Source organism: Scomber scombrus, chromosome 22 (assembly GCF_963691925.1).
Source record: "Scomber scombrus chromosome 22, fScoSco1.1, whole genome shotgun sequence".
In the NCBI taxonomy this organism is placed as follows: Eukaryota; Metazoa; Chordata; class Actinopteri; order Scombriformes; family Scombridae; genus Scomber; species Scomber scombrus.
Genome location: NC_084991.1, coordinates 350,432 through 419,669, shown reverse-complemented (window position 1 = coordinate 419,669; position 69,238 = coordinate 350,432). Strand labels below are relative to the sequence as shown.

The 69,238-nt window shown below is 39.5% G+C and overlaps 1 protein-coding gene across 1 annotated transcript; it reads right to left on the bottom strand.

The window, feature by feature from the left end:
* Positions 1 to 43,487: 43,487 nt before the first annotated feature.
* On the bottom strand, positions 43,488 to 68,631 carry hmga2 (high mobility group AT-hook 2). The gene is made up of 3 exons (XM_062444183.1): positions 68,524 to 68,631; positions 67,229 to 67,315; positions 43,488 to 43,559 (listed from the first exon to the last, which is right to left on the bottom strand). Exons 1-3 carry the CDS (start codon positions 68,629 to 68,631, stop codon positions 43,488 to 43,490), a joined length of 267 nt encoding a protein of 88 aa, XP_062300167.1.
* Between the last annotated feature and the right edge of the window lie 607 nt (positions 68,632 to 69,238).

Genomic DNA, 69,238 nt, shown 5'->3' with positions numbered 1-69,238 from the left:
CTCTCCATTCTGGTTCTCCTCGACCTGAGCGCAGCTTTTGACCGTCTCCCATGAAATCCTCCTGGACAGGTTATCCTCCATTGGAATCACTGACATCCCTTTGGCCTGGTTCCGATCATATCTCTCTGGCCGCACACAGTTTGTTCAATTCAAGAACCTGAGATCCGGCTCCTCCCCAGTCTCTAGTGGTGTTCCCCAGGGCTCTGTCCTTGGCCCCCTCCTGTTCATTATTTATCTTCTGCCTCTTGGTCATATTCTCAGGAAATTTGACATTCAATTCCACTGTTATGCTGATGACACCCAACTCTATCTTTCCACTAAGCCTTCTTCCACTCTGCCACCCATCGCCCTATCGGATTGCTTACTGGAAATTAAATCATGGCTCTCACTCAACTTTCTTAAACTCAACAACGAAAAAATTGAGGTCCTCCTCATTGGTACCAGATCTACCCTAGCAACACTCAACACTTTCTCCATGTCCATCGATAATTCCACTGTTCCTACATCCCCTCATGTAAAGAGCCTGGGTGTTATCCTGGACAGCACATTATCTTTCGAAGCCCACATCAATAACGTTACTCGGACTGCATACTTCCATCTACGGAACATCAACCGTCTCCGTCCCTCACTTTCACCAACCTGCACCGCTATCCTGGTAAACACCCTGATCACATCCCGTCTGGACTACTGTAACTCTCTCCTCTTTGGTCTTCCGCGGAAATCTCTTCACAAACTCCAGCTGGTACAGAACGCAGCAGCCCGTATCATAACCAGGTCTCTATTGAACACATCACTCCTACCCTGCAGCAACTTCATTGGCTCCCTATCAAATCCCGCATTGACTTCAAGATTCTACTCCTCACTTACAAGATCCTTCACAACCTGGCACCATCATATCTCTCTGAACTGATTCACATCTACACACCCTCCCGAACTCTCCGATCCTCCTCCGCCAACCAGCTCTTTGCCCCATCTGCCAACTTAACTACCATCATGGGGTCAAGAGCTTTCAGCCGATGATCTGCCCCCCGCCTTTGGAACTCTCTCCCACCAGACATTTGCACTTCTGACTCTGTTTCCACCTTTAAATCCCGCCTGAAAACGCACCTATTCAGAGTGGCATACTCTGTCTCACACTAACTATGTAATCATGTTCTTGCTTATTTGTTGCACTGATGCACTTTATAGTCACATTCATATTTATTTCTTTATCTTTGCACTAAAATTTACATGATTTTTATTGTTTGATGTACTGTTGTTGTGTTTTATGTGCCTTGTAAGGTGTCCTTGAGTGCTTTGAAAGGCGCCTTTAAATATAATGCATTATTATTATTATTATTTACATTTTGTCATTTGATGTAAATTACCTCCTCAATCATTCTTTTGCTGTCCACTGAGTCTGGGTCGATGACTTTGACCCTTCCTGATTACTGTAACATATGATGTCATACACCACTCAAATCTTTTTCTCAGCAGTTGTCCTGTCTATAGAATGCACTGAGAGAGTTTGAGGTATTGAAAGGTTAGACTTAGGGTTGGTGTTATGGGCTGACTGTAACTTTTCTGTTTAGATGTTCTGAGAGTCTAGCCATTGAAGGCCCACTAAGAGACCCTCTGGGACAATTCTGGTGGTCCCTGTTAATTTGGCTGTTAATGATTGACTGAGTCTGTCCCAGTCTAAGTCATGGTGTGATTCTATTCATCCATTCCTTGTAATTGTTGAACAGATACCACCTTCCCCTGGAAATGGTTCAAAGTCATTAACCAGAAGTCAGACAGAGATCAAGGAGGCCAAAGACAGTCATTGAACAGAGACAGGGTAAGTCTTGGTTAGGAGGAAGAATTCTTGACCCTTGACACAATCTCTACTGTATACTCAAATAAATACTCGTAAATGAAGAGAGTGATTGTTGAGCTTTTTGAAAACCATGGCCATATCTTTGTCAAGATGACATTACTATATTTATTTGTTTCAAATTTAATAAAATAAATAAATTAAATAAATAAATCCCTTGAGATGAAAAATTTCTACCTCAGGGTGGTCTTCAAGCACAAAATGTGAAAGTTTAAACGAAAAATAATACATAATAATAATGATAATGGATTAAACAATAAAACAACACAAAACAATCAATATAGTAACATCAACAAGGACATAAACATAAGGACTCTCCCACATCCCTAAACCACGCCATGTCAAAATACTGAGGCTACTTATAAACCAAAAAAAGAAGGTATACAATCAAAAACAGCAAGTAGATTTTAGGTAAGTAATTCAAAAATAAATAAGGAAAGATGTTATGGAAAGAAGTAATCAATCGGAGTGAGTTAGGAAAATTATTCCAGTCTAACGATGCTTTAAACTTAAAAGTATGTCTTCCAATTTCCTTAAATATTTGGCTGTTGATTGTGTCTAAGTGAATATGATGATTTAAATCAAATTAAATGCTGTTTTAAGTATAAAGGATAGTATATATTCTAGTTGTGAATTTGCAGTAAATTCACTGAAGAAGACAACAGAAAGAAGTATACTAAGAAGTATCATCATCCTACAATCAATATCTTAGTGTTTATATTTATTTAGTATTTATGAGAACTATTGTCTCACAATGAAAGGGACATATTTTAGGAAATCTTAAACTGACTTTAGATTTTATTGTTGTCTGTCATGCTCACCCATTATTACCCATTATTTCCAATTAGGTAAGGCTAAACTAGAGCTGTACCTTAATCAGATTTTAGACTTTAGTCTGAATCTTCAGATATTGTTACAAGCTTGTGGTTTCAGCTTTTTATATATTAATTTTTCAGTTGTAAATACTTATTCATGTCCTCCACCCACATACACTACACTCCAGCAGCTGCCCCAGTCTACATGTTTCTCATGTTTTACTTGTTAGACTTGAGTTTTAGTGCAATTCCTACTATTTAACATTAAAAAATGTTAGATAGCAGGAAATGATGTTAAAAAATAACATTTGCACACAGTCAGTGAAAGTGTTCAGATCTATGAACCATTAGATGTTAGCAGTATTAGCATTGGAGTAGCAAACAGTGAGAGTGAAGAAAAAAGGGTGTGAATCATGTTGTTGTGTCCTTTTTTCCATCATTCCATCCCATAACCCACATGATAGTAGAACTGTAATGCCTTATTCTTTTGTTTGCGAACTACCACTTACCAAACTGAAGAAGGAAGAAGAAGAAATTTTTTTAAATCATCTGAAAAGAAACAGATGATTTAAAAAAAGAAAGAAACTTTCTACATTTAATGACTGTCTTATAACTAGCATCCATTTTAGTAAAGTACAAGACAACACTTAAGTATCAAGTTGTGTCTCGGACCAGATTCCCCAAGAGCCCACTTCTGCCACTCACACTGTTGGTTAGCCTTAGTTTGGCTGAGCATTAATGAGGAGCGATATTCAGACACTTACATTAAAAAAGTGGGTTTTTTTTTTCGTTTTTTTAACCAAAAAGGCTTGGAGATCTCGTAGCCAAAAGTAGCCGAGACTTCAATGGGAGCCTGTGGCTATGTGCATATGTACTGTTGTAGCTTCTGGTTGGGTCACACATCCACTCTATCTTATTGAAATGAAAGGGGTTTGAGGTTTTACAAAAACTGGTGGTGGTGGGGCTGAGATAATGCAGGCTATCGAAGTAGGAGAGCTAACTGACATTTTTATGGCTTGCATCTCCCAGGGTCTCACAGCACCTCCCAACTACCTCAACCCTGTTCCCACACAACCACAAATCAGAGCCGAGTTATGCATTAACACCAAAAAGTGGCCCACACCAGCGAACAGAGGGAGGCTGGTGGATTCCTGGAGTGTGAGGGCATGCTGGAGGTGGGGGTCCTGTGTCATGTTTCACTCACTTATTACCATTCTGCTTTCATTCTCCCTCTGATGTAGGAGCTCACACCAGCAACACAAAACAACACCTAATTATCTGCTACATGTGAAAATACTTGTTTTCTTTTATTTTTTACTTTGGAAATGCTCACTGAGAGAACCAGAAATAACTCACCCCTCTCACCTATTTTCTAGAAGAAAAAAACCCTGGTATTTTCACAGACAAGATTTTTGCCACCGTCCAAAACTGGCCCAACATGTCATAATCCTCTGAGATGCTTGACAAGAACCAAAAACTGATGAGAAAACCAGTATTTGAACACATTAGATATCCAAAGAATGAGACCTGCAAATGAAAAAGAAGTGCAACTTATGTTTACCTGACATTAACCTCTAGTACACTATAACTTATCTGTCAGGAGCAAAGTGAGAAGTAGCAACCTGTCAATATTCTGCCAATAGCTGTATGTGTTGTTTTGAAGGGCAGTGACAAACAATGCATTTTGCTGTTCAATTTGGAGGACTTGAATCATAATACAGACTTGATCAGATTGAACAAAATGATTGATGATTAAACATGTTCTTCCTTCTACACAATTTGTAGATTACACCCTAACACAGAGCACGTTCCTTATAAAAGGGGATCATTGTTTTCCAATGTAGATAACATTTCATAATTTCAGACATCATTTATAGTAGTTTGAGGCATTTGTGCTCTTGGGTGTGGCTGCGGCTGTGGTTAGGAGGTAGTGCAGGTTGTCCACTAATAGCATTGTTGACAGTAGGATCCCCAGCTCCATATGTTGAAGCAAGGGCAAGAATCTTAAACAAAATGACTCCTGATGGTGAGGCCAGCACCTTGCATGATAGCTCACTGCAATTGTGTGTGAATAGCTGAAAGAACTGAATTAAAGGCAAAATGTAAAGTGCTTTGGATAAAAGTTCAATATAAATGCAGTTTGTTCATTTATTTATTTACCATTTTATTGCTGATTTGTTTGTTGAAATCTGTGGGTAGGGCATCACCGATAGTTATTGATCGTAAACACAAAAACTTTTTCTGGCAATGTAAAAACATGTACAAGTATGTAGGCTAACTTTATTGAACACTATCAATGTGGAATAAACTGGACAAGCTTTTGCTCTGGTAAAGAGTCAGTGGGAATATTTAGTCCAGTCCCACAAATGCCTGGCTAAAAACGTACAATACAGGTTGGAGTGGGCTGGGAACATCAGGGATCTCTGCAAGAAGGACCACAGCCAGATCATTTTTTTGTACAGACTCACAACCTTCAAAATGTCTACAATATGTTGCTGGAGATGTTTTCCCAGTCTGTGGTAGCAAGTCCCATCTTTTATGTTGCTGTGTGTTAGAGACACAGTCTGAAAGCAGAGGGTGTTATGTACTTAATATACTAAAAAGGCTGGTCAGGAAGTGCAGCTTGGTGATTGAAGGAGTTGAGCTGGAGTCCCCTGAGGTGGTAGCATAGAGTAGGATGCCTGCCAAGCTGTTGAACATTCTGTACAATATTTCTCAAAGATCTCAGTAATCAAGAAATATGCTGAATATGCATGATTTATTTTTGATATACTCTGTATAAACTTTACAACCTGCTCAATGAAAACTATGTGCTCATACCATTAATCTATTTAATCTGTTCAATCCAACTGTCTGTCTGTCTGTCTGTCTGTCTGTCTGTCTGTCTGTCTGTCTGTCTGTCTGTCTGTCTGTCTGTCTGTCTGTCTGTCTGTCTGTCTGTCTGTCTGTCTGTCTGTCTACAGAATAAGGTGCAGTGTGATTGTGATGTTCTCTTGCAAGTGTTTGTTGCATTAGAGTGTTTGTACATGCATGATCCTTTGGGTTCCATACCTGAGCAGGCTTTTTCTGGATGACTTGCTGTGGCTGCAAGAGAGCAGAGGGCAGAGTTTAGTGTTACTCCACCACAGTTCAAATCATTAACAAGAAGAATTTCTAGTATCTTAGCTTCTATTTACCAAAATGTCACATGGTGGCTAAACAGAGCTCTATATGATTCACAAAGATCTTAAGCCTGATGGTTCATTATTCATTTGGAAATGAAAGCAAGAATCAGAATCGGAATCAGCTTCACTGGCCAAGTATGTTTATGCATTCAAGAACTTTGAATGTGTGCTTAGAGCAACAATCTTCAAAGATACACATGGACAACACGTTGAACAAACATATTTCGAAATAAACATATCACTATTATGTACAAATGGGTGAAAAGAAGATATAATAAAAAGATACATAAACATAGAAACAACAAGTGGACAACAAATAATGGCTACACGCCGAAGAACCTGTTTTGTAAACTGTAAATGTAATGAATAACGTCATTCTAAATGCATGTAATGGAAAAATGTGTTACAAAGTTACAACTGCTAAGTTCATTGTAAAGCTGGTAAAAAAGGATAGCAATCCAATGCTTTATGAAAAGATTTTGAGTTAAAAATTCATTATGATCTGTTATCCATTGCTCTGGCCTTTCAGGTAAAAGAGGTTAAAAAGACAAATAGGGTTAAAAGACAATCTATGTCTAAAATGTTTTATTCTTATTTCATATAATGTTTTGGTAAATGCACTTTTAAGTTATATCTTGCTATGATTCCTTGGTTCCTGTTTCTCATGAGTTTTAAGTACTAGGTTGTTTAAAATACTGATCTGTTATCGATTATTAGTGCCTCGTTCAGTCTGTGTGGGGGAGCGTGTGGCTTCTGCTCGTCCATTTTAAGAGTGGACTTGAAAGATGGAGTCGACAGAGTTGGAGAAACTACAACTTGGAGTAATAAAAGGGAAAAGCAAACTTGACACTACCCACATTAAGACGAATACTCTGCTTTCATTATCAGGAGAAAAGTGCGACAGATCTCTACAAGCAGTTGACATCAGAGGTGCAGGGCATCAAAGAAACCCCACAGAGCTTCCTTATTCGCATTCTCAACCTGAGACAAAAGATCTTCACTTCGCAGGAATTTGAGTCAGGTCTCCAATATTCAAATTCAAATTCAAAATTACTTTATTTATCCCTGAGAGGAAATTCAATTAGTCTGTTAGCTCTTTTGTAAATTATTGAAGAATTAGACAGCCTGATGGCTGTAGGAGCGAAGGATCTTTTAAATCTCTCCGTCCTGCAACGGAGAGAGAGGGGCCGTTTGTCCTGCTGCCTTGCATCTTTGTGTCTTATGCTGCCTCCCCAGCAGACTGCAGCATAAAACAACTCACTTGCCACCACAGACTGATAAAACATCTGCAGCATCTTACTACAGATGTCAAGAGATCTGAGCTTCCTTAAGAAAAAGAGGCGGCTCTGCCCCTTTTTGTAGAGCGCCTGTGTGTAGGGACCAGTCCAACTTATCTAGGTATATACCTACATACTTATAACTTGGCACCACCTCGATGTCCACCCCACAATTATTGACTGGCTGAAGAGGGGGCTTGAACCTGCGGAAATCTATTATCATTTCCTTAGTCTTTGAGGTGTTCAGTAGGAGATAGTTCTTGTGACTCCAGTCACTGAAGGCTTTTTTATCAGATCCCTATATTCAGATTCCTGTCCATTCCTGATACACGCCACAATAGCAGTGTCGTATTTCTGGATGTGGCAGGACTCAGAGATTTATTTGAAGTTCGCTGTGTAGTGTGAACAGGAATGGAGCCAGGACAGTCCACTGTGGAGCCCCTGTGCTGCTCATTAATGTCCCAGAAACAAAGTTCCCCAACCTGACATACTGTGGCCTTCCTGTCAGGTAATCTGTGATCCAGGAGATAAAGGAAGGATCCACTCCCATCTCTGTGAGCTTGTTTTTGAGTATGTTGGGTTGGATGGTGTTGACTGCGCTGGAAAAATCAAAGAACATGATTCTCACATAAGCGCCAGTTTCCTCCAGATGAGCAAGGGCATGGTGAAGCATGTAGAGAACAGCATCGTTCACTCCAATGTGTTGTGCTTGTTTTAATGCTATCAGGAATATGTAGTGTAAAATATTTGTCGCTGTAATAAGTTTAGTGTCTGAATTTGGTCGGAGTAAAATTTTCTACTGTAGCCTGTAAGCTAGCTGCCACGTTGTGCGAGCGCGGCAGTAATGTAATGTCACTGTTTCATGTATATAGTGTTAGAGATAAGATACTTTGTGTTAGTTTAAATGTACTATTTAGTTTAGTTTTTTAGTAATTTTCTAGGTACTGTTTAAAACTGTTCATAATTTTTATGGACAGGATTTCTAGGCGCAGCCAGGCTGTTGAGGGGTTCCGGTTTGGTGACCTCAGGATTGGGTCACTGCTTTTTGCAGATGATGTGGTCCTGTTGGCTTCATCAGACCGTGACCTCCAACTCTCACTGGATCGGTTCGCCGCCGAGTGTGAAGCGGCCGGGATGAAAATCAGCTCCTCCAAATCCGAGTCCATGGTCCTCAGCCGGAAAAGGGTGGAGTGCACTCTCCAGGTCGGGGATGAGATCCTGCCCCAGGTGGAGGAGTTCAAGTACCTCGGGATCTTGTTCACGAGTGAGGGAAGGATGGAGCGGGAGATCGACAGGCGGATCGGTGCTGTGTCTGCAGTAATGCGGACGCTGCACAGATCCGTCCTGGTTAAGAGGGAGCTGAGCCGAAAGGCAAAGCTCTCCAGTTACCAGTCGATCTTCGTTCCTACCCCTCACCTATTGTCATGAGCTTTGGGGAGTGACCGAAAGAAAGAGGACGCGGGTACAAGCGGCCAAAATTACTTTTCAAATTGTATTATTATTATTATTATTATTATTATTATTATTACAGGGACAGTGATGCTTGAAGCATTTTGTAAATCTGTGAAAATGTTTATGTTAAATACATTGTAAGAGTGGACTTGACCGAAGTCACATCGTGTCTGTGTTCTTTCTTTCTAAATTCAATTCAATTTCCAAATATCAATAAATTGTTAAAATGGCATTGGAAGCAAGCTGCACAGAGGGCTCAGCTCCGCCCCCGCTGACACAGAGGAGAGGAGTAGCTAACGTGCAGCTCAGCCTCCAACCTCTGAATCTGAAATGCTGGCGTCCTATTTAAAAGCACACAGAGCAGCATTATGCTGGTTTGCTTGGTTCAGTGTAAGAAAGTAAAGTCTTCTTTATGGCTATGATGATGATCTCTGTATTAAAGAGTATGTTTCACCTGAGCCCGCAGTGTGTACTGTTCACACAGAGACAGTGAACCAGGTGAAGAACTGGTGGTGACTACACTGTTGTGTTACTGTAAGTGCAATCAAATCTACCAGAGGCTACTTACTTGCAATATATGAAAAAGAAGAAAGAAAGATTTATTATTTTAGTAATAAATAACAATTTGGTACATTTATATCTGTATGTCTATTTGTTTTTAAGTGGAGGTCTGGCTCTAGTAGTATAAGGATGCCTATACTGCTAGAGCCAGACCTCCACTTAAAAATTCTGACCATAATGAAATCCAGCTGCTTCCCACATACCGGTCAGTTTTTAAATCTATTAAACCAGACACTCAGACTGTGAAGGTATGGACTAATGACAAATTGGAGGAGTTGAAGGGCTGCTTTCTTTGCACAGACTGGTATATTTTCAAGGATTCAAGGATGCAGACATATGGCGCTTTTCCACTACACCGTTCCAGCACGACTTGCCTCGACTCGACTCGCCTCGGTTCTTTTTGCGTTTCCACTAGGGATAGTACCTGGTACCTGATACTTTTTTAGTACCTGCTCTGGTGAGGTTCCAAGCGAGCCAAGCCGGTACTAAAATGTGACGTCGACACACTGCTGGCCGCTGATTGGTAGTTGTCGCTGGAAGAGTCATGAGTCGTCCCACACAAGAATCAAACCCGGCATTTTTAAATACCAGCAGCAGCGTTACAACCATAGTTACAGCCATACGGCTCAATTTTCTTGCTTTGTGTGAGACAGAAAGCCTCATACAGCAGCAACTACACCACTGCCTCAATGTCCTCCATTGTTTATGTGTTTTGTGTCGCGTATAAAACGAAGTCACAGCAGTTTTGCGGAGCCGTGCTATGCAGACCCCGCCCACGTTGAGTAGGTACTTTTTTGTAATGGAAAAGGTCTGTTCTGGAACCGTACCGAGGCGGGCCGAGTCGAGGCGAGTCGTGCTGGAACTGTGTAGTGGAAAAGCGCCAATAGACAATGCTACAGAAGTAATTACTGACTACATGACCAGGAAAATTGTTAAACGGTATCCTAACAATAAACCCTATTTCACCACTGACATTTAGGAATGTATTAAAAGGAAAAAAGACTGCTTTTAAGCTGGGGGACAAAGCTGGGGGACAAAGCAGCGGTCCGAGCGGCCCAAAAGGACCTGAACCTACAGATAATAACAGCGCGGCAGCAACATAAGGAACTGGCAGAACAAGACCTGGCGGAATGCAATGCAAAGAAACTATGGGACTCAATCAGACATATGACTAACATGGACGCTAAAAAGAAGCCTTTGTTCGGCCATAATGATGATCTATATGCGTTTTAATGTTGATAGCAGTGCAGAATGTGCTGATGTCTTGGAAAATTTGATTTGTGATTTTAATGTGGATAGAATTGAAATTGATCTAGAAACAGTCACTAAAGTTTTTAAAAATTCTCACACTAAAAAGGCAACAGGCCCAGACAGTCTGTCAGCTTTTATTTTGAAATATTTTTCTGAGGAACTGTCTCCAGCCTGGCAGAAACTATTACAGCTCTCCATAGACACTTATACAGTGCCAAGGCTCTGGAAAAAATCTATTGTAATGCCCATACCTAAAAAGGTCAGTCCCAAGGAGGACAATGACTACCGGCCGGTGGCCAATTGGCCATAACCTCAAATGTTTTTAAATCACTAGAGAAGATCTTGATAGAGAAACTTCAAATAGCTGTGCTACCAGTGCTTGATAAATATCAGTTTGCCTACACTAAGAATCGCAGCACAAGTGATCCTATAGCGACTATAATGCACCTTGCCCTGAAGCACCTAGAAAATCCGGCAGGATCTGTCAGACTTCTTTTTGTTGAAGTTAGTTTTAATCTTATGTTTTTAGTCTTTAATCTTATCCAGCCACACATTCTTCCTAAGAAATTAGTTCAGTTGAATGTTAACCCTTTTTTAGTTAGGTGGTACTACTCCTTTTTATCCAATAGGCCACAGCAGGTTAAGTTTAACTCGGCTCTGTCTGATTTGGCTGTAAGTAGCACTTATGCCCCCCAGGTGTGTGTCGGTTCACCTTTTCTGTTCACGTTGTATACCAACGACTGTGTCAGTTCTGAGCCAAACCAATTTATAGTAACATTTTCTGATGACACTGTCATTCTTAGCCTGCTCACGAAAAATACTAATTTAAGTATTCACCGAACTGCGGTTGACAAGTTTGTCAAGTTTGATTCGCACCTGCTGCATATTAATACAACTAAATCTGTAGAGATTCTGCTTGATCCTAGATCAGTTGGTGACCAAAGCCCTGTGACCATCCATGGCCAAGATATCAAGCAGGTGAAAACCTTTAATTACTTAGGAGTATATGTTGACAGCGACCTGAGCTGGCGCACACAGGTGGCCAATGTGTGGACAGAATCCATCAGGTTCTTCATTTTTTACGTAGGCTCAGAGTATTTGGAGTCTGTAAAAATATGATGTTAATTTTCTACAGAGCGACAATTGAGACAGTCCTCCGTTATGGTATCACCAGCTGGTTTGGTAATTTAACAGTTAAATCCAGAGCTGAGATTTCAAGCCTAGTTAGAACTGCGGGCAAGATTATGGGAATAATGCCCCCCCTTAATCCATAGGACCTTTTTGAGCAGGCAACTATCAGACAGGCAAATGCCATTTTATCAGACAGTGCTCATGTGTTGAACTGTGAATATGCTCTTCTGAATTCTGGGAAGAGACATAGACTTCCTTTGTGCAGGCACAATCGATACAAACATTCCTTTGTTCCTGTATCAATCAAGCTTCTTAACAGCCAGAAATGAATGAATGTGATGATTTTATATATGGAAATGAATGTATATTTATGACTCCAGCTAGTGTATGGATGTATGCGAGTGAATGGATAAATGAATGTTTGTGATAGAGTGCTGGGATGTGTGACTGAACCTATATTTATGACAGAATGAATGTTTTAGTAGGTTGACATGGTGATGTGGTGAGGGTGAGGTGAGGTGATATGATGCGAATGCTTATGTGAATGCTATGATGGAGGGTTGGGGGGTGGTATGGATGTATATTATGGCAGTATATGTGTAAGATCGTCCAGTGTCAGTCTGTGTTTATTCCACTACTGTCTTTTTACCTGATGTACGTTTGTACTGCATGTTGTTTTTATTGTATGTTATCTATGTGCTGCATGTTGTTTTTATTGTAAGTCATTTATGTGTTGCAACTTTTTCCCTATATCCGAGACACATTTCTCCCTGGTGGAGACCAATAAAGTTACCTAACCTAACCTAACATTTTGTTTAACAAAATTTTTACGAAGTCAGTCCTCCTGCCTTCAGTCTTTCCCACATGGCGAGGCATACAGTTTATTAATACAACAATGGTAACGAAAGGGTATCGGGTACCGGCCAATACGCAAAGCCCAGGTATCAGTATCGGTATCAGGACTGAAAAAGTTGGATCCCTAGCGCAGACAGCACTGTATGTGCGGCGAATGTACCAGTTAGAGTTCCAGACAATCCGACAGGCTCTTCTTTTGTAAAGCATATAAGATCCTATCCACACAACCTGCATGTGTAAGGAGGGAGGGAGGAAACAAGAGCACAGAAAAGAAACCCATGCAGAAACAGAGAGAGCACACACAATCAACACAGAAAGGACCCACTTGGTCACTTGAATTGAAATTGTGGTGAAGTGACAGTTAAAACCAGTGGACCACTGTGTCATGGGTGCCCTAAAAATGTGGGTATTGTCCTAAAAAATTTCTACGGCTGTGGCAATGAGAGTTTTGTACTTGCACTATGTACAAGTACTTCGTACTTTGGACAATTCATACTTTAGGTTGTATAGGTCACATAACCAGGCTGATTTGATCCTGCCTTCAGTCTGGTCAGTTACAGAGTCATTAAACTGTTTAATGATATAAGGCAAAGTGCCAAACAGAAGCAGCAGCACCCGACAGGGACATTTTGGATAAGAGAGTCATGGTGGATGACGTATAGAGGATGCAGCTGCCCCTCAAACTTCCAAATCATGACACATTGTGGTTGTATGGATGTCTTGTTTGGATGATAATCATTCTCACTAAAGCTTCACACAAAAACTCTATGAAAGGAAATTCTGGGAATTCATAATAAAGTTAAAATAGGGTGAGATATCATCCACCAATTTGGCGGTACAATGTTGAATGCTGAAGTTTTTGCTTGTATCTCATAATGTAAATATAGTACAGAACCTGCACTTCTAAGTTGATCGAAGCAAGTAGGCAGAGTAAATATATAAGACATACCTGCTGCTACACCTCTTCTCCCACTGCAAAAAAATCTGTCACCCAGCAACATAAAATAAGAATCTGCAGTCATGACAAGAATACATTTGCATGTTTGTAAGTGTGTCAACTAAACATTTTCAAATGTAAAGTATGTAAATGTAAAGGAGGATTATTTTTGGTATATTTTTGGTATTTTTGACATAAAAGTCTGTCAATATAATAATAAATGTATTTACATTATAGTCTTAGTAGGGCTCCTGGTAGTGCTGAACAACACTGATACAACCTGGGTTTGCATTTAATTTAGGTTTTCTTCATGTTGGTCATGTTGGTCTCAACTGTATACACGCTGTGGGGTGAAGAAGGTCCTGAATGAGCTTACAACTGCACAGGAAGTCACACTGGAGCATAACTGAACAGCTGAGCACTCCAACAGCTCTGAGAATGTAAAAAGAAAATGTAGAGTCCCTGGTGCTTGTAAGCCCAGCCAGCTGCTGGCCCTAAGAAGAGAGCACCATGCCCCTTACCCCCCACACCCCCCACACCCACTCAAGATCAGTTCAAACAGCTGGTGTTATCTGTGCCAGCTCTGGTTGGAATGCCAGCAGGCTCAAACACAGTAATAGAGTCCATGTCAACACCGGATGGGTCCTGCATGAGGAATGCAAGCAGCAGTGAAGGAAACATTTGCAAACTCATGCACGCAGTGAGAAGGATACAGACTCTGCGAACGCTGCCTGGTCCCACAAGCACTCTCCTCCCCTTTGTAATAGGAGGACTGGGTAGGTGGAACTCCTGTTCTGCTCCCTAACAACAGCTTACACATCAGTCCTGCTCCCTGTTTCACTTTGAGGTTTTGCTCATCCCACTGTTCAAATATTCTGTTATGTTTACCTCTGTCAAATTACATATTGTATTTTGTATAAGTTTATTTAAATGAAACTATATTTATGTCTGTTTTTTATATTATCAGAGAAAATGTTTTTAAATGATAATGTGTTTCTATCAATGTTTCTAACCTGTTTGGATTTTAGAAATAAGTAATTCATTATATTATGTTTGTGTAGGACTCAATAACCACACGTGTAGCTCCGTTCGTGTTGCTGGACTGCACACATTACATTTATGACCCTTGTCGTACATCACTGCTGTAAGCAGTTATCTAACATAACAGAGTCCAACAGGACACAATAAGGACACAATACTGAACGTTTTCAGACATAACAAATTAAAACTGAATAAGGGATGGAAATTGATAAGATTGTATTGATATCTTTATCCATTTATCAATTCCTGATAAAAAAATGTTATGGATAAAAAGTTGGCTTGCACACACCAATGACAACTGTTTTATTATGGAGCCAAGACAATGCCATGACGCGAAACTGAAATAAAAAACGTTGAAAGTTTGAAACTCCGTGTTTGAAAGCGTACAAAAAAATGTTAAACTAAGTTTTGAAGATGTATATAGTGTTTTGACAGGCTGAAAAAAATTCAAATCTCTGAAAACATTATTTTGTATTTGAATTTTCATTTCAAATCTCTGCAACTTTTTTTTGTTTTTTTCTTTTCCTTCTTCACAACTACAGCACTGTTTTTACAGTGTTTCAACCACACATTTTCAGAGTTTCAAATTTGGCACTGTTCTCCCACAGTATAATTTTGTTATCCAGTTTTGAAACCTTGTAAATGGTGACCTGAAAAAATCTCTGAAAAAAAGATTAGAAACTCTGAAAGAAGTTTTGAAACTGAAAAAAAGATCTGAAACTATGAGAAAAAGATTTGAAACTGAAAAACTGATCTGAAACTCTGAAACTTAGTTTTGAAACTCCGTAAAAAAGATTTGAAACTCGTGGAGTGGAAGCGGGAAGTGGAGGTGTCAACCTTTTCAGCCTATTGGTTGCTGAAGTAAGCTTATAGTCCAATGACATGTCGGACCACACGAGACACCAACGTTGTGACAAAGCAAGAGTAGGAGAGCATGATGCCAGTAAAGCAACAGAAGAAGGAGACAAGAACAAACACAAGTCGGATGAGAAGAACCGCATGTTACCATGACTGCGGTCAAGTGAGCCGTCGTTCGTCTTTTTGTGGTCAAACCAGCCGCACCAACATTTCAAGTGCGCCCGTATTACAGAATGTATGTCAAATGCACGTAGTCCACTGATAAGGAGTGAGCAAACTTCCGGTTTTCAAAATAAAACATCAGTTATTCCAAGGCAGTAAAAACAGACATGCCAATGTGATCCGAAGCTGATTTTCACACATTAGGCCACATGGTCTAGAACAGTGTTCCTCAAATACAAATCTTAAAGGTCCACAATTTTTTTTTTCAATGAGTCAAAGGTCCGTTTATTAGTCGGTCAAGCCACAACAAATCAATGTATCCACCACCAACCAACTTAACAATACAGTGGTGTATAGTAGAAAAATAGAATATATAGAATATATGACTCAACTATAAAATGTATTTTTAATTTTAACAACAAAACAAAATGTCCTTTTCATATAAAAAAAAACAAAAATAATATACTAAAAAATGTCCTTTTCATAAAAACAAAAAAATCAAATAAATACTCTAACTTATACTAACTTATTTTTTGTTTTAACATAAATTCAAATAAATACTTATATAAAACAAAACAAAACAAAATACATTCACAACCCCTGAAAATAGTCCAAAACAAATATCAACACTTTTCTTTTAAAATACAGGCACAAAGGACACAAGAAAGGAGGAAAGAACTGTAGTGCTGCAGTAAAAATGTGGGTCGTGCTGCAAATGCGCTTGCCCAACAAGTCACAGCCTATCAGCGCATTGTTGCCATGGAGACCAAAATACACACGTTAAAGGACTGGAGTCACACATCCATACCAACGATAAAACTGATAATTCCGACTTGCGCGAACACTCGCATTCAATAATAATAATATTTTATGCAAGATTTTTCTTTTTTTAAGATTAGACCAGGGTCCGCAGATAGTTGTCCCGCGGTCCGGATGCGGACCGGAGTCCGCCATTTGAGGATCCCTTGTCTAGAAGTTATTCAACTAAAATGTTAATATTTTCTCATGAAAAGGCCTGATGCTGTCATACTCATTTCTGACAATGGATGACATGATAGAGTAATTGATACTGAGTGAGTGAACATTCAGGATGGTCCTGAGGTCAAGTGTATGAACCTTTGTCAGAAATGATGGATCAAAGGGATTTTACAGTAGAGTAAACATTGCGCATAATTCCTTTTTTTAATGCAAAAAAAGGAACTTTGAGGCTGAATTTCTCAAAAATGATACAGTAAATGTGCTTGATACTGAGTGAGTGAACAGTCAGGATGGTCCCGAGGACAACTGTCAGAAAACCTTTGTCAGAAATTATGGAAAAAAGGGATTTTACAGTCGTGTAAAAAATGAGCATGAACTGTAAAGCTTAATTTCTCTAAAATGATACATGCAAAATATTTGATACTGAGTCAGTGAGTAGTAAAAGTAGTCTTGAGGTGCAAAATGTAGTATGACAGCATCAGGTCTTTTCATGAGAAAATATTAGCATTTTAGTTGAATAGCTTCTAGACTATGTAGCCTTCGGATCACATTGGCATGTCTGTTTTTACTGCCTTGGAATAACCAACGTTTTATTTTGAAAACCGGAAATTTGCTCACTCCTTATCAGTGGACTACGTGCATTTGCCATACATTCTGTAATACGGGCGCACTTGAAATGTTGGTGCGGCTGGTTTGACCACAAAAAGACGAACGACGGCTCACTTGACCGCAGTCATGGTAACATGCTATTCTTCTCATCCGACTTGTGTTTGTTCTTGTCTCCTTCTTCTGTTGCTTTACTGGCATGCTTTACAAAGCAAGGGTAGGCCTTGGTGGAGCAGTCTGTCTATCTCGTGTGGTCCGACATGTCATTGGACTATAAGCTTACTTCAGCAACCAATAGGCTGAAAAGGTTGACTTTTTGAGTTTCAAATCTTTTTAACGGAGTTTCAAAACTAAGTTTCAGAGTTTCAGATCTGTTTTTCAGTTTCAAATCTTTTTCTCATAGTTTCAGATCTTTTTCTTCAGTTTCAAAACTTCTTTCAGAGTTTCTAATCTTTTTTTCAGAGATTTTTTCAGGTCACCATTTACAAGGTTTCAAAACTGGATAACAAAATTATACTGTGGGAGAACAGTGAAAAAATTTGAAACTCTGAAAATGTGTGGTTGAAACACTGTAAAAACAGTGCTGTAGTTGTGAAGAAGGAAAAGAAAAAAACAAAGAAAAGTTGCAGAGATTTGAAATGAAAATTCAAATACAAAATAATGTTTTCAGAGATTTGAATTTTTTTCAGCCTGTCAAAACACTATATACATCTTCAAAACTTAGTTTAACATTTTTTGTACGCTTTCAAACACGGAGTTTCAAACTTTCAACGTTTTTTCTTCCAGTTTTACGTCATGGCATTGTCTTGGCTCCATATTTTATTATCTTCACTGTTTATCACACTGAGCGCCAAATTATTTTCTTTACTTCAGACTTGGTTTAAGTTGTTTAATGCTGCTGTGTGTGTTGGTCAGCCGGTCTCATTTGTTACTGCATATTCTTGAAAATTCTAATGTAATTGAACAATAACAATAAGAACAACAACAACAACAACAATAATTTTGTAGTAATTCCATGTCTTCCCGTTCTCTAATTTGAAATAAACTTAACTACAAGCTTCATTCTCTCTTCATCATTAATATCATGCTCACCAAAGCATCAGTTAAATCAAGCACATAATAAACAGTGACATTCTCATACATGTGACATTATCATGAAAAATATTAACTCTAGATCACATTACAGTCATTTTACATGTGTTATGTAAGTATATGTGTGCATGCACAGGGGGGTATTCCAGGTAGGAGGTTCAACAAACTCTGAGTCTAACCCAGAACTCTGAGTTGACTTACTCTGAGATGGGAAACTCTGAGTATTGTGAGCCAGACATGCTGTTATCCTGTGTTCCAAAATGATGCAGCAAAAAAAGGCAGTGATTCAACGGACAAAAGTCAACTCGGGGGGGTTTTGAACTGATGAATGGAATTATTGACGCTCAGGGAGTAGCCCTACTATGACTGTAGTTGCAGTGCATATGGGACAAAGTATTCCAAATAACCATCAGTGAAACTGAATCCCTTTAAGCACGGAAGCCACTCCTACTATGTAGAGCCTCTCTCCTTCACTGCCCGAACCTAGACCTTCTCTGCCTGTATAACACAAGGGACATGATGAAAGCACCCTAGCATCCAAATAGTTTTTGTGCATGCCACATAACATCCCTGGTTCAATTCCAGGGGCCTTTATTGTATGTCATATCCATCTCTCTCAACCTTTGTTTCTTGTCTGCCTCTTCACTGCCCTTTATCCTATTTAAGCAAAAAAGCCAAAAGGGAAATCACTGAATTGTCTTTTACAGGCTATGGCATTTTTGGATGTTACCTTGGCAGCTTCAACCATTCCAAGGAATGCTAGGTAAGTATGACTTAAAAGTCAGACCCCCTCAGCTGAGACCCAATTCCTTCACTGCTCCAAGAATGCAACGCTCCTGGTTTCCAGCTCTAAAACCACCAAGAAGCCTCTTTCCAGAAGTCATCCTCTGATCAAAGAGAAAAATGCCACCACTCTGCTGATTACCTCACACATGCTGCCATTCACAAAAGCCGGAGAAGAAAAGAAAAAAAGAAGTGGGCTGCTCAAACTGCTCTTTCTCACCACAGTAGCTGTCCTCATCATCTTGTCAAAAGTGTAATAAATCAGTCAGATGGACCAAACCACTTTAACTGCAGTTTGCTGCTAATATGTATGTCCTTTCACTGATGTAGTATTTTTGATGCAGAACCTGTCTTACTCCAACACTGCTTTACAAACACCAATCACAGTAAACCAAATTATAACGCAATGTAAAAAAGAACCCTATGTGGATCATTGGAAAGAAGGAACTAAACACCAAAGTCGATTAAAAAATGCTATCTAGCCCTAAACGAGATGATGAATTGACAGGACATGTCTCGACTGTCAGAGACAGAATGCAGAGACAGATCCTAACCAAGCGCATGCTCAGTGACCACAAATAGGGGATCGAAAAAGGACGACACAAAAAAACAGAACATGTGGTCACTGTTCAACAAGTGAGGTTCAGATAGAGATGCACTTCTTCCTACAATGAAAAACACTAAAATAAGGAGCATTTACTTTAAGAAGTTCAACCTTAATGACCTCCCAAAATTAAAAATACTCCTAGGAGACGGACACAGGACATATGTTGCTGCCCAGTATGTAATAACCTAAGGGAAAGCTAATGACCTAGACACACACACACACACACACACACGCATTGGAAATAATGTATATATATAAATAGATACATAGATATACTATATGTAATTCCTGTCAATCTTAATGTTATGGTAATGCTATTTTGTTTGACTCTTGATGCTTTGGCAATATTGTGTTGACATCCATTAATTTGAATCAGGTGTGATATCAGAAAGCATTTTGGATGGCTGCTACATGAAGGTACTAGTGCCAGTTAATTGCAGGGGATTAGACAATGTAACTAAGATGAAATGCAGCTGCATACAAATGTGATGTCGACAAAGTGTACCTTATTGTATAGCATGTGTATATACAGTGCCTTGCAAAAGTATTCATACCCCTTGAACTTTTCCACATTTTGTCATGTTACAACCACAAACTTAAATGTATTTTATTGAAATTTTATGTGATAGACCAACACAAAGTAGCGCATAATTGTGAAGTGGAAGGAAAATTATATGTGGTGTCCAAGATTTTTTACAAATAAAAATCTGAAAAGTGTGACGTGCATTTGTATTCAGCCCCCTTTACTCTGATACCCCTAAATAAAATCCAGTACAACCAACTGCCTCCAGAAGTCACCTAATTAGTAAAGAAAGTCCACTTGTGTGTACTTCAATCTCAGAATAAATATAGCTCTTCTGTGAAGGCCTCAGAGGTTTGTTAGAGAACATTAGTGAACAAACAGCATCATGAAGACTAAGGAACACACCAGACAGGTCAGAGATAAAATTGTGGAGAAGTTTAAAGCAGGGTTAGGTTATAAAAACATTTCCCAAGCTTTGAACATCTCACGGAGCACTGTTCAATCCATTATCCGAAAATGGAAAGCGTATGGCACAACCGCAAACCTACCAAGACATGGCCGTCCACCTAAACTGACAGGCTGGACAAGGAAAGCATTAGTCAGAGAAGCAGCCAAGAGGCCCATTGTAACTCTGGAGGAGCTGCAGAGATCCACAGCTCAGGTGGGAGAATCTGTCCACAGGACAACTATTAGTCGTGTACTCCACAAATCTGGCTTTTATGGAAGAGTGGCAAGAAGAAAGCCATTGTTGAAAGAAAGCAATAAGAAGTCCCATTTGCAGTTTGCCACAAGCCATGTAGGGGACACGGCAAATATGTGGAAGAAGGTACTCTGGTCAGATGAGACCAAATTGAACTTTTTGGCCTACATGCAAAACGCTATGTGTGGCAGAAACCTAACACTGCACATCAACCTGAACACACCATCCCCACCGTGAAACATGGTGGTGGCAGCATCATGCTGTGGGGATGCTTTTCTTCAGCAGGGACAAGGAAGCTGGTCAGAGTTGATGGGAAGATGGATGGAGCTAAATACAGGCCAATCCTGGAGGAAAACCTGTTAGAGGCTGCAAAAGACTTGAGACTGGGACAGAGGTTCACCTTCCAGCAGGACAACGACCCTAAACATACCGCCAGAGCTACAATAGAATGGTTCAGATCAAAGCATATTCATGTGTTAGAATGGCCCAATCAAAGTCCAGACCTAAATCCTATTGAGAATCTGTGGCAAGACTTGGAAATTGCTGTTCACAGACACTCTCCATCCAATCTGACTGAACTGGAGCAATTTTGCAAAGAAGAATAAACAATAATTGCAGTCCGTAGATGTGCGAAGCTGGTAGAGACATACCCCAAAAGGCTTGAGGCTGTAATTGCGGAAGAAGGTGGTTCGACAAAGTAATGACTCAGGGGGGCTGAATACATATGCACGTCACACTTTTCAGATTTTTATTTGTAAAAAATCTTGACCACGACGTATCATTTTCCTTCCACTTCACAATTATGCGCTACTTTGTGTTGGTCTATCACATAAAATCCCAATAAAATACATTTAAGTTTGTGGTTGTAATGTGACAAAATGTGGAAGGGGTATGAATACTTTTGCAAGGCACTGTATCTAATGTATAGTGTGTGTGTGTGTGTGTGTGTGTGTGTGTGTGTGTGTGTGTGTGTGTGTGTGTGTGTGTGTGTGTGTGTGTGTGTGTGCAGGTGTTCCCACACTGAGTATTAATTATCCCCTAAGATAAGTGCTGCTGCTGTTTGCTCTGGTTAACCGTTACTGGGCCTCATAACCTTTGGACCTCCTTTGAACTAAGTTAAACCTTCTCTCCACAAACACAAGTCTGCATGGATGAAATGTCTGTCATGGAGTATGAGGCTGTTAAAACCTGGAATGCTTAGCATTTAAATAGTTAAAATTTAACAACTTTTCCTAATAGAGCACTTTGAGTAGGTGAACATTTGACTTATGTGGCAGGTCTGTAAAACACTTCACAGTTGAATTCACAGTTTGCTGAAGTGAACTGTCTCGGAAACGTCTGAGATATAGGAGTCCATTTAGTGTGATGACTACAGTGTGAATATAATTATAATAATTATAGACGTTGGAGTGGCTAATTATATCCATTACTTTATTGAAACATTTCTTAAGTGATAAATCAAAATCACATTAAATGAATGTTCACACGAACTTTTAAATATATTTATTTTTTGTTTCTTTTGTTAATGAAAAGGACTGTAAACAGCCTTCCATCTATCATCCCTCAGTTTGGATAATGTAATATGTTGGTATGACACATCACTCACTGTTTGCCGTCACATCTTGTACAGATATCCACTGTCTCCAGAGGATGAATCCCAGTGGTTTTGATGATTCCCTTGAGTTTTGATCTTGAGATTTCTGCCCATGCTGAGTCTTTTACATGTCCATCCACAAAATATCTCTACAGCTGAAAAACGTAATTACATATTCACAAACCATTTCACAAGCTCAAACTATTAATGACCATGATTTAATTCCATAATCTTTTTTTTATGAATGGGGTTGTGCAGCCTACATGTTTTCCTAGATTGTCATGCTATTTTGTGACCTTCGTCTTGTTTAATTCTCAGGAAATATTTTGAAACCTGCAAGGGGACGAACGCAAAGGAACCATCATACTCATAACTTGCAGTTTGTAGTTGTAACAAATTTGTGTGTCTGTCTCTCATATAACATTAGTGCCACACAAAGGTTTCTCAGACTGTGAAACCACACTGTTGCGAATGTTCATTCACAAATTTTAAGTATACATACACAAAGTATTACTTCTTCAGCTACAAAAACGTTTTACACGTGCAAATTATATCTGTGTGTGCAAATATTTTTTGTACATGCGCAAAACATTTTGTACAATTGCAAAATATTTTTTATACATGTGCAAATTATAACTGGGGGCTCAAATGTTTCTAACACACACACAAAATATTTCTACAGCTACATAACTTTGTTACACATTTACAAAAGAATAATGACCCTTATTTGATTCTATAAATGAGTCAGTTCCAGGATTAATGTCAGTGGTTAACCATCTAAATCTTCCTCTAGACATATCACAATGTCATCCAATGTCTTAGCCTCTGTCAAGCTAAAGCTGCTTAGTAAGCAGTATTTTAGTTGGGTGGATGCTCAGTTGCTCTGCAGCAGAGTACAGGTAGCTGTGCTAATGCTAATGCTAGGTGAACTGCTGCTCAAACAGTTTACTGAGGAGAGTCAGTTGTATTACTGCAGAGCAGAGTTACATTGATAGTGTGTTGATCAACAAGTAAACACTGCCTTTTACACCAACATTGTGATAAACGAGAATGGCACATGTAACCATTGTAACTGTACCCAATTGTAGCCGTAAAATTATTCAGTCTTCAGTTTAACTAAGTGAAACTAGAGTACACTGTTTTATCAAAACTCAAAATGAAACAAACATTCACAATAAAAAACTGAATTAACATTACTCTACCAAATTCATGGCTTGGGACTAATAAATCAGATCTGGAATCAGGCAACACCTTGGACACTCACATGTCTTTTGATGGAGAGTCTGACTACAGCTTGTGTAAGTGTCTCTAGATCATGCACTCCAATACATTCAAACTCAGGTCTTCCTCTTAATATGATAGCATTGTGTTGCAGGTTATGTACAGGGTTTTACAGTAATAATCCCTGAAAGCACACATAAGAAAACACTGCCAGATAAACAACAATCAAGTGATTGGCGCATATTGAACCTGAAAACTACTGTGAAGAAGAACTGGACCACCCAGTAGGTCTCCATCCTAAACAGCCATCATGATATAGAATATATGGAATAAAGTCCATATGTTCTGTTAACTGGAGGGCAGTAATCCTGGATTTAAACCAGGTATTTTACAGCAGGTTTGAAAAGCATGATATACCTAGAATTTTTCAAAATTTCAGATGATATTTTAGAATAGAAGAATAGATTAGATCTTTATTGTCATTGTCACAAGTACAACGACATTTTAAAGTGCTCACCAGTCAGTGCATCTTTCATAAATAAATAAATAAAAATAGATATAAATAAAAATGAAAGAAAAGATAATCAATAAATACTATACATAAAGATCCTTCATAGAAGTTGTCCCTCTCCCTCCCTGTTCACTGTGCAACACCCCCACTCTCCTTTACCCCATCCAATGCCTCTGTAGAGTTATGAATTGCACCCATCAGGGTCCGACTAAAGCCTGTGATTAGGGGGAATTTGCCGAAGGGCCCTTTGTAGAGGAGAAAAATGTCTGTCGTTGCAAGGAATGTGGAAAATTCCTAGCAGACAGGCAGCCTTTTGTTGGCAGTTTTTTTTTTTTTTTTTTTTTTTTTTTTTTAGGGGAGGGGTGCTATGGAAGGAGAGAAAGACACAGACAAATTGGACTGGCTCCATTCAGGAGCCTCTGCTGTTTGAAGTGAAATCTCTTCCCAGAGTATCACAAAGGAACACACTGTATCTGCTTAGAGTTTACAAATCTGTCATTACTCTTTGTTTGTTTTATCAAATTTTTCATTTACAAAATAAAAGACTTTTGTTTTGTTCAGCTTATTTCATATTCATGAGATGAATAATATTAAGTATCTTGAAACCATATGATGCAAATACATCTGTGGTTGTTTCATGTACATGGATGTTTTGAAAGAGGAAGGACTGCATGGTACTCAGCTCTGCTTTGTTTTAAGAGTGTTGCAGATGTTATGAATTAACCTGTCGTGCCTGGAACAGCTCACTTCCTGCCTCATAATAGTGGTAGCAGAAATACCCTAATGACATAAATGTCCATATCTATTTAAGGAATTTGAAAGGACTGCATTGTAAAAGGAAGAAAAAAAAACAAGCCATAGCTGCACAAACACCCAGGACACCACAGGACAGCTGTGTAGCTTCCTGTGTAAAACAAACAGTGAGTAAGGGGTACTCTAAGTAAGTGCTCCTCTTCCCTAATTACACTACACATGTTTAGATTTAGATTTTGTCAAGCAAGTTTGTTCATTTCATTACAATGTACCTGCAGAAGTTCAATGTGTAATTTGTTTTCTTGCTTATATCTCAGCATTCTCCTGCTCTGGACTGAAATGAATTAACTAACATTAATGGCAGTCCACGTGTGATTGTGTCCAATATGATTGTGAATGAGTGTCAGATTGACACTAATTATGACCTAAAATTATCCCAGAGGAATCATAAGGCCAACCATCCTTCTTTCAAGAAAGGCAATTTGTGTACAAGGTAGGAACAACACCATTTGTTTCCTTTAAAAGAAAACAAGTAAAGCAATTCAAACTATATTCTAGGTTTGCCATTGTGGTTATCATTGCTCATGCTACCTAAGGTTTCCTCTCTTTACACCACATGAAGTGAAATCATGATGTATCACTGTATGCCAGAGAATTTTTACAAGAAAGCTTATATATAAAGGTTAAATCAATATTTTATTTTGTGCAAAAGATATGTTCTAAAATGTAAAATTATTACAGTATGGTAATTTATATGACAATTGAAAGTTTAACACCTTTTAAATTCCATATTGAACAGTATGTTACCTTTATAGCAGCCTCCACTGCTTTTTACATCCTCACTGCTATGTTGTTGTAGCTGAGGACTTAGAGTGAAATGATTAAACTCTTCCAGAGGCTGCAGCAGGAAAAAGCGGTGGGAGTTGGGGGAGGGGGACACAGGTGACCTGTGGAAATCCACTAAGGTTCCAGAGAAGTTGGGAGTCCCTGTCTGAACAAAGGCCTCTAGTGGATGGAATTCAGTCTTTCCAGGCCAGCAGCAAGCCAAGGCTGGAGGAAGGTGGGGGGTTTTGAGAATGTAAAGAATGAGGCAAAGTTGCTGCCTACCCCCAACTCCTTTCACTGTCTGTGATTTTTGGGGTCTCTCTTTCTCTCACAAACAGCCAGGGGAACAATCGCAATATAGCAGTACCAACCTAAAAAATAACAAAACACACTTAATCTAATAAAGCATAGACATGACAACCATGTCAGTGCAAACATAATTTACCTTAACATAAAAACTCCTGTCTTCTTCTTTTCACAAATGAATGTAAGGGAGTCATGTGCGTAAGGATTTTTCAATGTCAGAAAAAAGAATGAGCCATTTACAACTTAATGTAATTGAGTGTTCAGCAGGACTGCTGCTCATTTCTTATGTGATAATACAACCAAAGTGCTAATCAGCAACATTTTCACTTTACTTGTTGCTAACTGAACATATCAAAACATATGAAAGCTTATATATATGCAGTCAAAGAACCCTCTAGCACAAAAGACAATTCTACATTACAATTATGTTTGGGATTAACAGAAGAAAAACTGGATACAAAGTCATGCAACTGAACTTTTACTCCTGGTTCGTTAGAGCATTTTTTAGCATTATTCTTATGGTGTGTTCAGACCAAATGTGAAATTTTTTTTTTTTTTTTTTACATGCAAAATTGAAGCGAAACATGAATATGAGAAAAAACTGTGCATATTTCTTTATGAATTTGTTTCATAAGAGATGAGACGGAGAAAGGTATGGCATTATTTTTGTGCAAGAGAGGATGTTCCATGGACGATGCAAGTGTAGAAATGTATTTAGACCTTTTTTATTTTTTTTAATTTCATCATCTTTACTTTGTTTGGGTTTTTTGCTTATTTTTTTTTATTGTGTGTGTGGGTATGTGCTTGGGGGCAGGGGATGGTGCTGGCCCAGGAATCACTTGTATTTCAATTGTACCAGATTGTTTATCTTGTGCAGCTGTATGTCATACATTATAAATCTAAAAAGTAATGAATAATATCACTGTTTTGTCATGGAATTCAAGGGGCCTTAACACCCCTCAGAAGCACTCGCTACTGCTTTTATATGGGAGTCACACTTTCTTGAGTCTGACATTCATAGATTTCACAATAAATAATACCATGTGGTTGCTTCCTCCTGTTATACCAAAAAAAGCAAAGGTGTTCTTATAGCTGCAAAACATAACATAATTATACTAATTTGGGTTCAGGGGGAACTGATGATGGTCAAATCACTATCTGTAAAATAGCTTACAATGGTGTTAAAATTGCTTTGGTTTGTGTATATGCTCCTAATTCCTTTGACCAGCATTTCTATGACTCACTGGCATCTATATTGCTAAACGGAGCGGAGAGGGCGCTGGCGTTGTTTGTTCGCCGCTTCTCCATCCGTGTTTTTTACAGTTTACAATAGTTTTAACATCAACTTTACTATTGTTGCTTGCCACCAGCCTTTTTTTTTGGATACGTTTTTGGATATTTTATAGTTTTTGTGTTGATTCTGAGGACTCTAACTACCAGCAGTGTTTTGAGATCTCCATGGCAACAGAAGAGTCGAGAGGACGCTGAGGCCGTTTTTCCCCACAACTTCTCTACAGTTTACAATAGTTTAACGTTTTATTTTCATCGCTAGCAGCCTCTTATTGGATTTTTTGTTGTTGTTTTGGACATTCTATTTTATTGTTTTTGTGCAGATTCTGCAGACTCTGGCTGACTCTCTACCTGCTGTTTGTGATCTCCATGGCAACGGAAGAGTAGAAAGGGGGAAACTTTTTTTTTTTTTTTTTTTTTTTGTTGACTCTCCACGCTCAACTGATGAAATTCAACAACTACACCACTCCATCATGCATACCGGCAATTCTCCTCCATCCGGACATCACTTTCATTCCTCGTCGGAGATACATTTATCGTGGATCTCGTTGAAGCTCGCCCCCCCACGTAACACCGTCCGGATTGTTGACCATATCGTCTTAGCCAGCCAATCTAGGTCGGCTAACACTGCTGGAGGATTCGGTGACACCCCTGTCCACTTCGGTCTTCTCAACATCTGCTCACTTACGAGCAAGGGGCATCTTATCCAGGATCTCCTCACTGACCATGAGTTTGACTTTCTTTGTTTTGACCGAGACATGGCAACAACCAAACGACTTTTCCCAACTCAACGAGTCCACTTTGTTTACACCTGTCAACCCCGTGGCTCCGGCCGCGGCAGAGGTCTCACCGCGGTGTCTGCTCCTGCCTTCAACTCCTTTGAATCAACTGTGTGTCAACTTTCTGGGCCGGTTCCTACCATCATTGCAACTGTTTACCGCCCCCCCGAAGCAAACAATAACTTTATTAATGACTTTGCTGATCTACTTACCCACCACTATCACTATCACCAAATATAATACTGCTAGGAGACTTCAACATACATATGGACAATATCAATCTCTCTCTAACCTGTGACTTTACATCCTGTCTTGACAGCTTTGGCTTCCAGCAGCATATTGACTTTCCCACTCATTCAAAGGGTCAAATTATGGATCTATTTTGTTGTTCTGGTCTCATCCCTTCCAACTGTATTGCAGAGGAACTCCCTATAACTGATCATCTGCTTCTCTCGTTCAATGTTAAACTCAGTCTCTCTTCAGCAAAGCTCCCAAGTGTCATCTGATTCCGTAACATTAAGAAAATGAATCCTGATGCACTTTCCTCTGCTATTAACGGCCTCCTGAACACTCACAATTCATCCACCCCCGACGACTTGGCTTCTCACTACAACAATGGCCTCAACATCATCCTTAATTCATTCGCTCCTCTGAAAACCAGATCTGTCTCCTTCTCCACCTCTGCTCCTTGGTTCACTTCTGAGCTACGGCAGATGAAAGCCAAAGGTCGACAGCTTGAGCGACTGTACAGAAAAACTGGTCTTGCTATTCATAAAGAGATGCACAAAAATAACATACTACATTATAAGGACTCCATTTCTCAAACCAAACTCAACTACTACTCTGGAATAATCAGTTCAAATGAAGGTAACTCAAAGACACTGTTTTCTCTTCTAAACAATATTCTCAGACCCCCGGCCTCTCTCCCACCTCACCTGTACTCAACTGCTATCTGTAACTCCCTGAGGTCCTTCCTCAATGAGAAAATTCACCAGATCCACCTTCACTTAGCCCCAAGCTCCTCCTTCAGCACTTCCCCTGAACCCTGTTTGACATCTCACTCATTCTCCTCCTTTCAGCGCCCCTCTGACTCAGATATCTCAGACTTTATCCGAAAGTCCAAACCCTCCACCTGTCAATTAGATCCCCTCCCCACAATTCTGGTTAAAGCCTGCCTCCCCTCTCTGCTCCCCCTCATCTCTGCCCTCATCCACTCCTCACTCTCCACTAGTAGTGTCCCTACACTTTTCAAAACCGCCGCCAATATTGAAAAAACCTGGTGCCGACCCTAATAACTACAACAATCTTCATCCCATCTCCAACCTACCTTTCTTCTCCAAAATCCTTGAAAAAACTGTCGCCTCTCAAATTCACTGTCATTTAACCCTGAACAACCTGTACGAGCAATTCCAGTCTGGTTTCCGCCCCCTCCATAGCACTGAATCTGCACTAGTCAAAATCACTAACAACCTCCTCCTGGCAGCCAATTCTAGTATACTCACTATTCTCATCCTCCTCGACCTGAGTGCAGCTTTTGACACTATCTCTCACACTATCCTCCTCAACAGACTAATCTCCATTGGATTCTCGCACACACCCCTTGACTGGTTTAAATCCTACCTTTCAGGCCGCACTCAGTTCATCCAACTCCAATCCTTCAGTTCCCAGCCGTCCCCCGTCACCACTGGTGTGCCCCAGGGCTCTGTCCTGGGGCCCCTACTCTTCATCATCTACCTACTTCCCCTCAGCAATATCTTCCGCAAATATGACCACTGCTACGCGGATGACACCCAGCAAACCCAATTCTACTCTCCCACCTTCCTCCCTCACTGACTGCCTCAGTGAACTCAAATGCTGGTTCTCTGCCAACTTTCTCAAACTTAACAGTGATAAAACTGAAATCCTCATCATTGGCACGAAATCAACCCTTGCCAAAGCCAACAGTTCTTCCCTCGCCATCAACCACTCCTCTGTCTCCTCCTCCCCTCAGGTTAAGAGTCTAGGTGTCGTCCTCGACAGCACATTATCTTTTCAATCACATATCAATAACATCACCCGGTCTGCATATTTTCCATCTCCGTAATATCAATCGCCTCATCCCCATCCTCTCTCCCCACTCCACTGTTATTCTTGTACACAGCCTTGTCACCTCCCGCATCGACTACTGCAACTCCCTTCTCTTTGGTCTACCACACAAATACCTCCAAAAACTCCAACTGGTTCAGAACTCTGCAGCTCGGGTCGTCACCAGAACCCCGTCCATCCACCACATCACCCCTGTTTTGCAGCAACTCCATTCTCAGACCCAGTACATCAGTAGACGACCCCCAAGTGTTATGGGATGCAGTTAAAGGTTGCATTAGAAACAAAACCATATCTTTTGCATCAAATCTTTAAAAAAACTAGAAAACAACGCTTGAATCTCTGGAAAGAGAAGTTGCTACACTTGAACAAAACATGCTAAATAATATTTCATTTGAAAGCATTCACACATATCTCAACAAATAGGACACTTCATTTCTCATATTTTTAGACTGTATGATGTCATCAAGGCAAGAGCGCAATACAGATTAATAAAAAAAATCCTTGGTAGTTTAACTGTAACCAACAATCATGTATCAGGGAAACTTTTAAATTAGTTGCTCAGACGAATTAACATTATTTTACACACATTGACTAGGGAGTGAACACAAGGGTGGGTCTGGGATTCCCCCTGGAGAAACACGTCATCAGGAGGGATTCCCACCTGACTGGCCCTAACTGACGGAGGAAAAGATCATAACAATAGAAAGAGCTGTCACACGAAGACCATTGTGCATGCATGCTGCCTAATACATTCATTAGTTTGATGAAGTTACTAGAAATGTCCCGGCCGTGCTACTCAGTTTGTCTGCGTCAGTTTTTTTAAAAATATGCGCATTGATTTATTTACAGCCGCTGCAGGTCTCCTGTTCAAACGGAACAATTTGCATCACAATGCTAAAATACAACAAGCCAACTAAAACGTGTAACTTATCCCAGGCTACATTATAAAGCCTATTTCAATAAGCACATTGCAAGATATAAGAGAAAAACACCGAAAAAAACTGTTTTATTGATGCTGCTCAAATCCGCCTGTGGCACATGGAATAATAATAATAATAATAATAATAATAATAACAATGATGATGATGGCGTAATAATTAGGGATGCACCGGAAATTCGGCCACCGAAAATATTTGGCCGAAAATGGCCCAAAAGCGCATTTTCGGTTTTCGGCCGAAATACTTTTATCACCGAAACAACACGGCCGAAACAGCTAACTAAAGAGATCAGCTCCTCTGATGCATCTGTAGCAGACTTTATTCCTTTAATTGCAGCACTAAATCCTCTGCACTTCATCGCGACTGTACTTGATCCGCGTTATAAAGATCATTACCTGGATGTGGGATTAAAGCAGCGCGCAGAGAGACGGAGAAGCGCACAGCACAGTAGAAGGTGTGTGTGTTTGTGTGACTATAAATGCAGCGCATGTGAGAGTAAAGCGTGCTTATAGCTCTGTGTTGCTACTTATTAGACCAATACCGATCGCAACCCTCCACCAAGTGTAACACTAAGTGTTATTTTTAACTTAATTTAATTTTATATTGTGCATTGTTGTAATGTCATTGCTAAATAAATATTTTCATACTTTTGTAATTGATTTATTCTTTGAATTGCAATGCCTTGATTTTAGTGAGGTTAGTACACAGTCATAGCCATAAATGCAATGGTACTAATAATTGGCATAATAATTTCTTTTGGTTTTTCGGTTTTCGGCCTTGGTTTCCTCATTTTCGGTTTTCGGTTTCGGCCAAGAATTTTCATTTCGGTGCATCCCTAATAATAATAATAATAATAATGATAATAATAATAATAATAATTAAAGCCGCAAGCGGCGATGGCAGGCCCTCGCTCACCCATGCCACCGCGGGGCCTGCGGCATGGCGGGGCTGTGGCGTGAAGCAGAAAGTGAGAAAAAACCTGGAAGGAGGCCAAAAATGCAATGTTTCGTTCATCCAGTAGGGGGCAGTCACAGGTAGTTACACATATGATCTGGTGTGGTCTGGTGTGTTCAGGGCCGCCACTCATCAGTCATTTGAAGTTTGGAGTGAATTGGACAAAGCATGAAGGAGTTATGAGAGGTTGATGGTTCATCCACCAGGGGGCAGTAGAGTGTAACAAAACACAAGCGGTTGCGTTCAGGGTGGGACAGTGATTACACATGTGAAGTTTTGTGGAAATCGCACAATGATGATGTAAAATATGGCACTTCCTGTTTCCACTAGGGGGCGACACGAGTGAGATCGCCTATGAGCAAATGGAGACGTTGAGGTCGGCACCCTGGACCTGTGTACCAATTTTCATGATGATACGTGTTCAATAAAGCCATCAAAAAGCCAAACTTATTATCATGGCGAGGAATTGATGGTAGCCACGCCCCCACAGGGACGCCATTACTCGTAGCTTCAGTGTTTATAATGTAGCTTCACTCTTTCAACCGGGTTTATCCACTCCACTAATAAATGTGGTTTCTTTCATTTTTTTGACCACTGTTGGAATAAAATATAATTTAATAAATACACAAGCATCTGTGATGTTCATTAAAATAGCTATATTGTATAATAATAATAATATTTATTAATATTATTATTAATAATATAATTTTTGGACCACTGTTGGAATAAAATATAATTTAATAAATACACAAGCGTCCGTCATGTTCATTAAAATAGCTATATTGTATTATAATAATAATATTTATTAAATTATATTTTATTCCAACAGTGGTCAAAAAAATGAAAGAAACCACATTTATTACAGCACCTGAGGTCAGGAGTGGATAAACCCGGTTACAGTTTTGATCCGAGAGCACAGCAGAGATCCGCGAGCACAAACTCCCTGAGCGCGAGAGGAAGAACTCGAGTGTGAGCGCAGGAAATCTGCGCGAGCAGCGTTGTAACCGAGTGCGAGGACACAGTGCGAGCATGCGCACAGCAAATTTGAGCGCGAGAGCAGAGTTTTGAGAGTAAATATCACAAAATCTGAGCATGAAATCAATAAATACTGCTCTATATCCATTTAATATGCTCTTGAATTAAGATAGGGAATAAACTCCATACATCTGGAGATGGTGAGGCTCTCTCAGGTCAGTAGCTGCCGGTGTTCGTACTGTTGAAAAGCTTATCACAGAGCAAAAACCTACATCCTCCATAGGTCCCACGTATAATAATATAATGCCTCTGCGTCGTGCCAAATGAAAAAAAAAACAACAACTTCACTGGGTTACTGACAAGGCTTACGTTGCGCGTGTCATGAACCAAACAAACCAAACAATACACACGTGCCCCGAACCGTGACAAGCGTACCGAACGGGGCGTATTTTTTTAATGAAATTTAAGTCTCCTGAACTGTGAAGTCAAACTTTATGCTAAAGTTTTAGCAACCCTGTTGTAACGTTATATGCCTCATTTGGTCCACCATGATCAAACTGGGTTTATTAAATCCAGACTAGCATCTGATAATGTCTCACCCACTTCATGTATCAGCCTCAAAGTGCCACCCTTTCACTAGACACTGAGAAGGCTTTTGACTGGCTAGAATGGCGTTCTCTATGGTCTGTACTGTACTGGTCTGCACATGGGATTCAGTAAAGGTCTTATTTTATAACTTACATTTCTATTGAGTTTTCACATGCATATAGACAACACAATAGAGCAAATAAGGTACAAATTAAAATAACAATAGTAATAACACCAACAAACTGTCTGGAGAACTATTCAGTCCACTGTTCCATTTGGCATTTGTTCAGTTGGTGTCATGTCTCATATAAATGTTCCATTTTTCCCAGTTCTTTTCAAATACATTCTCTTTGACTCTCAAAAGGTATGTCAATTTTTCCATAACAAAGATTTCCTGGACAATTTCCAACCACTGTTCCTGTTTTGGGATATTTACATTGAGCCAGTTTCTTGTGACTACTTTCTTACTCGCTGCGAGTAATACTTTAGTCAAGTACAGATCTTCTTTCATTACAACCTTCTCAATATTCCCAAGATACATCACTGGACAAGTATTTGGGGTTTCATATCCCAAGACGTTTTTTACAACTAAATTAACATTTTGCCAGTATGTCCTCATTTGTACACAGTTCCAGAAGATGTGTGCATGGTCTGCTTCCACACTCCCACATAGTCTCCAGCAGTTTTGTTGTATAGCTAGTTGCCTAGATTTTACTTTTGGTGTTATAAAATAGCGAGTTAGGTTTTTCCAGCAGAACTTCCCTCCATATTAATGAATTTGTAGATGTACATTGTGTCTCGCGCATGTGATACCATTCCTCCTCTTGTATTTGGATCTTTAGTTCTGCTTCCATTTTGCTTTTATATAGAGTGTTGATTCCCCCCTGCTCACACCCAAAGCTCGATAGAAAGCAGAGATGGGCCGAGACCCCTTCTGTTTGAATGAATCCATAATGACTCTGATCACCTTATTTATAGTTTCAACTGGCCTTATCTCTTTTGTGAAATAATCTCTTAACTGCATGTATCTATAGAAATTTTTGTTTTCGAGGCAGTACTTTGTCTTTAGATCTTGGAAGCTTAGAAATTCTCCACCTGCTAAAACTAAACATATTGCTATCATTCCTTTTTGTGCCCATTCTTTGATTACTGGATCATCCCTGCCTTAAACTTTTAATCGTACGCGAACCACCTCATAGTGCACATATCCCTCTTAAGTTTGTATTTTCTTACTACAATGATCCATATTTCTAGTGTAAATGCTACTATTGGGTTCATAGCATGTCTCAAAGCACCTATCAAATGTTTATCCCCCACCAATATCTGGGTCTGATAGCCCTGTATTTCCCTTTCCATTTAGACTCATAGTCAGGTCTACACCAAAGCCATTCCACCCTTACTTTTAGGTAGTTGAAGTGTCGTAAATTTTATTCTTGGTTTTTTACTATTCCAAATGAATTTAGAAATCATCTTGTCCCAGGCTATACATTTGTTTTGGGGGATATGAATTGGAAGAGCTTGAAATAAATATAACAATTTAGGTAGAATATTCATTTTGACCATCTATATTCTAGCACTGAAGTCTAATGGAAGGGTAGACCACCTTTCAATATCTTTTTGAAGGTTTTTTATCAATTTCACTATAATTGTTGTGAAGGTCTTGTTTTAATGATTAAGTTATTATATGTCAGTCATCCCAACCTGTATAAATTTATTTCAGGGAGGACCGTTCCAGGGGGGTGGGGGGTTGCGATTGGTCTAATAAACGGCAACACAGAGCTATCAGGGCGCTGTGCTCTCACACGCACTGCATTTATAGTCACACAAACACACGCGCATGCAGACACTGTCTAGCGCGCACTCTTGCTTGCTCGCTCCAGATTCTGGGAGATTGTATCTCATTTGCAGGCGTCAAGGAGCCGCTATCAATATGCGGGAGATGTCTGGGATGTTGGGATGTCTGCTATGTCAATCCCTCTGCTGTAGTGATAAGAAGAAACATCTGTCCATTTAGGTTCCCAGTCTCCAGATCTTCGTGTCAGGGGTGCCCCCATCTCCACTTCTATTTTCTCTTTCACTGGAGCCTCTTGTTCAAGCGATTTGTCAGTCAGAACTTATTGAGCCAATCACCATACATGACACACCATATTATGTTTCTTTGTACACAGATGATATCTTGATATTTGCCAAAAATCCATCCTCTCCCGCATCTCTTTAAAATATTTGAGGATTTTAGCAAAAGCTCAGGATATAAAATTAACTGGGCAAAATTAAAATTAATGCCATTGGGTGAATGGAGTGGACAGATATTCTCTTTTAATATTCCTGTTGTCGCACCTTTAGATATTTAGGGATCTTGGTCTTCTCTTCCTTTGACACACTAATCACTAATAACTTCAGTAAAGTTTAAAATGATACTGATGGTGACACCTTCCTTCAGTGTCTGACCCAAAGCCAAGTGCAGCAATGTGTGTGTTTGATGGAAGTACAACCTCTCCTCCTCACACATCAATTCCCCTAATACACACTCTTGCTACAGTACTTATGTTTCCTTTACCACTGGCTCAGTTATTTCTTCACATTTAAATGCGGAGGGGCATTATTCTCAGAGTGTCTTCTCAGGGTTTGCATGGGGGCAGAAAGGGAAGATGGGTGTGAGTATGTTCTGGGTTTGACTTACTTTGGATGTGACTGCAGAGAATCAAACACAAAGAAGCAGCTCTGCAGAAGACAGCAAGACCATCTGAGAGCTGCAGAGCAGTTTAGCTTCTGAAGCTGGGTGTTTAAGTGCCTTAAACCTGCATTCTCTCTAATACCCAGAAGAGGACTTCTTCCCACTTCTTATTTGATTCATGGCCTCTAAAAATATTCCTAATGAGTTTATGCTCTTAATCACTAGTGTCAAGTCTTCTTCAACAAGAAATTATGTTAATTTTGTAAATTATGGTCCCGTTTTGAGTACAATAGATGATAAACCAGGATATGCTTTAGGGCATGGCTATGTTGGGATAGACAAATTCTGGATTGACAAGAATAGACCCTAGCCATTGCTATTTCAGTGCTTTTTCAGTTCATGAAACATTTTGGTCATGTAAAAAAGTCTTGTTCTGTGTTCGGTTGCAATTAAAGACCTTCTCTTGTTTATGGTCACAATATGTGTCACTCAGGCATGTCATATATTTACTTTTTCAGGACAAGTTCAGAAATGCCATCACTCATATGCGAGTAAAACCATACATACTTTTTATGACAAAAAACGAAAACGTGCCAAAAACCAAAAAAATAATTTTAATTTATTTTACATTCTTATTGTTATGCGGATTTTAATTGTTCCTCATCAGCCAGCAAGGCATCAATGCATTCAGTGACATCATTCTGATTTATATTAAGTTGTGATGTTAGATTTCTTTTTTGTTTGTTTTTTGTTTGCATTACAGTGAATCTATTCCATGGCATTACATGCAAGGTCAGCTTCTCAACACTTCCATTTTACGCAAAGGCACAGATATATCTGTAAAAAGATCAACTGGGGGAGTATCTGGAGAAATCATTATCCTATTGAACCAAGATCCAGGAGTTTTTCTTTAATTCCAAAGTGAATTAAATAGTGTATTTCTGCAAAACTGCAAAATATCCTACTTAGTACATTTGTTACTTTAAATTAATAGATCCTTTTCAACAATGTATAATTGGCCATTATATACTTTTTTAAGCTTTAAGAGTTAACACATCAGAGATGTAAGCAGGTGTCTGCTTAAGATCGTTGTTCAAATCTTCAAATCTATTCTGAAATTCACAGGCAGTCCAGTGATGGGCAGCAGTTATATAAAAGGATATAACTGAGTATGACTGTGTGTTAAAAGTCTGGCTGCAAAATTGTGCAAGACCTGCAGAGGGGGCATATTGCCTTTTATAGTGAGTTACAATAGTTGAATGAAACAAAGCAAGAAGGACTTTTTCTAAGTCTGTAGATCCAAGAAAACACAACTGCACCATTATTGTTACCTGAGTGAAATTGACAGGTCTGAAATAATATCACCATATAACCAGTGTCTCCCAACGTCAAGGGTCAGTTCATCCAAATCACAAAAATACAGTTACTTTCTGCCCTGAGACTTCTTGATTTTTCCTCTGCTGCCACCACAATGCAAAAGAAGAATATCAAAACGACATTTGAAATAACTCAGCAGTAGCAATGTGCCTTGTGTTCACATCAACAATATGGGATGATTTTTAGGGTATTGTCAATAAAAGAAAAACAATCCAGTCTGTCAGTGGGTTGGCAGCAGAAATCTCTGATGGATGGATCTGTTGATTCTCTCAAATCCTGAACACATAGTAAAGTGTTTATTTTAATAATTTGGGTGAACTTACCTTTTGCTATTGGATAATACACTGCCTGGACAAAAAAAAAGACGCCATCAAAAGTCACACACTAATATTTCATTGGACCGCCTTTAGCTTTGATTACGGCACGCATTTGCTGTGGCATTGTTTCGATAAGCTTCTGCAATGTCACAAGATTTATTTCAGTCCAGTGTTACATTAATTTTTCAACAAGATCTTGTATTGATGATGGGAGAGTTGGACCACTGCCACAAACACCCAAATGCAAAACATGCATTTCTTTCTCCATTATTTCTAATAGAAAGAGCTTTCCTGGGCCATTGTGGCACAGTCTCCTGACTTGCAGCCAAAGTTCAACTATATTGCACTTACACACTGACCTCCATGACGCACACTTCCTCTTTCATTCTAGCACTGACAGGATGCAGAAGGTGGGAAGGCAACAAAGGAATTAAGGAGAAGTTAACGTTATGTTAACTGTGCATTTCAACAGTGCAACTTTAACTAATGCAAAGGGATTAAAAAACAACTGACCTCTTCAATTACAACAAAACACACAGGTTTCCAGATATGGCAAAAAGCCATTACCGTGGTATTTCCTTACCAGTAACTTCAATTAGATTTAGTGATATAAATACAACTGTTGACTTGCAGCCAAATGTTGAGGATGCCAGAACAGGACTGCAAACAGGGAAAAAGACTTTAACTTGCCTGTAGAGGAAGCATCACATGCAATCCAATAAACAGCAGCCACTTGGCAACAGAAAGGGGCAAGTGCTTTGCCCAACTTATAATTGCAATCTATTGGAGAGCAGAGTCCCCCTTCAGGTTTGATAAGCAGAGGAAGCTGGTCAGTTTGGCAGAGGACTGCCTATCTAGTGACCCTGGATAGCCTTGTCCGACTAACTCTACCTGGTTCTGCCAACTGTGTGGTGATGGATATGGGTTACAGCGCCAAATCACATCAAAAGTTATCGCAGGGCACTTTTCACATTGAGCAGGTCTAGACTGTACTCTTTAATTTAAAGAGACACAATACTCCCACATGTGCAACTAGTGACAGCAGCAAGGAAAAACTTGCCTTTAACGGGAAGAAACCTCAGGCACAACCAGGCTCCAGGTTGGTGGCCATCTGGCTTCATTGGTCGGCCTTGACCGGTTGGGTCAAGACAGATGGCCACCCACTGGAGTTTTGTATTTGAAATGTTTCTATAGGGAACCGAAATCCTTAAAAAAATTACTATATATATTGCAATGTACATTGATATAGACCCATCCATTATAAATAGTGGTTTATTCTGTTATGGGCATATACAAATAATGTGGATTTTATATCACTCAGTCAGGGTTCGTGGTGGGCTCAGTTTTTTCTCTTGTAGCACAGCCAATAGAATTATGAAGCATTTTTTTTTTTTTAATTAAGTATTAATTTCTATTCATGTGCAATTAAGAGGTGGATTTAAAGAGAGACTTGTGATGAATTAAGTTATACTGGTAGAGGTAAAAGTAGTTGTAATGGGTGACCTGTCCAGGGTGTATCCTGACTCTCATTCAGTGTGTCCTGGGATACTGTCCAGTCTGTAAGATATGATGTATAATGTTACCAGTATGGGTGACTACGCTTCTGTTTATTTTTTTTATTGCATGTTCTTTTATCTGAGCCCAAAGTGCAAATTAATTTCTCCTTTTGATAATAAAGTTCATCAACTCAGGAGTGCACAGAATAAGTGTGTACAGTGGTAATAGATGAATACTTTAACATCTGCATCAAACTTCTGCAATGAATTATTTGTTCTGTTGCCATGCAGACAAAAATGGACCTGCTCTGAGGTGTATCGTAATCTAAAACCTCCCCCAATCAGAATGCCATTCATTGGCAGACAAATTAAACAGACACATGAAAGACTGATTCATATTTTTATCCCTTCAACATAAGTCTAAACTACACCACCACACCATATACAACTTTGGCTAATTTTAGAATGTTCTTCTTAGAATGACTACAATGATGTGGCACTCACACAAGCTGCAGACAAGACCAGACAAGTCACTGCATCCATCTGATAATAATTCACATACATTTATCTAACTCTTACTGTAGGCTCACAGAAACTAGAGAGGTAAGAAATCAAATACATCTGGCAAAGTTACTTAGGATGCTTAAGCTAGGACAATGTCGATCAACCACACACTGTTGTTGACACTATTTTGTGTCACATTGTTTTCTTAACACTCATCATTCATACAGAAAAGCCAAAGCACATGAAATACTCTCTCTTTCATAATTAGCTGCAATGTTAAGCAATCACTAAAAAAAGGTTCAGTAGTGAAAGCAAAGACTAAAACATGCATCTGCTAAAACAGGAGAAATCACAAATTGAGTAAACAACTTAGTTTAGATGCTAGGTACTGCATAACAAATAGCTGAAGTGATGGGTACCTTCCATACACACACTCTACTCACTAACAGACACAACCAGACAGTGGGATGCCTGCTTTCTGTCTTAATGTAAGCCTGGTCTAAATTTGGTCATGGCTGCTATCACACAAACAGCCAAACCTGCTTTCTTTTTCTTGGTTAAGGGTCACTTTATGTTGTAAAGCTGAATTAAGAGCAGCTCACAGTAGCATTGCTCTTTGAAACTTAAAGTGCATTTTTATTCCTTGTAGAAAACAGACAAATGTGAGGCATGCAAGTGAATGTTACAGCTGCATTGTTCTCGAATCCTTAAGTGGTGAGGTGTGGTTCAGATAAAGAATAAGAAAAGCATCTAAACAAACTAATTATCCTGCTAACTGTTCATTGGAAAAAAGCAGCTGTGAGGCAATACCTTTAATTGTCATGTGGGTGTCAGTGTGTGCCTACATGCACAAAGAAAGGTGCACTATCTACAGTTTATAAGACATGAGTTTGCAATGCTGTAGTTCTGCCAAAGGTTGACATAGAGCCATGGGGGCCACTGTATGGGTGATTTTTGGTGTGTGTACCTGGAACATGCAGGCACCAGTAGGCAGCACTGCAAGGAAAGCACAGAAGTAAATCTCAACTGTTTTATCAGTTCAGTCCAAGGGTTCAGTGGCTACAGTGATTGAGAAATGAATTTGTTGCTGTGGCTCTGGCAGAACAGCTGTCATATGAACAAATGAAGTTACGTTCATGTTTTTATATTGGTTTTATAATGGATGAAAAATAATAGTCAACAGAATCAAATCACAAACAATCTGTATTTATTTCTTAAGAAACTTACTTAGTGGCAGTTTAGTCAAACTTAAAGAATAAAAAATATATACAATACAAATGCAAATACTGTACCATATAAAGACCATTTTGAGAGTTATTAGACAGTGACTGTTGTTACTCACTCTAGAAAAGAATTTCAACCTATGTAGTAACATAATGTTGCTTGTGTACACTGTGTGGTGAGTTAAAAAGGTGTGTGTGTTTCTATGCTTATACATCCGTGTGTTAGGTCCATGTTTCTGTGATGATCTAATCTGCTGGTAACTGTAGTAGTACTTATATATAATGACATCTGATTAATGTATTTTGTATGTTGCACCTGCCATTGTGTTTATAGCCTTTTTAATTCATTGTTGGTCAGTTGTGACTACTTGCATGAGTTTTAAGCTCTTTAATTGTTAGTTGTGAGAGAAAGTTTCAAGTCTGGTATGTAACTGCACTGGGTTTTGCTACTTCTGTGACCTTTCTGTTATCTTCACTCTATAATTACACGGTGCTCCCTGCACTTTGCAGAGATGGAGACACAGACCGTAATGTTCTCCCGCCAAGCGCTTGTTTTATTAAACCTCATACTTTGATGAATGAATAATTCGTCAATATGCCCATCTCAACATCAAACTATTATAATTTTCTTCAAAAATGTGGCATTACAAACAGTATTTTAATAAAACACATATTCAAGGTGAGTAAACCTTTACAAATGCTTGCCTGATTGGTTTGCCTGATGGGAGTGGAAAAATCAGTGTAATGTGATAATTTAAGTAATTCTCCGAAATGAGTGGAAATTTAATAGTAGCGATAAAAACAGAATTGCAATTTTGCTTGAACATTTGTTGCCGACATGGGTGTCAATTGTGAGACTTTTTTCATCCACACAAGGTCAAAAATACAATCTAAAGTTTGAATGGGCTTCATTAACTCAAGAGTCAATTAGCTGCACTAAACAGAATATGCAGTATCTGGTCTTGGTTATAAATCCAGAGTAATATCAGTATCATTTAGTTCAGTGATGCTATATTGAGGAATGTTTATTGTACATACAGACAGATATTTGGTTTAGTAGTGCATTACACACCAATTCAAGTGTGGTGTTGCTCCGCAAGTGCATCTAACTCAAGGTTGATTTCATACAATATGGAAAACAATGGCATTGGATGGTAGGAAAGACAAAATGTTAAGATGTGAAACACTACAACATGCTTATGACAATGGTTATCTATAATGTAAAGTAGTTGATTTGCCTGGTAAGTCACAAACATAAACACTGAATGCCACTGTGATCTCTGTGAGTTACTGAAGATGTAAGACTGACACAAAGCCTGCAGTGTTATGCTAGTAGCTGTGGCATTTTGTTGTTGAAGGAGACCGAAAAGGCAGAGGATTCAAAGCACATGCATGTGAACAGAACACTTACTTTACTTGCTGTAGATGTTCTTCACACAGGTTTTAAAGCGACCGCATAAAGCTCACACCAGTAAACCGGTAGTGTCAACAGTGGAGGGTATAGTAAATATGCAAACAATTGATTCCTGGAACACACCATTTCTTCCAGGAAATGAAAGTGAATATACAACACACACAGTACAACTCTCCAAGTCTGCTCTTGTAGACTTTCACTTCTTTTTTCTCCCTTTGGAACATAAAAATGCAGACATTATATATGCTGGAGAGAGTTCACGTTCTCTGTATCTCTCCTCACCCTTCCTGGTGGCACTTCTAACTGCTGGCTGCTTTACCCTGCACTATCAATCAGGCCTGTTACTTTGGGGCTGATAACCACTGAGGCTTTCAAGCTGGTAATTATTTAAGTATTCCTGTGGTCCAAGTGGAGAGTAAATATTTTTCTTAGACTGATAACACAAACATTTAGGAGATCTCCCTGAACTTCCTGAAGGAAATTCTTGATGTATTCAGGCCATATAAACACAGTTAATAACGTGAGATGACCGCAAAATGTGTAGACAGTCAATCTTAACATGCATTAACCTGTTAAATGACCCATGGGGCACTTCAGCTTCTGTAATTTTGGTTCAGAAAAACGTATACTCATTCTTACTTTTTAATAATGATATTTGAAAAGTTATCCTTCAAATGGGTTCTTAATTTTATATATATATATACACACACACACATATATATATATACATATATATATACATATATATATATATATATACATATATGCCTATATACATATATACATACATATACATATATATAAGTGCCTGGTAAGAGGTCAAATACAAGCCAAAAAAAGGGAAAGTGTGTCATAAAGTTGCTGAAGCGTTGTTTTTTTCTCTGGCTTGCTTTGCGATCGATCTCCTGATGCTCAACCCGCACAACTTTGTATTCCCCTCTATGTCCTTCTAGTGTTGTGTGTGCAAAGTGTGTTCCGGTATCCAACATGCCAGCAGCAGACACAGGGTCAGACTTTAAGAGAACCACAGACTCACCCATTTCCTTGGTCGCCCCCTGGGTCTTTTCTCCCCGGTTGCCTCAGCTTTCTGTGAACATAGAAAATAGAAACAATATAATCAGTCTTTATCCTGACCATTGACTATATATAGTATATGGATGTCTTGACAGCTCCCCAAAACTGAAGCAAAAACATCTCACTCGTCGCCAGGTGTCTGGCTGCTGTAGGTCATAAATCCTGCACCCTGAATGTTTACAGGTGGGACATGAGTCAAACTAAAAAATCTAAGTACACGTCAAATACATTTTTTCCAAAGATGGTTTCTGTCAATTGAGATGTTAAGTGCCCAAACCAGTGTTTAAGATGTCTGAATCTGTTTAAATCATCTGCAGATGTAATAAGAAAACTATATACAATGTTACAAGATGGTGTCCCATTCATTTTAAAAGCTGATTAATGGGCACATTAAAAAATTATATCGGTCTTGTTTAGGCCAAAATGGCCAGATATAATTTATTTGTTTAGATAGTTTTTTATGTCGGACAGTGCCTGCTGGGCCTACTGAACAGTGCCCACTTTGAGCAACATATCCTGTTTTCTTTTTGCTGACAAATACCATGAAAATACCAAAACCAACAATGAACTGACTGTCTGTATATCCAATGCCTGATGTTTCAAATTCTTGTATGCCATACAGTGGTAAATAGTCACTAGAGCACCAAAAGTGTATTAATCCACAACTGAAAGTAGTCCCGAACAAATGCACAATTTCCTCCTACTTGCTTTATGTGCTAAAAACTATAGCCAACAGGTTTACGAAATTGCTGAGCTTTTTTTTAAAACATGAACCAACAGAATATTTGACCTGATTTAAAAGCCACATAACACATTTACATAAATGTACATAACGCCAAATGACATGTACAGGAAAATACAGTGCAATGAGGCAAAACATTCTGTCAAAAAATAACTGAATTGATATCTGAAAAACATTCAATTCTGATTGGCTGATCTTTATCAACTTTTAGTAACTGAACAGTACAACTGGACACCTGGGTGTAAGTGTTTGTGTCTAAACTAATGTACAAGTATTAAACTGTAAGGACAGTACCAATGAGGCTTGGCTAGCTTAGCTAAGGAGCTTAAAACTAATGTTATATAAAACAACACAAATTTAAATTCAGTCATTAAATCTGGACCTCCAAATCCACTAACAGTAGGAGAAAAGAGAGGACTTATGAAGTGATGTTATTTTCATTTTTTTAAGAAGGACTTTATTGAGCTCAGTGAGGAAATTGATCCTCTGCTTTTGACCCATTCAATACAAACACAGGAGGATTGGGCAGTACCCAGGTCAGGGTATTAATCTGACAGGGGCATTAATCATGATACTTATTTTTGATGGTAAGAACCTTTGCAAACTATGTAGCATGATCTCCCCTATGAAGACACTTTTATTGTATTGTGTAGTGGGATAATGCTCTGTTCTTTAGATTAATAGCAATCAGCCAAATCTCTCTTTTGCCAACCTGCTCATCAGAGGGAAACTAATCATTCATACACTGTTGGCACAGCAACAGGAGCAGTTTGGGGTTAATTGTCTTGCCCAAGGACACATTGAAATGTGGACTGGAGGAGCCGGGAATCGAACCGCCAATCTTCCAACTGGTGGCTCTACCTCCTGAGCCACATAAGCATAGACATTTACTGAGTTAGCAAAGTGCCAAGAGTTTATGTTTACAGCGCATTCCCTGACATCCCCCTATGTGTTTGACTGGACAGAAGGGAATTACTGAGATAACTAAATCATTTGATGTTTGTGGGAATTGGGAGAGACTCAACCCTGCAAACTGTCCAGCAGAGCCAGCAGAGCCAGCAGCCCTGCAGTCATCCACAATGAACAAGACCAGTGTCAATAATTGATTGGATATTAAATGGTATCCAGGCTCCATGGATCTGGATGGCAGGGAGTGAGGTGAAATCTTAGTCAAATCACTGGGCTGCATTGAATTTTGCAGGCGATGACCAGCAAAAGACCGGTATCAGTGATATGGTGGTGTCAGGGTATATGTGTGGCTTTCTGTAACCCTTTAGATGTGTACACAACACCGGCTCCTATGTCAGCTTCACACCGAGTGCAAGCCACACAGCAGGGACACTGTGAGGATCATAGATTTTTTTCCCCCCACACTAATGCAAAGGCATTCCTCTCTGTCCACTCACAGTTGTGGGTATCTTGAAAACACCAGGCTCACACTGTGGTACGGACAGGATAACTGGGCTTCAAAATAACTGCATGCAGTTGTCAACCTTTCACAGGCAGAGTATGTGCAATGTGACTGTGTGCGAACTCTGGGTTTCATAGTGAGGATGGGACTTCCTGAGCCCTGCATGCAGTTGTTATCACTTATCTGTTGATGTGTCATTAACACCTCCAAACAGTAGGCATGATACTTGCCAAGGTACAGTAATTGGTAAATTTGTATAATTACTTTTACAATGGGTGTTTGAGTACTTAACAAGTAAACACTTCTCACACAATAACTATAACGACAACAATGTGAGCGTCCACACCATAGCCTCCTGTAAACAGTGGTGTCAAGCACCCGCTGCACACTCCAGCTGTGTCTGCAGCTAATTATTGATGAGCTGTTACTGCTGAAGTATGTTGTATATATAAATAAATATAATATAATATAGTAATTATTACTGCTGTAGTATGTTGTACAGAGAAATCAAAATTAAAACAGAAGAGTTCAGAGGTGGTTGCTGATTGAGTGTGTTGATCAGAAGTATTTCAGACACTAGTTGCTGTGATGTTCAGTATTTACAGACCAAACTGACACACAGCAGATGTTGAAGCGTGGTGTGTAAAAGTGCACTGCTGCAGCAGTAACACACAGTATGAGTACAGATCTGCTTACGAAGATCCACTAACTATGTTGTATTTTTACACATATTAATAGAGAACAAAGTTCAAGCATATTTGTTTATTAGGACATATCTAAATAAATCATCAGTAATCGTTCTCGGTGTGGACGGCCCTTAACTTCCCCATAAATACACAATATCACAATGTCAGAAGTGGATCATAGTGCTTTGGTGGTGCTCAAGTACAATTTGAGCTTGACCTTGTACTTTTACTTCTCTACATTTCAGAAGAAAAACTATGTAAACCACTTTTTACATACTGTCTTTTACCAACATCCAATGTTAGTCTCTTTTAACCATGACCACAATCTTTTCTTATGCTTAGATGAGTTTTAGTTGCCTAATTCTAATCAAACCCAAACTATCGAGGCAGCAGATCAGAAAACACAATTTATTTTTGCAACATTTATATGGATCGTTTTAGAAGATACTATTGTCCTTCTAATACAGGCACCAGATCCAAAAACACTCTCATAAACAACCCATTTTTCATTTAGTTGAGGATTTGCAGCAAGAACTTTCTATCCATCCAACCCAACTCCTGCTCCATCATGGTGGTGTCTCACAGTTCTATTGTTCTCCATTTTTCTAATTTTTCAGTGTGGATGATCAACTGTTAGAAACCAACCAGATAGTACAGGTGATGGCAGAATGCACAGTAGCTGACTGATATGACGTTACATTAAAGCACAGGACAAGGGCAGCAGCTGTGGCTGTCTCATATTAGAGATTACTCACATAGAAAAAGATATTCAGCTGACGGTTTCAAGAAGTTTATACATCTCTGATTTTCCATTTTCTTTCCGAGAGTGCCATAGAGTTGTTTTTGCCAGGTTGTAAAGGACATGCATTGTAAGGATGTTAGGGGGAAAATATTTCAGGGATGCAAAAGTGTACTAAGCAATGATGATGTATTCTCAATTGATGTTTATCAGCAGGTCTCACGTCTCTATCATTGCACATCACACTGCTGGATATCAAATCTGTGTGCTGTAATACCAGTCCTCTGTTTACGATACTGCATTTTTAATGTGGAGAATTAATGGTCTGAAAGACAACACCCTGTTCAATTAATTATCAGTGTGTTTTAAATGTCTGAGCAGAGAGCTGCAGCACGTCTGCAGTGGCACTGAATACCCAGGCATCTGAAGAGAGTTCTTTCCACAAATTGCTTATCATAAGATACAACCCTACCCCTAACCAAACAGCCAAATGGATATCAAACTGTACCAGGCAAGTCATTGTACTATTCCATGCAGTGTTGAGTTATCATCATCTTAGAAGTCATTAAAAGTGCCCTTATTTATTCACTGTGGATTTGGAAGAAACTGCTGCAGCTGAAAAGTTAATCCAGTTATTTACAGTACAAGGGCATTTCACAACAAGTCCTCAAGAGAAAACATCAAAAAGTGTTGCATGTAACAGTTTCTATGATATGAGTCTGTCTGACCTGATGCCCTTTTAGCAGGATGTCGCCTTCCAAAACCATAGAAAAGCCATATAAAAAGATTAATGACCACTTGCTGCTAAGATTTTGGTCAGGCTTAGGCATGAACATGACTTGGTCATGTTTTGATGGTACAAAGAAGAATTATTTAGTTAAGATGAAGGAAAGATGGCCATGGTTAAGGAAAGCATATGTTGACTGTTGACTGATCCATCCCTTAACATTTTTAGCATGTTCTGTGTAACATCATCAGTGATAATTTACAGCACCACTAGAGGTGTTTGTCAGTAAAACCTATATCAAGGCATTTGAACCAGTGGCTGATGCTGTCTTTTTTGTTGGAAGGATGGTGTAGGAGCCATATATTTGATTTCATTGAGTGGTAGTGCTCCTCCCAAGCACTAGGGGGAGCACGGTAAAAGGCCGGCTGGGCACAGATAAAAAGGTCATGCCAATTAAGCCAGGTGTGTGCTGATGGTGAGAAAAAGTTTTTGACTGTGCTCAGGAGCAAAGGGCTATTTTCTGTTTTGTTTATTTATGTAAAGGTAATAAAATTGAAACCTGCGTACACTTCAGACGAATCCGATCCATTAGCCTCCAGTAGTGCTAAAAGTACAGGGCATAGTCACTACAGATGGTCTCAAGCTGTTTAGCTGTGGCAGTTGCATGGTGGTGTTAATGAGGTCTAAAGAAGGAGTCTCAGTATGCAAACACATAGGTATACACATGTAACCCCAGTGAAAACCCAGTTTCCCAAAGATGCTATCCTAATTGCCTTAGCACTTCCATCATCAGGACACAGGCAGTGCCAGGGGTGGGCTTATGTTTTCATTAAAGCCCCGAATCTTTTACTATCTTTCAATTTTTTTCTGTCCATCACACAAGGAATTCTTTTTTTTTTTAACAATATTTTTATTGATTTTCAATAGAAATGTACAAAACCAGTCAACAAGTATCACATTAATGGCACAATAAAACACAAGCTGGTCCTGCTGTGTACCCTCGAGCAAAGAAAAAAAGAAAAAAACAAAAACAGAAGACATAAACAAAACAAGACAGAGCAAATAAACAAACAAACAACAAAACTAAACTATAAATAACAAATAAATAAATAAACAAATAGATTGTCACACTCACCCCTGATTACATAGGTTAGTTTTTCTAATGTTACACACATTGCCATCTCTCTAATCCAGGACTGTGTAGAAGATATTTCAGTATTTCTCCAAGACAGAGCAATCATCCTCCTGGCCTGCAGGAGGCCAAAATTGATCAGAGTTTTACACTTAGAGTTGGAAGAGAAATCATCTGGATATATCCCTAGGACACAGAGTTTTGCTGAACAGGGTACCTGGGTTCCCGTGATTCTACTTAAAGTACAGACAACCGTTTTCCAAAAAGCTACCAACTTGGGGCATTCCCATACACAATGAATTAAAGTACCTCCCAATCAAACATTTCACACATGTATCTGGAATGCCAGGGGACCATTTATTAAGTTTCTCAGGGGTTATGTATGTCCTCATTAGCCATTTGTGTTGCAGTAGTTTCATTCGAGTATTAATAGTTTGTGATTGAGCTTTTGAACAAGCTATCATCCACTGAGCTTTGTCTATATCTTCCTTAATGTCTAAACTCCATGTCCTCCTCCTATCATGACTAGATTCCTTGTCATGTGAGACAAGTGCTGTATATAGTATAGAAATGTGCTGTTTCCCGTGCATATGTTTAAACACAATACCCTCAAGGCAGGACAGCGGTGGCTCACGTGAAACCTGATGATGTTTTGATGAGATGAAGTGCTTCAACTGTAAATATTTAAAAAAGTGTTTTTTTTGGAATTGAATATTTCAGACAGAGATCGTTAAATGTTAGTAAAGTGCCCTCAACATATAGGTCTCCAATTTTTTGCACCCCCCTGTTGGCCCAGAACTGGAAACCACCATCTGCCCTGCCAGGGGTGAACTGCGCATTATCCCAGATCGGTGAAAATCGGGAGATGGAAGGTGTATCACCGATATGTCTGTGAGATTTAAACCATACATCAATAGAATTTCTAAGGAAGGGGTTTGTTGTTTTTTTCTTTAAGGTTTTAAAATCTGCTGAATATAAATACAGACTTAATGGCAACTTGGATATTGACGCCTGTTCAATATAGACCCATGCTGGAGGAGATTGTGTGACAAAATAAAACATAATGCTGCGTAGCTGAGCGGCCCAGTAATACCATTGTACACTGGGCATCTGTAATCCACCCCTGTCGTATGGCAAATACAGTAACCTGAGTCTGAGTCTAGGTTTTCTGTTGTTCCAGATAAACCTACAAAATTCCCTATTCATTTCTTTAAAAAAGGATTTTGGCAGAGAAATTGGAAGTAATTGAAACAAATATAAGAATTTCGGCAAGATAGTCATTTTAATTAAATTGATCCTGCCAATCAATGAAATTGGCATCGTTGTCCATTTTTCAAGCGAGTCTCGTACCTCTCTCATCAGCGGGTCATAATTTGCTTTGACCACAGCGTTAATTTGGGGGGTAATCTTAATTCCAAGGTAGGTAAAGCCCTCCTTCGCACCGAAAAAAGGTGTTCTTTGATTGATTGGTTCTTTCGTCCTTGTTCAAGAAAAGTATAGAAGATTTTGCATTATTAATACTGTATCCAGAAAACTGACCAAATTTAGTGATTAAATGTAATAATGTCTGGACACTGTTTGATAAGTCGGACAAAAAAAGTATCACGTCGTCCGCGTACAACGATAACCTATGTTCGTGATCACCGATTGTTATACCTGATAGATTGGCTTCAGCTCTAATGGACATGGCTAAGGGCTCAATGGCCAAAATAAACAATAATGGGGAGAGAGGACAGCCCTGACGGGTTGACCTTTCTAAGGTTATTGGGCTTGATAGATTGTTATTCGTCATTACACATTGAACAAATAAGGCCACTCGATCCTATCAAACGCTTGTCTAGCATCTAGAGATAGCAGTGCTGTATCCCTGGTATTATTTTGAGAGTGAATTATGTTGAGGACCCTTCTAATGTTATGAAATCCCTGGCGTCCCTGTACAAACCCACTCTGATCGCTATGTACCAACGAAGGGATGTATGGGTCTAGCCTTTTGGCAAGAACTTTACACAATATTTTGGTGTCGACTCCCATGAGGCTAATAGGCCTGTATGAGGAGCAGTTAGTCTGTGTTTTACCAGGTTTTAAAATGAGGATTATAGTAGCGAGTCTTAAAGTTGGTGGAAGGATACCATTATTAAGTGATTCCGTAAACATATTCAGAAGTGGGGTCAGCAACTGCTTCTGGAAGGTTTTATAGAATTCTATCGGCAGGCCATCAGGCCCTGGAGCTTTGTCTGAGTTGATACTTTTAATAGCCCGCAATAGCTCTTCCACCGTTATGTCATTATCCAGGCCCTCTGTAACCTCCTCTGTAAGCGTTTCAAACTGGAGATGGTTGAGAAAGGTATCCCTATGGGCAGAAGCGGAAGAGCATTCTGACCTGTACAACGATTGATAAAATTCCTTAAATGCATTATTAATATCTTGAGGGTCGTTTGACATCACTCCTGTTTGTGTAATTATGCCATTAATGGCTCTCTCAGATTGTAATTTTTTAATTCTCCAAGCTAACAATTTGCCAGCCTTTTCTCCCTGGTCATAAAAAGCCTGGTTCAACCACAATAAACTTTTTGCTGCTATATCAGATATTAATTTATTATATTCTGTTCTTAAGATTAATAACCGTTTTTGTTTTCCTAGGTCATCTTTATTATTTATATCTGTTTCCAAAGATTTTATTTGTTTCTCTAATTTGTTAATTGCCGTTTTTTGTTTCTTATTTTTAGTACTTGTGAAACTAATGATTTCCCCTCTAATATATGCCTTGAAGGCTTCCCACCTAATGCATGAGTTAGTTTGATTAGTATTGATCTGAAAGTAGCCATCAATCTTATGTTCTATATATTTAACAAATTCTGGGTTGTGAAGCCACCTCACTTGCAGGCGCCACCTAGGGGGAGACTGTTGGAGTTTCTCCAGGTGTACAGACATGGAAATGGGGGAATGGTCACTAATGACTATACAGTCATACCAACATTTCTTAATTTTGGATACCAGTTCTTGTGACACCAAGAAATAATCAATGCGAGATCTGGATTTATGTATTCCCGAGTAGCATGAGTATTCAAATTTATCTGGATTAAGTTCCCTCCAAATTTCTGCTAAGTTTAAGTCCGTAATATATTGCAGTATTGTTTTTCTAGATTGATTTTTATGGGGATCATTTTTTGTAGAGCGATCTACCAACGGGTTCAAGGTGCAATTGAAATCCCCACCGATAATATTTACGGCGTACAATGAGGACAAGGTTAAAAAGAAATCTTCAAAACATTTTGGATTGTCCTCATTAGGGCCGTATATGCTTACCAAGTTCAATGCGAAAGACAGCATCCTACCCTGAGCGATTACAAATCTCCCTTGGGGGTCTCGAAGAGTATTGGTAAGTTGGAAAGGAATTGTTTTGTGGATAAGAATTAGTACCCCCCGAGCGTAATTGTTATATGTGGCATGTATAACTTGACCCGGCCATCTACGCTGCACTTGCTTAATTTAAGTGACTGTGATATGAGTTTCCTGAAGAAAAATTATTTTAGAATGTAAATTTTTGATCCTGTTCATTACCTGTTTCAATTTAGTTAACTTATTGAGTCCCCTGACATTCCAGCTTGTAAATCCCAAATCAGACAATTTTAAACTTTCCATGTCATTTTAAATACAATGAGGTAGGTGACCAAGTTGAGTGTGTCAGAAATAAAAAAACAAAAAACAAAATGAGTAACAATATTAAGAACTAAACCAGACATATAGGAATACTTAACCTTTGAGGTCCCGCCCCCCCTTCCCTTACTTAAACTAAACAATGTAAGGGCAATACCAATCCACACAAGTGAGGAGTGGTTTAACTGTAGGCACATCTCTCAGGCAGCCCACGTGCGTCCCCCCCCCAACCCTGCATCTTAACCTGTACATTTAAACATTTATCGTCCTAGAAGGAAAGATATAAAGCATAATATTATTAACGCTTCTTGATTTGACCACTTCAATAGTCTGGGTCAAATAAACAAGAGTCACAGGTCTATAACAGGCACATAAAATAAAGTGTCCACCAAATATGGTAGTAACAGCTCTGCATATAATCAAAATAAACTAGGAAGTGCAAAACGTATGTAAATATAACATAGAAAAACCCATGATAAACTGCAGTGCATCAACATTATTGTCTGTATCAGTCCTGCCATAGTTACCCGTACTCCTCGGCCATTTAGAAGTTTAGGAGGAAGTTCTCAGCTTCTTCTGGTGTGGAGAAAAGAACTATTTTCCCATTCTGTAGAACTCTCATCTTGCAGGGCTGTAGGTTGAATCCCCGGAAGGTTCCAGCGTCGATGAACTTTTTCCTCACTGCGTTGAATGAGCTCCGTGCTTTCATGGTTCCTGCTGATAGGTCTTGGACAAAGAAGATCTTGTGACCGTCATGGGTAGGCGAGCGTTGTTTGGATGTGTTGAAGACGACCTCGCGGTCTTGAAATCTCAAGAACCGTATGATTACAGCTCTGCTCTGGTCCGGCCTTGGTCTTGCCAGAGAGCGGTGCGCTCTTTCCAAAGTGAACGTCTTAGCGGCGTCAAGCCCCAACCATGTCGGCAATTTGTGTTGGATGTAATCAATCATGGGCTGGGACCCTTCAGTGCCCTCGGGGAGCCCCACCAGCCTTAGGTTCTTTCTCCGACCCCGGTTTTCAAGGTCCTCCGTCTTAGACTCCAAGTAGGCGATGCGTTTAGTGGCGTCAGTTAGCTCCGTTTTCACACTCACCAAGCTGTCTTCGGTGTCTCCTATGCGGCCTTCAGCCTCCACAAGCCGCTTAGCATTGGCAGTGATATCCTGTTGAAGTTCCGCGAAACTTTTTTGCACAGCATCAACAGAGCCATTCATCTTGGTTATGCGTCTCTCCACGTTGTCGAGTGTTGCCCCGAAGCCATCAAGAGTACTTATCTTGGTGCCAATCTCGGTGATAGTCGTGCGGAGTGACTGTAGCTCTCTTAACACCATAGTTAAGTCAGTCTGTGGGCTGCTAGCGGCCTCATGGTTAGCATCATCGGCTACCGCAGTAGTCGTGTTAGTAGTTTTAGGTCTCAGAGAACTGCGTGCTCTGGAGCCATTGTCACAGTCTTTAAGTGCTGTTTGTTTAGACATCTTGTGGAGCTAATTAGCAGCGTTAATGAGCATTAATAACTAGGATTTTGTAATTTTTTTGCGGAGTTGTGAGGAGCACTCGCTCTAAGCTGCCATCTTGGTCTGCCGCTCAACAGCGCCCCCACACAAGGAATTCTTGGTATTAATTGCAAATCATAGCTGTCAATGTGTTTTGAGCAGAATGGTCGGAGCAAAGTGCTGACATAGGCTATTGAAAAATCCCTCCCTAGTGTATTTTTTTTTTTAGTTTCCCTTTAATTCCGACTATCAGGACACTAAAACGAAGCAAGTAAAATACTTACAATGCAAACACAATTGCAAATTTCACCCTAGTTATTATAACTTACTGCACATTTTGTGTTTGTGTGTGTGTGTGTGTGTGTGTGTGTGTGTTTAGAAAACATTAACACTACATTATAAAACAAATCCTGGATATTAAAATATCTCAGAAAGCCAAACATGTCAACAGGCGATGCCTATCCCTGGTAAAGATGATAATGATGATACTGTTGAGGTGTTGAAGTCGCTGTCTGAACCAAACCTGCAGATCACCTGACTTGCCCCCTCCCCTGGATCCCAATCAACAGCATTAGCCGCTGGATGACAGATCCCCGGACGTGTGCCTTAATAAAAACAGTGATAATAATCATTCATTCATCCTTTTTTGTAGTTGCTAATAGTACTTAAGGTGCACATCAGGCCTGGACTGGGACAAAAATTCGGCCCTGGACTTTTTGGTCCAGACCGGCTCACTACAATCCGCGCGCAGATACTGTGCCCCATTGATGTACATATAAACACACAAGCCCTTAATAACAGTAGTATACTGAACAATATCCCTTATATTCTGGAGCCTTGAATAAGATAAATGATGACTACACAGTATTTTGCTCATTTGCTCTTAAGGATACTATTTATCACTCACTCATATAATACAATACAAAGTGCAACTATATCCAAGAGCATTGGATTTTCTTTTTTTAAATAGTGAAAATAGCAATAGTATATGCTCCAACCACATCACATTGCAACATGTGAGTTGTGTGGCATCCTTTGATGAAAATAGTGGTTAATAAAAGAAACTAATCAATTAATCAGGATAGTATATGAATATGGTTATTGTTTTCCAATACTTTAGATAACTAGATTTAGGCCTTGTTGTAACACACCACACGATGCAGAGTTTGCTATTTATTATGTCAAGTAAAGTTCATAGACAGTTAAGTAACCGTTCTGAACATTTAATGAGTGTTTATCCACACAATGCTGGCAGGCACACTCCTGCTTAAGACTGTATCACCACTTCCACATGGTGGAGAGTCTTCATCGACCTGTTTTTGATCTTAGCAGCGTCGGTCGCGAGAGTTTTTCTTTTCTCTCTGTTTTTCAGCTCTGCCTTTTCGTTTTTTACCCGCATTGTCCATTTTGTAATTCTCACTTTCGTATGCTGGTATGTTGTTGTTTCTCTCACTCGCTCTCTCATCATGACTGCTTGTCATTACAGGTGATTGGACGAGTGGGGGTCTAGAACATGCGTGGGTGGAACTCCTGGGCCTCTGTAGCCTATCATATGGCGCTTTTCCACTACACAGTTCCAGCACGACTCGCCTCGCCTCGGTTCCAGAACAGACCTTTTCCATTAAAAAAAAGTACCTACTCAACGTGGGCGGGGTCGTCATAGCACGGCTCCGCGAAACTGCCGTGACTTTGTTTTATACGCGACACAAACACATAAACAATGGAGGACATTGAGGCAGTGGTGTACTTGCTGCTGTATGAGGCTTTCTGTCACACACAAAGCAAGAAAATTGAGCCGTATAGCTGTAACTATGGTAACACTAACTATGGTTGTAACGCTGCTTCCGGTATTTAAAAATGCTGGGTTTGATTCTTGTGTGGGACGGCTCATGACTCTTCCAGCGACAAGTCTTCGGACCAATCAGCGGCCAGCAGTGTGTTGACGTCACATTTTAGTACCTGTCTTGGCTCACTTGGAACCTCACCAGAGCAGGTACTAAAAAAGTATCAGGTACCAGGTACTATCCCTAGTGGAAACGCAAAAAGAACCGAGTCGAGTCGAGGCGAGGCGAGGCGAGTCGTGCTGGAACTGTGTAGTGGAATAGCGCCAATAGGGCCATTGGGCCAGGTTTTTCAGATTTACAAATAAACTGTGATTTTGATTGGCTAAATTTCACTGTTGTCGACAGGGTTACTTTACAAACTGCTTGACCAAGCCGACATCATGTAAAGCTTGTTGAATAATAAAATGCTCCAGCAGATGATAAGGTTCTCCATCGTCATGCAACAATCAAAGTTTTGCTTTTAAACTATATTCATACTAGTTTTATTTATTTTTAATTGTATTTAAATGTCTTTTTATAAATGTCTTTTTTTGTATTTGTTTATTTTGTATTTTGTCTTGATGGCCTTTATGTTTTACATAATGCACATTGAATTGTCTTGCTGCAATGTGTTTTAAGACAACTTTATTTAAAGCATTGTCCTACTCAACCTGATATTAGATTGAGTGGGACAGAGCTTCTAACTCATAGTACCAATAAGATTTTTTTTTTTTAAATGTAAAAACCCAGAAGTATTTGTTAATTGTTATCAATGAAATAGTGAACTAAATATGAACTGTTTAGATATAAACATGAACATACATACATCATACTACAGTGGTAGCTCATCATATTTATAGCCTGCAAGAAATGCACACTGAAAGGTACAAAGAGGAGATGAATACAAATAACAAATAAAGGAGAGAAGAGACACAATTGAATAGGAAAAAGACTGAACCAGTGGAGGGAAGACAAAATGAAAGGATTTAAGACTGTTGACTTGAATTGTCCCCAAATCTACTCTGCAATTCTAGTTATGAAGACTTTGCATTTAGACATATTAATTAAGTTTTACATCATTTTATGGTCATATATTGTAATTCACTCTTATTGTTCAGGTTAAAATAATTGTATTCACTTTTTAAATGTCTATAACTTTGGAAGTACTAAAAAGATAAATGAATTTACGGAGGATGAAATTTCATTGAAATTGGATGATATAAATATATCATATATTTTGATATTTTTCCTCACGTGCATGATGACCTTCATAAAATGCTGCCCCACGCAACATGAAAGTTATACTTCAACACTATTTGTGCATACAAGCTGTGTCCCTTTTTGATTATGTTGGTGTTTCTTGTATTTGTGATCTCTATTCTGTCCCTTAGGCGTGTAATGTCTACGCACAAAACTGACAGATAGCTAACATGCAGTAAAGTCGAACGCGGGATTAAAGTTGAACTGTTTTACTGGAGTCCTTTTTTCTCTTCTTTCCATTCTTTTTTGTAAAACTGAAATAAATGCAAAGTATAATGCTTTGGTTACAAACTGTTCAAAATGAATTCACAATGCTTAATCTCCATACATATGCTGTGACAATAACCTACATTCAGGTTAGCTTGGTATTTTAACATTAGCATATTTAACATTAGTTTTTAACTCTAAACATATGAATTCCAACTTATTTATATGCAGACATGCACAAAACATGAAAAATGTGACAAAACCTACAAACAAAGGCTCTCCAAGGCACATACAAAAAGGAAAACAGGAGAAAATCTTTCTGGCTAACCGTCTGGAGAGCGTTATGCACACTGCACTTCCTGGCTGACTTCTAACCTACAAGTCACATGATCTAAACTAACCAATAGGAAAACACTTTGCGTTTACCAATGTTTTTTACTAAAAACTGCCACAAGGTGGCACTAAAGAGTATAAATTAAGTCCACAGAATGCGTGCCATGACACTCCCAGCCTGGTATTAATTAGATACCACTATTATGCTTTCGCCCATGACCATTTCTCTGTCCATGATTTTCAAAAATTGTCTGTCTTCAATTGATAACCAAACTTTGTCATCATCCACTGACCTTTCAAAGATAGTGGTTCCTATGGCACAGCTGTCTAATATGAGAGTGTCAAATGCAAGAGAAACCTCAGGTGAAGGTCTGATGCTGAACTTCTCCTTGACACACAACCGGTTGGGGCACGGAGGAAGCAGGGAAGGACGTTGTAGTTTTCAAGTACATGGGTGTGGTAAGTACTTACGCAGCAGACTTATGCACTGATCCCAGGCAGATGTCTCCTACCACGACCCCCCCTAGATCAAATCTCTGTGCATAGGCGGTGTTGTTGGGTCCATTCCGTTGCTCCCGTACTTTGTGGAGGTGCAGGATGTCCCGACCCAGGAGAAGAAGAATCTAGACTTCTGGGTCCAGTGGAGGAATGTGATGAGGAATGGGTTTGAGGTGAGCATGCCACCGCGCTGACTCAGGAGTTTGTATTTCGGCCCTTTCATCTGGCATGTTGTTACACTCAATCAAAGTAAGCAGTTTCCCCTTTGTCGCTCCCTCTAAGGACTCCACGATGAAACCTGTAGCCCTTTTGCCTGTGGTCTCTGTCACACCAGCACAGGTATGTAGGGTGTATGCTGAGCTTTCTCACTTAACATTCAACAGGTCGAAGAACTCACTTCTTGCAAGGGAACAGTCGCTCTGGTCATCTAGGATCAATTAGAGCTTTCTCTGGGCAGCCATCTGGGTAAACCTTAGCTAGGCAGGTCTTGGAGCAAGACCCTGTATTTCTATCGTCCCTACAAACTTCAGTGCACTTAGAAGTAACAGCAGGTTGGGATGCTTTGATTTCTCCCTCCCCGCCATGCTCAGTTGAGAATAAAGGGGGTGGTCCTGGATGAAGGGCTGAAATGTGAACTTCACTGTCACATTCCTTACATTTGTTTGCGAATGAGTTCTGATGTAATAAGCTCACGGCGTGCTATGAATCTGGGGACATCACTCATGTTGGTGTCATTGTTTGGCAGTGGATGTGTCACAATCCTAATAGGTGAGGGAGTGAATGGCAGTGCTGCAGAGTTGTGAGGGATCACTGGTGTTGACCTGCTGTGTTGTATTATCAAGCTTTTCGAGAAGATCGCTGTTATTTCGAGCTGTGAGGCGGTGCTGCCTCAATGGTGTTTCAGGCTTGAGCTCATGGATGATGGGCTCCGTAGACGGTTGATATGGCTCAACCCCTGCAGGAGTTGTCAATCCTAGCTGAGATGTAGTCACAAATGCGATCAGAGACATTGCTTACATCTGAATTCCTCTCTCCACACTCTCTTTCTGTTGCTGCCTCTAGCACTTTTGTCTCAGTGATAGCTGCCGCTAGTTCAGCTTCATGCTTTAAAGCTGCTAGAGTAGCTTCCATATGAGCCTCTTCCACTTTCAATTGAGCCTTTTCAATCTTAACTTCGACTTCCTTCTTGAGGAATTCAGCCCTGGCTCAGGTGGCCTCCAGTTTAGTACAGGCCCTAGCAATGGCAGGGCTAGCTGATCAGCGTCTTGATCCACTTGTTAAACAAGAGGCTACGGATTTCATCTGGAAAGCTTTGCTCAGTTGCATATTCACTTTCAATTGCTTTCTCCGCCATCATGTATTGCTGATGCCATCTAGGCGTATGAAGCTTGATGATGAGCGAGGAATAATTGAGGTGAAGCTTGTTTTCCTTGAATTGTGGTACCTGCCATGAGGTTGCTTTTTTACTATGCTGTCCCTTAAGCGTATAACGTCTACGCACAAAACTGACAGATAGCTAACATGCAGGATCCAGAGAAAGTGGAACGCGGGAGTAAACTGTTTTACTGAGTCCTTTTTTCTCTTCTTTCCATTATTTTTTGTAAAACTGAAATAAATACAAAAGTATAATGCTTTGGTTACAAACTGTTCAAAATGAATTCACAATGCTTAATATTCTCAATACATATGCTGTGACAATAACCTAAATTCAGGTTAGCTTGGTATTTTAACGTTAGCATATTTAACATTAGCAAATGAAATGATCACAAAATAGTTTGTTTTTAACTCTAAACATATGAATTCCAACTTATTTATAAGAGGACATGCACAGGCACACACGAAAAGGAAAACAGGAGAAAATCTTTCTGGTTAACCGTGTCACTGCCCAATTTGCTGTCCGGCCCGTCTACGCAGGCGAGAACGGGCCACCATCTTGTACGGTAACTCCACTTGATCAAACTTCATTCCGTCTCTGCCCGATTTCCGGCCCGTAAGCGCACTTTTGGACAAATTTGATTACATATATTAAAACCTCCATTTTAATAGCTTTGTTGTGAATCGTATATATATATATATATATATATATATATATATATATATATACACACACATACACACAGTACTATGCAAAAGTCTTAGGCCACCACCATCATAGAAACAGAAAATACAGGAAATATGTATACAAAATGTAACATTAATTATTAAATATTATTAATTAAAGTCCCTGCTATTGCTCTAGTGCAAAGAAGGTCCTTTTTTCCTTTTAGTTTTTAATTTTATTGTGGTATACATTTGTTTTCTTTTTGAGCTGCTGTAGCGGTGAATTTTCCCCACTGTGGGATCAATAAAAGTTTTATCTTATCTTATCTTAATACTTAACGCCACTTTAACCTATAGAAGCTGTTTTTTTTCTATTTTTCCCCATTTTTTAATACAGCATACACATTTATTGTATTTTTTGGTTGTATTCTAATTAAGGGCAGAAACGGAATGAAGTTTGTCCAAGTGGAGTTACCGTACAATATGGCGGCTCGTTCGCGCATGTGCAGACAGGCCGTACAGCAAATCGGGCAGCTACGGAAATCGGGCAGTGACAAACCGCATGGAGAGAGTTATGCACACTGCACTTCCTGGTTGACTTCTAACCTACAAGTCACATGATCTGAACTAACCAATAGGAAAACACTTTGCATTTACCAATCATTTTTACTACAAACTGCCACAAGGTGGAACTAAAAAGTATAAGTTAAGGCCACAGAATGCATGCCATTACAATCACAGCTACCTGCTCTGGTCTGTACAGCACTTTGGTCAACATGGGTTGTTTTTAGATGTGCTTTAAAAAATAAATTTGACTTGACTTTAAATATTCAGTAAATACAGAGTTACTTTGGAAACAACCATAGTCCAAAGAATGACTCTCCAAAAACTGTACTGCATTACCATTGAATTTATTTTTTAACATTATGTATACCATCTTAAATCAAAGAAGTGATGTAAAATTGTAATTCAGTGAGATTATTTATTGGGACTAGTTTTTTATACATTCTTTAAATGATCCATGGTTTAACTAGTTTCACATACATTTTTTGACGGTTAACAGTGTGTTTGAAGTAATAATAATAAACAAATCTGCAAGCAGCGATAAACAGGTCCCCTCATACCTTGCTCAAATTGAAGGAAGTACTGTAGCAGCTATGGCACCAGAGGTCAGGTTACACAGCTCTGAATTTTCAGGATTTACAGAAACTGTGAGAATTTGTCCTGTGTGCTGAGATCACATACTAGAAATTCTGTATGAACTATGTAACATTTAGGTTTCACTTCCAGTTGCCCATAGGCAATACTACATACATTAATTATTAATGCAGCAATTAATTTATCAGAGGGAAACTGACATGCATATATTTTTAAGAATATTGGATATTGCATATAACATAAATATAACTTACTGTGTCCACTATGTGGTGCTAGAAAAAATACACTAAATGTACATGTTGTTGCTGCATATTCATTTTGAGTTAATATACCGGTCCAGTTCAGTTCAGAAAATCAATACCGTAACCATTAACCTGACACACTGTTTCAGGTGTAATATGTGTGTTTGATTGTGTTTCAAATAAAAGTAAACTAGAAATATTTTGGATTAACTCATATAAACATATGTGTTTATAAATTGATAACTACTGGTGCATTCAGATAAATCAGTCTTTAATATAAAAGCATTTTCCTGGCATGACACCTCTTAAAATAGACTGTGGCTGTGTTTGAAACCGCATACTTTCCTACTACTCGTACTAACTCTGACGTCATTTGAAGTATGTAGTGTGTTTCAACTGCATAGTATGCGATTTAGAGTATGCGAGAAGTTCCCGGATGGTTTACTAGATTCACCAGAAATGCGGAGTATGCATCAATAGCTGACTACTCATACTCAAATTACCCAAGATGCAACGTAACTTCTGATAAAAACCCAAAATACAAACGTCACAGATCACCACCTCTGTGGTTTCAAGTTAGCTACAGCAAGGGTATGTTCGCTTCCTGTTTTCAAAATAAAAGCACCAATTCTATCGTTATGGTTTTCTTAATAATAAAAGGTAACTGGTGTTTTATTTTGTGAAAATGACTGGAAGTGTGTTACTTGCTACGGCTAACTCCGAATTCGCAGGAAAAAAACTTTAAACAGGTGTTATTTGGACAAATTAGCGTCACATTGTGGATCTAAAGGACTACTTTCTCGCCTAAAAAGGTTAGAAATGTTGATAAAGTGGTATATTTATAGAGTTAAAGCTCAAATGAAATCAGCTTCAGCCTGCTGATTTCAGCTCAGGTAGGGACGAAATGCATTGTGGGTTATCGTGTAGTTTACTACAGTGTAAACGGTCTGCTTACTATCTGGTCGTTTAGTGTGTAGTATAGAAGTATGTAGTATGTGGTATGCGGTTTCGAACACAGCCTGTGTCACAGTTCTGCTCTATTCCTGCAGCTCTGGTGAATGTCCACTCACCCCACCTCTGCTCCACTCCTGCCAGTTAGCCACACCCACCTCATCAGTTAACTCTGTTCACCTGGGCACTCAGCTGCGACCCATCTGTAATCACCTGGACTCTCCTGTTGTTCATTTAATCCTTGCCAGATCGTCATTTGCATTTACTACATGCCAGACCTTTCAGCACTAATTAACGGACTGTTTATGACCCTAGTTGCCTTTGACCTCCTCTCCTCGTGTCTACCCCGGTGAACGAACCAGCCTTCTGTCCCTGACCTCGAGTATCACCTGTTCCTGTCTGCCTGTGGCTGTGTGGCATCCTCTGGCTTCAATTCTGTCAGGAGAGCCCAGAGACTTCCAACTGGTCAACCTCATCTCTGTGAGTGCTACTGGCATTGCCTTACCTGCTGCCAACTCTGTCTTCGGTAACAATGAGCCCTGCCTGTCCCCCTATGCGTTCTGCCATATACCTGTACAGTTAACTTGTGGACTATAATAAAGACTGTTTTCAAACTGCTCACTGGTGTTCTGTGCTGCACTTGGGTCCTACCCCTCAACACCCCGTTACAAGACTGTCTTATACACCGGTGCAACTTATCTACCGGGTTTTTACGGTAGACCTATTACTTCCTGTGTCCACTATGCGGCCACTAATAATACATGATGTTGCTGTATGTCATGTGTAGACCACACCGTGTAACTTTCATGTTAATCGGATGATGTTTGTCACACCAGGCTGACGACATGTAGATGTGCTCAGGCCTGGACTCTTATCAAGCATGAGAAATGAGGGGCACATTGGACAATGTCCAACTTCGTTTAATGCTCATTTTGGACAAAATTGCCCAGCACACCACACCAAAAGAATTGTATGAAATCTCAAAAGCTTCGTAAAATGCACTGCAAAGGTCTTTGTCACCTCATGCTTGAGTTAAATCTCTAGGAGGAGTTTGTTAAAGTACAGCACCTGTCAATGGCTTCAGTTCAGCAGAAAAGAATACAGTCAAAATGGCTAACTTTCTGTTGGGCTTAGGGTATGGTACTAAGAGGCCTTTCTTTAGTCATCTGCCTACCAAATTTCCTACATATGTCAGATTTAATGTGGGGGCTATGACTTTGAAATATTCAATAGCATTTTTCAGGCAAGTACTTCTGTCACTTTTTGTGTGCATAACTGAGTGCAACACAGATCAATGTCTTCAAGGAGACAGTGAGATAAGTGTGCACCATTATTCCAATTTGTATGAATCAGCACCAAATGCTTTTCTTTTTGCCTATAGCCATTCAGGATATTATGGCCATAAGACAGTCAGATGACACTTAATAGTACCTTTCCATTTCACAGAGCTTTCTTTTTTGAAAAAAAATGAACCGATTAAATTCCACTCTAAAACTGCAATTTTCTCTGCCTTTTTTAGAATGGTTTAAAACAGTTTCTGTTTTGTACTACAGTATGTAACAGTCCAGTCAAGGTTTTCAGTACCATTTTTTTCTTATGAAATGCCATGATATTTGTCAGAGATTGTAGAGGTGATTGATATTAGGAGGGGAAGTAGACTTTTAAAGAGTATTTGCTAAAGGTGTGCTCCTTTCATCTGGAAAGATTGATATCTTCAGTGTTTATCATAACAATGCCAGATGAGATGAGACTGGATTATGGCGAGAGTAGAGTGGTTCTCTTTTCAAAGTGCTGGGAATGTTTACAGTGGTTCATGGTGGCAGGGGAGCACTAAGGCTGCTGTCATCGCAAGCCTAACACAGCTTCAGCTAACTAATGAATGAAGACAAAGGGACTTGCCCAAGCCTCACTCTGATGTACAGTATCACAACCCAAATGTTAGATGGGATTTCGCTGTCAAATTCCAAAGCTTTTCTCTTAATCAGTTTTTCTATGCCACTTTAATCTTTTTTCATTCATCAACTCTATCTCTCATGCACACTGTCTCCATTCTGTGGAAAAGTGTATGAAAGTGCTGTTGAGTTACGGCTGCATGTTTCAACGAATGCACAAATGCTATTGTGTCTGTTTCTGTGCTTTAATATGTGTTTGTGTTAGCAGTGTACAGCCTAATTATTGGAAGGGCTTGAGTTATGTTTTTGTGGCCTGTACATAAGAAATATACTGTTACCCATGAGACACTTCTCTGTGAACATCCAGAGACATGTATATGGTTCCAGAATCATATCCAATCTGATCAGTCATTGACGTAGCATTAAGTCTGTATGTAAAGGGTAGGCCTCAGTATTGTTTCTTTCTTTTTTTTCATTACCAGTGCCAATTTCAGTACTGATACAAAAAAAAAATACTTTTGCAGATACTTTTTTGAGGAATATAAACCATTTTTTCCAAATATTTAATGTTGTTTAAACACAGCAATATTTTTTAAAACATTTTCCACAACACTTTGGTTCGGTGAAATAAGCTCTATATGGTCATACACTCATATATGACAGCTGTCTCTCATATTAGAAATACTCTGAGCCAATTTATGATGACCACCTACAGCATCAAATACAATCCCGTACAACATTTTTGTTTTGTATGGGTGGTTATATTTGAGGCTATAGACGCTACTGTTGCTGTATTGAACTGTATGACACACCAGTGTTGCAGCTCTAGGGGAGCAAAACAAACAAACACCTGTCAACATACTGTGATCTAAGAAATCCACAACGATGACCTCAAAAATATTTAAAGCAACAGTGTGTAAGATTTAGTGGCATCCAGTGGTGAGGTTGTAAATTGCAACCAAATGTATACACCTCCCCTCACCCGCCCTTCCAAGCGCACAGCAAAACCTATGGTGGCTGCAAAAATTTACAAAAAACACAAATGGCCCTCCTTAGAGCCAGTGTTTGGTTTGTCTGTCCTGGGCTACTGTAGAAATATGGCAGTACAAAATGGTGGGTCCCATGAAAAGGGTCCCACACCCTATGTAGATATAAAGGGCTTATTCTAAGCCAAAACATGATTCTTATTTTCATGGGATTACACACTAATTAAAACATACTTATGAATATTATATTCCATTTCCATTTCTATACTGCAAGCTTTACACAGCAGGACAGAACAATCCGAACAATTGCACAGATGACCCTGATAAACCAGTGAGTCACTATAAAATGATATCTGCATCTGATATCTATCCTGCATTACAGGTTATAATAATATAAATAATAGATAAAGCAATACACTTTTCTTTCATTTTTCTAACAGTGTGGTTTTGTGTGTGTGTGTGAGAGAGTGCATGCTTTGGGGTGCAGCTTCAATCAATTGAGGAAGAGGCAGTGTCAATGAGCTCATCATAGTCGTTAGCCACATTAACTAACTAGCTAATTACATAGCTACTTTTATACCTTGTCAGCTAATGTGTTGAACATACAGTTTATTCACAGTTTTGTTCAGGACTCACAGTTAGGAATGACCTTCAACTGAATAATTCCAGTTATTGCATTTACAAAGGTTACAATTTCAACGTCTAGTTTTCCACCATTCCAGCTCCGCAAAAGTTTCCCCTGAACGTGTGAAGCAGAACACTGTGCAACACCGCTGCCACTCTGCACTTCTTCAATTGGCAGCAGCGAACCATGAATTATTGTTTGTGACCGCTAACATTATACATGAGTAATTAAATATTGCTAAAGATGACATTTTTTTGATAAGCAAGAAAAAAGTATTTCTGTTTGGAGTTCAATCTATTGAAATAATGGTTTAGAATCGGAACAAAATCTATGAGCATGAAGCTCATAGCTTGCTTAACAGAGTAGAGAATATGTGGTATAGTAGAGAGCAGTGGTGGAATGTAACTAAGTTTTACATTTACTATTTACTTACTGTACTTTACTTTTACTTTTTGTGCCTCACTTGAGTATTTTCAGTATGACAGTTTCAGCTACTTTATAAGACTACTACTGAACAGTATTGATGTTTATTTAGCTATTTATTTTATTTTTTACTTATCTTTATTTTCAAGGTGTTCAGTTCTAGAATTGGTTGACAATGTATAATGTTAAATATTAAAAAGTACTTTAGCATAGTCATATCAGTGCAAAATTGGTGAACAATCCACATAGAAAAAGTGTATTTCATTCCAGTTAAAAAAAATAATTATATCGGCCACCATATCGGTGAATTCTTCAACTACAAAATCGGTATCGGTTTCAAAAATCTCATATCAGTCGGTTCATATTTTAATATGTACATCATCAAATGTTTTCAATCTTAATTTAAGTTTCCTCTTCAATGAAGAGTTGGTACTTGGAAATCAAATGATGTGGACGGTCCCAATTAAAGATGAAAACTCCAACGTGCTTAAAATAATCTTAATGAGAACAATTGGCAGAGACTTGATCAGAATGATTAGAACTCTTATTGGCCCCATACATGTCCACTCTTTCGGTCATGTCTTATGTAATGTAAGTCAATTAATGTCACCCAAAATTAGATTAGCAAATGTGAGTGTGTCATTCAGGTGTTGAGACTCACCTTCTGTGCTGCCTTAGAGGGGCCCTTGTTCTTACTTCCTTTAGGGCGGCCCCTCGGTCTCTTGGGGACAGGCTCTCCACTGGGCTCCTATAGGGGAGAGGGGGCATGACATGGGTGTTGAGGACAGGAAACAAAGCTTTGAACCCCCCACCCCCACCTCATCATCACACTATACCCACACTCTTACCACACACATACAAACAGTGCCACCCCTCTCTGAATAGACTGGGTCCCTTTCAACTCTGTGCTCATTTACTGGTGGTCTCCCATTTGGTCATTGATTTATGGGTCAAGACCAAATGAGGGACAAAGGTTTGCTGATGTGTGTATGCGCAGGAGTGGCGATTGTGTGCGCATGTGCTGGCACACACCATAAAAACAATGCAAGAGACTAATTGATTTATTATTATTATGATTATTATTATTATTATTTTATTATTATCTCATTCTGATTTTTAATTTTTTTAATTTCACACTGCCCTTTCCAGAAATTCTCGTCTAGCCTATCTCTGTTATACAAGAATCTAAAATGCAGCCTGGGAGCCTAGTAAAACTTCATTATGTTTCAAGAAATATATATTTCATTCACGTTCAACTCTACATACGTATACACAACTACGTCAGTTCAGCCAGAATCCGCCTACAATAACACCGCAGCCTGTGGTGTCAGTGAATGTGATTATGGTGTGAAATGTTGGTGGGAATGTGACTCACCAATTCATCACAAGTATAAACACATTCACATAAACACGTTCAACACTCTTGTCATGGCGTCCCCGACACAACTCACGGAAGAACTTAGAATGATATTCATCCCCACACTTATATCTGCCGGAGACTGGACTCGAAAAAAGGCGCATTCCTCATTATTTAGCCTATACGGAAGTAGTCCATAAACAGTAGTGAATTGCGCTCCGTTACAAGGAGAAACGTGTGGACTTTGCACGACTTTAAGTTCCACATATGCATAAGAGAAGATCGCACACATTCTTCATGGATCAATCACTGGGAAAAAAACAAATCCAGCTCATTTTAAGAGGAAGAACAGGCGTCCTGTGCAGTTTCATAAAGTAATGAATTAGAGCAGTTGGTTCAGGACCTTTAATGTTAGTGACTGCAAAAGTTTTACCTCGATCCTCAGACCAAATTGTCTATATTTAACAAAAGCACACATTCTAGCCTTTATGTCATATAATGTGCAGCTACGGATTCCTACTAGCAGCTACAGAAGGCTATGTCTGCCTGTCCACAGAGCGCCCTCAGTGAACAGCAGCGAGGCACAAACTCAGACTGACTTTCTGGGGCTTTCTTGGTCTCCCCGGCCTTCTCTTCTGGGGCTCCGCGGCCCCCGCGGGTTCCTGGGAGCCAGAGCCCTCCCCGGCCTCTTCACCGCGTCCGCTCATGGTTCCCGGTGCTGCAGCTCCGATCTCCCGGTAAACAGAAAATAGTTTAAAAAGGGAGAAAAAAAGAAACAGATGGAGCCGATGAGGATAGCTTGAATAGCACGTTCACAGGTATATGGTCCACTAGTAACTTTCACACAGGCAGGGGGACTGATCAAATTTAACCAGTGCGCAGCTTGCCGGTTTGGCTCAATTAGCATTAAAAGACTGAACACCGGGAGCAGCAGAGCCGGAGACGCCGAGCAGCTCACACTCAAACTCGGCTACAACACACCGCGGGACCGGGCAGGACCGTGCAGGAGCAAGGCGTGACAGCTCGGCACGGATCGTCGCAAAAGTGTGGGCATAATAACCGCATCCACAGCCCACTCCTAAAACCAGGCTCCGCTCAATGAGGATGAGGTTTTAAAAAAAGAAGAAAAAAGAAAGAAATCACCTCTCCCGTGGCGTGGGTGGATAACACGGGCGGGGGAGGTGGGTCTGGACAAGAGCCAGAGAAAACATAGAGGAGACAGAATCCTGGCTGCCGGCCAGATATGGCAGGCTGCATTTATGAATTAAATTCACATTTTCACACGTTTCAATGAAATCTGCTGCTATCGGCTGA

Coding starts and splice junctions, on each gene's coding strand:
- hmga2 (XM_062444183.1), bottom strand. CDS start 68,631: ATGAGCGGACGCGGTGAAGAGGCCGGGGAGGGCTCTGGCTCCCAGGAA. Junction 67,316..68,523: donor GACCAAGAAAGCCCCAGAAA/GTCAGTCTGAGT, acceptor TCTCCCCTATAG/GAGCCCAGTGGAGAGCCTGT. Junction 43,560..67,228: donor CCTCTAAGGCAGCACAGAAG/GTGAGTCTCAAC, acceptor CTATGTTCACAG/AAAGCTGAGGCAACCGGGGA.